This window comes from Dermacentor variabilis, chromosome 4 (assembly GCF_050947875.1).
Source record: "Dermacentor variabilis isolate Ectoservices chromosome 4, ASM5094787v1, whole genome shotgun sequence".
Classification (NCBI taxonomy): domain Eukaryota; kingdom Metazoa; phylum Arthropoda; class Arachnida; order Ixodida; family Ixodidae; genus Dermacentor; species Dermacentor variabilis.
Window position 1 is genome coordinate 104,231,293 of NC_134571.1, and position 72,089 is coordinate 104,303,381.

At 45.6% G+C, this 72,089-nt stretch overlaps 1 non-coding gene and 1 pseudogene across 1 annotated transcript; both read right to left on the reverse strand.

The window, feature by feature from the left end:
* Positions 1–7,828: 7,828 nt before the first annotated feature.
* Positions 7,829–8,020, reverse strand: LOC142580567 (U2 spliceosomal RNA). The gene has a single exon (XR_012827788.1). It is a non-coding gene; the product is annotated as a U2 spliceosomal RNA (small nuclear RNA).
* A 7,035-nt stretch (positions 8,021–15,055) lies between these two features.
* On the reverse strand, positions 15,056–15,226 carry LOC142580627 (U2 spliceosomal RNA; annotated as a pseudogene).
* Between the last annotated feature and the right edge of the window lie 56,863 nt (positions 15,227–72,089).

The window sequence follows — 72,089 nt, forward strand, 5'->3', positions numbered from 1 at the left end:
ACAGCACGAGAGACGGTTGACATTCCGTGAAAATAGAGAATTTTAAGCTCAATGCGTTGAGAAACTTTCACTTTGCTGCTTTAAATGTAGTGTTGCCAGAAAATTACTAAATCCCCATGCTTCCATGTGTTTTCGTGCATCATACGAGATTCGTAGTTTCGGTGAGATTCGGTGAATTAAACAAGGCATCTTGTTTATAGATGGCGGGAAAATTAGGGTATGGTATGGCCAATGTGTAGGCAGTGTCCCAAATGCGTGGGTTAAATGCGCATTTTCCAGTATAATACATATACAAGTGGCCCATAGAGCTATTAGTATATTTTAGGAGCAGTGTAAGGCTTCGACGGCCGCACTGACATAACTACACAACTGAGGTCGAACTTTGCGGACATAAGATGAACAACACGCCATTTTTATGTGCGTTGGTAAATGCGTGTTGATCGAATACAGCGTTAAAGAAATTGTAAGCAAGTGTTCAAAAGTATCACGCTGCTGCTATAAGCTAGGTTTCCCAATGTCCCAAGAGAACTCCGAGTTTCGTATATTTTATACTTTGAAGGAATAGGCTACATTCTGAGTGTTAACGTTTCTGGCTTATTTAGAAGCGTTAAGAATAGTTATTGAGCCCCATCTCTTTTTTTTTTACTTTTTCATGCGTGATATACTAGTTTCGCCTGGTGCCCTCACTAAAATAAGAGAGACAAGTTCGTTCTGTTTGGTGGCTGTAAGGACAAGTTAAAGAGTGAAGTGTAGGAGAAGTTCAAAATACTTGGGCTTTCGCTATATATTACGTATGCGGGCACTCTAGAGTGCTATGAGCGTGCCTAACGAGCGAGAGAGAACTGCGGCCCCAGCCCTGGCTGAACTATAAAAGCCACCAAGACCAAATTTAGCGAGAAATGGTGGTACGTAATGGAAACTCTCTGTGCGAAGTATGGCTGGTTCAAACACAGCCTCTGTAAAAAAAAAGAAAATTCTTATTCAAGTGTTATAGCGCATGATACGGCTGCTATCAGCTATGCTTCCTAGTGTCTCGACACAGCTATACTTTACAACAGGTTTATATTTTGTGGGAAGTGGACGGGGGACATGGTAACTGCAATCTGCGGCAAAATTTTGATGTTGCTGGTCCAGTTATAAGCGCTGCAAATAATTACTGATAGGAAATTACAGATAGAAAGAAATAGGAAATTTATTTCCCTCTTTTCAGGCGTCATAACATGTTCCGACTCGGGTTCAGCGATGTACTCGGTGAACTGAACAAGGCATCTTATTTATTTATTTAGTTATTCGTTTATTTATTTAGAACATACTGCAGGCCCAGTGAAGGGCCCTGGCAGGAGGAGCGCCATGAGTACAAATTCAAAAAGTACAAGGCCAGATATGAACAATAATATCAATTCACAGAACGGCCTGTTCTAAGGCATCAGTGTCAACGAGCGAAGATAATGGCAGTTGATTCCACTCGGTTATACTACGCGGGAAAAAAAGAAAATTTGAAAGTGTTTGTTCTGGCAAAGTAAGGTGTTAGCGTTTCAGTGTGCCCGTTTCGTGTTGACCTGGACTTTATCGTTTTAAGATAGAAATCAGGAGCCATTGACAATTTCTTATTTTTTAGCAGAAAGAGAAATTTTAACCTTTGCATTCTGCGCCGAGCTTCTAAGGACTTTATGTTATGTTGAAGCATTAGAGCAGACGAGGAGTCCGTGGAACAATACTTGGAAAATATAAACCGAACAGCTTTGTGCTGAACTCTTTCAAGTGCATTAATATTAATTTTTGTGTGAGGATCTCTTAATTGGCGGAAATCAAGGACGCATCATAGGCAATATGTAGGTAAACGTTAAAGACAGGGGGCTAATTATAGCATTTGCAGTAAATTAGGCATTCAAGCGATGCGAAGTTTTACGAACGTGTTTTGCGAACAGAGAATTTATCCCGCTGCCCTGGGAGAACTGTGAACTCAACCGATACCAAATCTAGCGGGTGGAGGGAGGAGGACGGGGGAGGTAGGACGCCATGGTGAGTGTTATGGCGAAGTAATGTGTGCTGATGAACTACTGGCTATTCAAAAATTCCCAGCAAGAAGTCCTCCAAAGCATTACTTGCGGGCAAGGTTTCAAAAGGAACAGTGATATAAACGCGGAAAGCTTTTGAAAGTATGCGATATAGTCAAAAGAAACTGAAACATTTATTGCAACTGTTCGAAAGAAACAGCTACGCTGGAAATAGGAGTTGTAATTCTCCCAAGGCCGCACACATCTGCTGCCCTTTTTTATTGTGTGTATTGCAAGTAAATTATGTTCACTTTATTTCATTGCGTATAACCTCGCAATACTATTACGTAAACAAGCAATACATTTATGCTGTAGACTTAAACATGAAGTACAATTATTTGATTAATTATTAAAACTGTTTGTAGCAAACACGCCCTTTCATGTGCGTTGTACTGCTGCTGCTGGGCGGGATCCGGGACCTCTGCGAGGCACTCATTGCATTTTGTCCCTGCATCATAGTTGCAAGAAATAAATGCAAACTCAAACAATTTTACGGGCCCCCATGGTTCACTACGTGTGATGGATAAATATGTGAACGTCTGCTAAAAATAAGTATAACTGACAGACGCATTTGTAGGCTCTTAACTTATTGTAATAGTAATGTAATATATATATATATATATATATATATATATATATACAGAGAGAGACAGAGAGGTCAGATCGCTTGCGGTTTGTCCCCCCCCCCCCCCCGCACTAGAGAAATAGTTGGTACGCCCACTGCGCGTACACACCGAAAACTTCGAGCTACCCATGTGCTGCAGCCCTAGCACCCTGTCATCTCCGGCAGCTAACTCTATAGCATCAGTTAAGTCATCAATTGGCCCGTCGCCACCAGGCGCATTAAAAAAAAAAACAGTTTTCGCTCAACGGGATCTCACACAGTGTGTCCATCTCCGGGGCCATTACCGCGTAGCCGCCTGGCTGCAACGCCTTCAACACACATAGCTCGTCTAGGTCGACTAGTTGCATGCAGCTGGCGCTGGGTGCTGCTGCACTCTGGTGAAGCCGAGATTCAGCAGATGGCGCTGGCTTCGCGGCAGACTGGGAGGTACACGGCAGTTGCGGGAGGTGGCGCTGGGGATCCTGCCGTCATTGCCGGTGCCAGGTTCATCGGCGATTCAGCAGGGGGCACCAGGGAAGCCCCTTCAAGTTGCACAGCGACTCGAGAGATGGCGTTCCGGGCCATGTCCACGTCGTTGGAAAGGATGTCGATGTTCGCTGGAAAGGAAAAAAAAAAAAAACTGAAAAGCTGGTGGGGGAACAGGGAGATACGAGAAGCGATCGCCGAACGACAGAAAGCATCCCGAGAGCACAACCAGGAAAAGAAGGCGCAGTTGCCGCAGGATGAAGTAGCCAGTAAATGGGAAATATTCCGCGAGAAAAACTCCATGGTTGAAACACTGGTGCAAGCAAAGATAAAAGGTGAAGGTGAACGTTGGTTGTCAGAAATACGTGAGAAAAAGAAGGCCGCACCTAAAATACTTTGGAACCACATAAAATTATTAGGCAAGAAGACAACAACCATACAACATATCCTAGACGAACATGGAAACAATCTGGAAGGGGGAAGTGGTATTAAATTACATCTGAAAAGTAACAACCGAATCTTTCCAAGGCAATGACGAGGTTGTATTAGCATGAAAGGGAACCAGGTGGAAAAGGAGCTGGTGCCGACAAATTTCAGCTGGAACAAAACCGATGAGAAAATTCCTAAGCGCACAGCCACAGGGATACAGACGAAGTTCCCGTTAGGCTGATTAATGAACCAGGATAAAAAAGTAAGGAAGCTCTGGTGAAAACACTGGAAAAAACTTTAAAAGATAGATGAATACCAGACAGTTGGCGACAAAGTAGAATGAATTTAATTTATAAAGGCAAGGGGGAGATAGATAGAATTCACTCGTATAGACCGTTGACCATTACATCGGTAATATACAGGCTAGCAATGCAGGCAATCAAATTAAAGCTGCAAGCATGGGCAGAGAATAATGGCATCTGGGAGAACTTCAGAATGGCATTAGAATAGGTAGGCGTTTGGATGATAACTTATTTGTTCTTACTCAGTGTATTGAAATATCAAGAGTAGAAAGCAAACTGTTATATGTGGCCTTCTTAGATATTACTGGAGCGTATGACAACGTACACCGCGACATGTTGTGGGATATTCTGGATGGGGAAGGCGTAGGCACGATTGTCTACAGCTTTTGAGAGAGATTTACCTAGAAAGTACCGTTTGCGTTGAATGGGAATGGATGAGGAGCCAGGGGAAAGTTGATATCAACAAGGGACTGAGGCAGGGGTGCCCTTTATCATCACTGCTGTTTATGCTGTACGTACATGGTGAGGATGGAGAGTGCGCTAGAAGGAAGTAATAACGGCTTTAATCTCTCATTCAAACAGGCGGGTACAGTAGTAGAGAAACAGCTTCCAGGTTTATTTTGTGCGGACGAAATTCTGTTGCTAGGTAGCAAACAAAGTGATTTGCAACGTCTCGCTAATATCTGTGGACAGGAAGGCAAGAATTTAGGTTCGAAATTTAGTATTAAAAATCAGGTGTTATGGTGCTCAATGAAAACAGTGAACAGACAGTGGCAATACAGGGCCAGGAAATACCTCGTGTAAGAGAATATAAATACCTTGGTGCATGGATAAACGAAGGCAATAGATATATGGAAACACAGGAAAAAACAATAACAGTGAAGGGGAAGAGAAATGCAGCCACAATGAAGCACAGAGCGCGGTGGGTACACAATAGTTACGAGGTGCTCCAGGGTATGTGGAAAGGTGTAATGGTTCCAGGACTTACTTTTGGAAATGCGGTTATTTGCTTAAAATCAGCGGTACAATCAGGACTCGATGGGAACCAAAGTTCAGTGGGACGCCTTGCATTGGGCGCTCACGGGAAGACTACAAAGAAAGCGTTGCGCGGTGATATGGGCTGGACTAGTTTGGAAGTGAGGGAACCTCACAGTAAAATTGATTATGAAGAACGACTGAGGAATATGGAAGAAAGTAAACGGGTTTGGAGAGTGTTGAGGTATTTGTACAGAAAAAAACATTGATTCACAGTGGAAGAAAAGAACTAGGAAGCTTACCAGAAAGTATGCGGCCTGTAGGGCGGGCAACACAGCAACAAAGAACGTCAAGCGGAAAGTCAAAGAGGCTGAAATAATCTCATGGGTGGCGGAAATGGAAAAGAAACCTGCCATGAGTAACTACGTAAGAGGAAGAAACGAAATCAGGAAAGAAACAATTTAGGATAACTCAAAGGGGAGCTCATTACTTTTCGAAGCGAGATCGGGATGCCTTAGTTCGCGCACCTATAAAGCGAGATATAAGAAGGAAGAAGAAGCACGTGCTTGCTGCGGTAAAGCTAGGGAAACAATGGAGCGTGTTTTATTAGAATGTGAAGACGTCTGCCCAGCGGTTGATTTAGGCACCACTGACCTTTTTGAAGCCCTTGGGTTCAGCGAGAGCAGGGGAAAAGTAAACATGTCCGCAAGAGAGATTAGTAAGAGGCGATTGGAAGATTGGTGGAAGAAAATAAGGAAACGACAAAAAACGGAGACGTACTAGAGCAAAAAGTTCGCAACAGGGGGTCAGAAAATTTCCTTGAGGGAGTTCATATTGGTTTCTTTCTTTTTTTATTTTTCAATCTAGGTAGAACATTAGGCAGTATAATAACGAGAGCAACCCACCGCCCCGTTCCAAAGGGGACGCTCATAACATCGATATATCCACGTCATGTCCAGACGTACGAACTGCTTCCGTGAAGTTCCATGCAGAACTGCTTCCGTATGAAGCCGTTCATGCACGTGACGAAGCTAGAACTGCGGCACGAGACGACCTAACTCCCTAACGTTTCCATTCGATCTGCCCCTGCCAGGGCCCTGGACATCTGTGCCCGAATCGAGCACGTCAATTGAAATCGTCCAAAAGGATTACCTGACGTGAATGTAGAAAATATACATCCAAGGATTTACAAAATCTATTGGCATTTGTAGACTGTGTCGGACCATGAATACACAAGAATCTGAGGCGTAGAATGTGAAATGCGTAGTCGAACGCCAGCAGGCGTTCTAGCGGTTCGAAGGATACGCGATGGTCACGAGATGGCAGTTAAAACAAGTTCTCCATAATGTCCCTAAATAAAATAAAGGTAGCGCCATCTCCTGTCTCCTCCTCCTGCACCGGCGTTGTCTCCCCAGAGCCTAATTAGGAGACGCTCTTCGAATGGGACCCTGTCGCTACGTGTCGCTCGCGCTTTTGAGGCCGTATTCTGATCGGAATTGTTTTACGGTATATCGTGACTGGCTGCCGAAACATCAAGAGAGGCTGTGTGAATGTCGCCGCATTTGGTTGGCTCGGTTGGCGCTATTTATTCGTGCTGCCCCTCTCGTTTCAGAGCCAACGAAGCGGGGAGAACGCAGCGTTTCCGCTGCGTCTCAGCAACGCCGCACTCAGCTACTTTCCCAGATCGCTTTTGAAGGCACGGGCCAACGCGTCTCTCTGCAACGCTAATGAGGACACAAACCGCGAACCTATTATTAGCAGTCGGCATTTCTTTTCGGCATCGCAGATCGCTTTCAACGTAGGGTCGCCGAGCCGTCACCACTTCGTAACGCGGCGATACACTCAAGAGGGGCTGTTCGCACACACTGAGGCGAAACAACGACCCCGCAATGGAATGTATGACTGAGTCGACGAAAAGCGCGTGTGTCTGAAGACGACCTGATTGAAGTAGGGACACAAAAGTTGCAAATAAACGCAGTGCGAACATGCGGAACTTAAGAGAGCGAGAAACCAACGAATCCATGCATACAAGTGGCAGCATATGAGATTAGTGATGAGCGAAGAATCGCTCGCTTACCTAACGTAGCCGGGACCATTGCGTTGGGTTGAAACAAGTCCGGCTGATTCTTTGAAGCCAGAGCTTCCTCCGCCCCGCCTCTCGCTTCGCAGATGGAATCCGGAAGAGTCGCCTGCCGTCAGCTTCACGTGTGGTGCATCCGACGGCAGATCAAGGCGGCATCGCGAACACGGAACTACAATATTAAAGCACAAAGGAGGCACGAAATGTGGCATCTGCGTAAAGCCCCTCATTGCGTCTGCGTACGCCGCTCGGAATGTTTGGCACCGCTATGCCTATGAAAGCAAAAACAAGCAAGAAAAATAGGTGCGTGAGCGTGTTTGGCCAATGTGAGGGCCGAGCGTGGACGAGAAAGCGCAGGGAGGAGGACGGCGGCAATCTTCAAGGGATGGCGCTACCTTTATTTTATTAGAACTCCAACACCGCTTGAACGCGCGGTGGCGCATGAAAAGAAGCAGTCAATATAAAAACGCGTGTTTAAATTTCAAAACATCGCCTAGTTTAAAAAAAAAAAAAAGTTCGTCTCTTGCAGGAAGAGGTCGCAAGCCGACGAACGGGCAACGGCAACACCTCTGCCTGATTTTGGATGTTACGAAAGCCATGCACCTTAAAGGGATCACTGTAAGATTTCGATCCATAGTCGTAGGAAAATCGAGGAGTTACCTTCAACTGACAGGGGATAGGTCTAGATTTTTCTGCAACGTGTACAAACACAGCCCGCCTCTCCTGAAATCGAAGGTGGCTTTTTCGCACAGCTTTGTCGTCCAGTGGCTGAGCTTTTCAAATATTACGGAGGGGCAACGAGGTGGGAAGCCACGTAGTGCGTTGACACCTAGGAAGGTATGTAATGTTTTTTAGGTCTGATTTTCGATTGAATTAGTTTTCTCACCCCCGTAGGGGTGAGTGGGCCGATCCCGGAGGCAGTGCAATACCGGGCCAACCCGTGGCGGAGGTGAAGCAAGCTTCAAGCACTCCGCCCCATTCCAAAAATAAGTTTAATATCTTGGGTCCAAATAGGACCCGTATCAGATATTAAGCTGATAAGAACAGATACTACACTTTGATCTTAGCCAAAAGGCCGAGAAGCGATAACCAAAATTCGGACCGTCGTCTGAACAAACCATTTCAGACCAAAAAAGAAACTCCAGTGTCCATTTCAGCGCGCCCGAATAAAACCCGTCTGTTACGGCACAACTGCTGAGGCGCTCGCTTTGAGGAATGCCAGGTTTGTTTTCCCGCAGTGCTTCTAGTTTAAAATGTTGCAATATTACCTAAATTATTAATAGATTGGAATAAGAGACGCGAAATACAAGAAAATGTCCCTAGAGGTACTCTCGACCTCGCCGTGACGTCATTCAGAATAACGGTCGATAGCGTCAAGTTCCATGTGGAGAGGCCAGAAAACCAGCACTTTTTCTTTCCCAAATTATTATTTTATAGACAAACACCTAGACATAACCAAGTCAACAAACCCGACCACAAACATTTTTGGTCGCAACAAGCGATGACGTCACATTCAACATGGCTTCACCCATGGCATCTCCGTTCATGCCTTCCCCCTGTACGCGTCGGCTGTCAACGCGACGAGTTCGTATCGCTAACTTTATCGGGGACATTTATCATATCTATCACAGCCACTTCCGAATGAGCGCAAACGTTATCACCAAGGTCTTCGACTGCAGGCAAGGAAAAACTCCTTACGAGGCAAGCGAGCGCCGTGAATCCGTGCGACATCTCGACACGCCCGCGCAACCACCCACTGCTTCTGTTCAAAGGCTGCAGCTACTTCCAACACTTCGAAGGCACCGCCACACGCTAGCCGTACAGCTGTACAAGCGGTATAGCTCGAGGTAATAACGCCGTCTTATTATGCCAAACTCCAAGGATTTCTTTTTCTCGTGACAGTTATTTCAGCGTGAACGTTTGCGTTATACTGCGATGAAGCGACGTTGTCTCCAGGCGAGATGCGAAGCCGTGCAAGTTTTCACTTGCGTTGTTCATCGATCACGGCTCGTGTGCGTGCGTGCGTGCGTACGTGCGTGCGTCCATGTGTGTGTGTGTGTGTGTGTGCGTGCGTGTGTGTGTGTGTGGCTCATTCGAAGAACCCTAGGAACTGCACCTAACTCGGAAAAGCGTATTCTTTTTTCAACCATATCTTTGCAAGGGAAATGGAAACGTCGCTACGAATCTATGCATGTAATTTTAAACGAGCGCCGCAGCCGTGCAACGTCTCACGCTCGTTGCTCGGGCTTCTCGTTTAAGAATAAACGAGGAGTTCTCATAGCGCCGCAGCCGCTGAACCGGTACAAACGAAATTTGTCGAGACCGAAAGTGAAAATCAGATTGTAGTGAAGAATACAATCACATAACTTTGAATTAGACCAATGTCAACAGAAACGGGCACGGTGTACTGAAATGGGGTAGTGCGTCGTCGGTATCAACGTTACGTAAGCAAAGCAATTGGACAACCGGGGACGCTTCTGGCGATGGCGCCACAAGACGCGCGCTGCGATCGACCGGTGTGCTTAGCGCGCGAAACTTAATTATTTTGTGCAAAGCTTTAGGGATTTGTAAACTAAAACTCTCTCAAAACATTATTGAAGTTACTATGATTCGCAACAAAATAAATGCACCAAGGATGCACCAATAAAAGGGATGCACCAATAACGCCGTCTAAGCTTGACGTTTACAACCACGGATGGTTGAGTGTTCCTGATCGTCTGCTCAGTTTTTCGGTGGCAGAAGACACACTCGTATGTTCGTTCCGTTCAGTAAGCACGCATATGTTTTTGTTATCAAATTATTTAGAGAAACACGAGGATGAGAAGACCGGAAGGACCCAGCTGCACTGTGCCAGGTGGGTTGCACGGGATTCCTTTTATGTTGCCTCAACCAGAAAAACGGTCGCTAGGTTTCACTAAAGAAAAAAAAAATGCTCTGTGTTGAATGCAACCACCATCGTTTGGACATTTCGCTACGCAAAAGAGCGCCGAAGGGCAAGAATACAGCCAGTGTTCTCAATGTGCGCGACGTGAAGAAGCCTGTGGCTGTCCTGATCCTTGTGCAGGAACCTCAATGCACAAAATAAAGGCTTTTACAAACCCAGCGCTGACCGTGCGCATAAAGAATGTGCGAACGGGGCATGACAAACAGCAGCAAGCAATCGGCTAGCTCCGCACGGACATGCATGACCTCCGCGACCATCGTGACTGTCAATCCCGGAGGCCCTGTGTTGCTCCTTTGTAGCTCCGCTTTCCTGCAATGACTTCAGGCTGCAGCGACAGATGACGCTGCAGTAGACCGGAGTGCTCCAAGCACCCCAGGCCGTCATCGCAAAAAGAGCCACGTTTTCACCCCCGAACGACACACTGCCCCATTCAGCTAGAGCGTACTAGGCATTGGTCGAGTCGGACGAACGGCTGGCTCCCTCTCGCTGAGGCGCCGAGTGTGGAAAAATTTTTGAGAGGGTGCTGCGAGCGAACTGGTTTGCGGTGGAGAAACGCCTCGCGGCATGTTCGACGTAATTTTGCTGCCGGCGCTGAGACCGATTGGACGCGTACGTTCTTATAAGGGTGCTTTATTGCAACGGCAAATTTATATTGACACCTTTTTGCTACGTATGCATATTTGACGCATGGGTTATACAACATGACGGCTTTAGTTTTGCTGTCGTTGTCAAGTGCGTTGTCTGCTAGCGAGCGCGCGTTCGCTGCTCGTCCGCTGGCAGACGCCCAGTTTTTCTCGCAGAAAGTCTGTGCAGTAAACTTATTTATGGTTTTACTTGCTTTGGTGCGCCCGCTAATCTTGTCGGCTGGTACCAATTTAGTTTTAGCCAGGTGAACTGCTATATTTAGCAGTATTTTCTAGAGGTAACGCGTAACTTTTGCCACAGAAGCCGCCCATCTGCAATATAAAGCTACGATAGAAAATTTTATCAAAAACAATGATCAAAGGAAACAATATTATGGTGAAATAAACCAAGTTTATTGACTGCGTGGCGTGAAGAGGTGCAGATGACCAATGACTTCTAGGTAAATTTAGCGTACAGAGACATATATATCAAAGACTTGCACATAAGAAAAAATATTATCAAATATTCTAAATGCACTGATTGAAAAAGTGAAAACTCCCGACCGGAATAAGCCTGTTTCTTTAAAAACCGGCACCAGCCCGAGGTGAAACAATCCACATTCCGAGAAAAGGAATCATGGCAATTATTGGACGTTAACATGAACAACAGTGTTAGGGAAAATATATTGCATAGGTACTCAGACTGAATCGGGGAGACCGGGAAGTCTTTACCAATGTAATCTCCGTGGTTTGTCTTGCGATCTCCTTCAGCGTGCCAGCAGGCGAAATGAAATAAAAACATATGCCTAATCGAATGATATTTGCTATTCAGATCGTATTCGACTTCGGAATTCATTATTAAAGATAATCGAAAATCCATTTCCGTTCTAATGAAACGCATAGCAGCACTTTTGAAGTCTCGAAGGTGAGGGGCCAATGCGAGTGAGGACTCTTATTTGGAATGATTGTGCTGCTGGAGAGTCGTGACTGGTGCGCAGAGGCGCACCAGTTCCCGAGAGAACTGACACATGGGTGCTAATCGGTTCCGCTGAACAAGTTCGCAGCTGTCATTCAATAGAAACGCCCCATTTCGGGGCAGCCTGTAAATCTGCTAACTTCATTCAGGCAAGGAAAACATTTTTTTTTTGACAATATCACCACATCTGCAAGCCATCAAAACTGTATGCCCAATGTGGTACCACACTTCGTCAAGGAACGCAGAAGGTCTACAAATATCTCTACGTGTATGTGAGGCATGCCGTTGCTTTAATTGATGCGTTATTGTCCTTATGATAGTGCACCGGATAACAGAAAGTAGCCGTTTATAATACAGAAGCTGCTTACTTGAGCGGACGTACAGCTGGGAACGGTATTAAATGTAGATATGAAATATAAGATAAGCGCAACATGTCTTTCTTAGAAATCTGACTGCAGAATAATTCCTTTCGTTTACACCACTGAAAACAACCGAAAGACGCAGCTGCCTCTTTTTTGTACTTTTTTTTAATTAATAGAATTCTGGCGTTTTACGCCTGGCGATATGATTGTAAAGCACCCTGTTCAGTTCTCATCACCTGGGGTTCCTTGACGTGCACCTAAACAGAAGTACATGAGTTTCGTTCCCAGTGAATTCCGTGACGTGGCTTGAACCCGTGAGCTAAAGTTTAGCAACGCAACGCCATGTCCACTGTGTAGCCACCAATTAGGCTACCGAGCCGCCTTTTTTTTCGTTGTTGCTGTTAAGCAGGGACTGGAGAAAAAAAAATCACATAGCTTACGGGCCAAAGATTAGCATACATAATGAGCACCTACAACTGTTTTCGGCGCAAGAGGTTCAACCGCAATAAAAGAATCTGTACCAATTACTCCGCGTTCTGTTACACGAGGAAGACGGAAGCATAAGTGGAACGTTGCACTGCAGTTTTTCTTTCTTTTTGTATAAGAATACTTTCCGTAAATCTGAGTACAGGGCGTCGGATGGGGCAGATATGTTTTATTTGTTTGAAGCGGCAAGCAAGAAGTTTACATATGTTTTTCCGCCTGCGTTTCGCAAGACCTACTGATGGAAAACTACATGCGCAAAAATACACAAGAAAGATGCATGTTGCTTGAAGACGAAGAAACATATTTGTTCTAAATAGGAAACCGTACAATAACATAGTAGAATGAAAGTCGACGCTGCGGCCGCAATGCACGCGTAATCACCGAGCAGCATCAAAGAAATTAAAATGAAATAAAGAAGAGAAAGAAATCTATTGCTAAGGCATAAGTACATGTCATATACAATTATAAACACCGTTTGATCGGGCTGAACGCATGTATCAGAGCGTGAACTAGCACGAATGTCCCTTCCGGGAAGTATCACCAGCAGTTTACAACGGGGCGACCGTGATGCGGCCCAACCCACTTCGATCGCAGCGCCACCACAGTATTTTTCGTCGTCACGCGCCTCACTGCAAGGCATGCGCCGCCCCAACCACTCGTCCCACTCAACCGCAGATAGTACACCCTATATCCATGACCTTGTCAACAAGACGAAAAGAAGAAAAGGACGCCCAGTCAGTTGGATTCCCGCTCGAGGTCACCGACACCAAAATGTGTGCGCTCCCCCGTGCCCCCCCTCCCCCCCCTCCCGCTTCCCGTCAACGGCACTCTCGCGGGTCAAGCACCCCCGCATCAGTCATCCCAGCCGACCAGCACTGCTGCAGCCACCTCACCCTTTCGCTACCCCTTTCCCCACCCCTTGCATTCCCGCCTGAGAAGTGTCTCCCCACCCTGCGTACTCTCCCCTCCTTTTTTACGAAAGACGCTTTAAAAGCTGCACACCGCACCCCTGGAGAATACCCCCTGAAGAAGGAACCGAACAGGCTCCAAAATGTCGGGCTAATAAAATTCACTTATTTGCCTGAAGCCAGTCTGAAAGTCCTAATCAATTTCCCAACCAGACAGGTAATTCTGTCGAAATGTTTAGCTCCTACCCTAATTCCAGCACACCGTAGCACAGCTTTTCCCTAGTGCACCGTCCCCAACAGCCGCGGCGGCTGAAACGCGGCCGCGCTCAAGCGACAGAACGTGGGCGGCTTGGGCTGGTTCTGCCGCCGTAAATTGTGGAGTGTCGCGCTTTCTGAGCAAGATAGCAAGATCGTTGCACCTTAGAAAAACCGTTACAGCCGAGTACTCAATGTTCGTGTGCATTTCTGTAACATTAAGGGAGGATGCCAATGAAACAGCAAAAAGTTTGATACACTTATGTTTACTTACTTTTTTTCAACAACTCTTTCGAAAAGGGAACGACTATAGAACATTCGGTTTAAATCCTTTGACTTGTGTAACTGCGCATTAATGCTAAAAAAATAGAAGGAAATGTTCACTTATGCCAACTTTTTCTCCCTTTCAGTGCAGCAGATTAAAAAAGAAAAAGAAAATAGCCCGTGACAGCGCCTAACAGCGCGCTGTTACGCCTCTTCAGGTGTATTTAGGGAAGAGGCGGGCGTTACTTACGCCAGGAATCAAAATTTTCATGTAACTAATTAAGAAGGTTCACTAACTTTCTAATTTTAAACTTCACGGCATACATGCTACAATTCTGAAATTGAAGCCGAGCAAGTCTAGCAACACTTTCAAAATAACCGACCCTAAAGCGCGCGGCGAAATGTGTGTGCGTTCCAGCTAACAGCTACGCAAAACCCTGCGTCGTGGAGTTCAGGGTGATCGTAACTGTAACGCTAATGATATCTTTAGCGTACTTCAAAGGCGCATTTCTCTATCGGAAATGGCCCTTGTTTGAAGATTTCTGCTTCACAAGCATGACTTCACTACTGCGCGGCTTCAATTCCGCAATTGGAACATGTTTGCTTAACTGACTAAATAAAAAGTTAGTTGGTGGACCTTTCTCATTATCAACTTAGATGCTGCGATTTGCTGCGCAAGAGACATCTGCCTTTTCGAGTAGTCCACGAAAAAAGGCCGAATCGGGCTATATGTACTTCGGGTGATTGAAAATCATGTTTTTTTAGAAATATAGTACACAAGAAAAAAGAAACGCGCACGCACGCACAGATCTATACGTAATAACAGAAGTGATATAGAAATGGGAAACATTGCACAAATCACGATACAAACTGTCTAGGGCACCACCGGCGTTTAAATGTTATCTCGCGGCTGACACCTGCGTAAACCTGGATTCATCTAGAGCGATGGGGCCTTTTTGAATGCACTAATGATACCAGCGTCACTAAAGAATCATCGATTATTCGTAGTTGCAATTATTGCAATCGCTCAGTCGTCACATCTGAACTGATGTTTCGCTTCTTTCAATCTTGTGGTGGCGTCTTTATTACACAGGTTGCACGCTATCGTCTTCCGAGTAACAGGTTTCGATATACTATGAAGCATTAGGAAATATTAGGATAAGGCACCTTATCCCTGTTTACAAACTTTATACCACAGTGTGCTATTCCATCTGTCAGCCCCTTTCTTGATTTTGGATATATAGAGTGTGATGGTATTTAAGTCGCATTTTTGACTGAACAAGGTATTTTCCCACCCCCGCAGGGGTGAGTGGACCGATCCCGGAGGCAGTGCAATATCTACACCAACCGCGACGGAGGTGAAGCAAGTTTCAAGCACTATTCGCCACATTCCAAAAATAAGCTCAATATATTGGATCCAAATAGGACCCGTATCAGATATTAAGCTGACAAGAACAGAGGTTTTCTGAAAGAATTTTCGGTAGAATTTTTTCGAAAAAGACTTATTTACATGAAGACACCTAGAATTACAATTTTGGTGTTAGTTCTTGAGTAGACATGAAGGTGCGTGTTCGTTTAGGGTTTGTTGAGTATTGTTGAAAGTTTTCGGGGTGGCATAGAAATATGCGTAAGTGTAGTGTGTGTCTGCCTAGTGAGATTTCAGAATGGTAAGTGGGATGCTCTGTATAACTTTATTCTGACATTTTCTTCAATTGATGATTTCACATCCATCGCCAGGGAGTACTGCTGGACGGCGTAAGAAAGATTTAGCAGCAGGTACCGAAAATTATGGGTCGCTGTTGGTCTGGCGTACGAAAGAACGCAACAGAGAAGCCCGAAAGAACGCAAGTGGAAGATAGGGCTTCGGGTAAAACTCGTTCCCGTTGTAGCGTACATAGCAAGGCGCCGAGGTGGCCCCGAATCGTCGTTTAACAAATCCCACTTTTTTGTTGTTTTTTTTGCGGGAAACTTTATTAACTTAACTGTACTTACTTGTATTGACGAGGTGGTCCCATGCGCTTTTACTTATGAGTGTATCGAACTTGTAGATGAAGTATTTGCGTTATCTCGTTCCCCTGCAGCCCTACTGATAATAATAACAATAGGTTGTATAAGCATCATGTGGAGTTGTACACGACAGTGTACAGGAGGCCCACAGAAAAAGCTGTAGGAAGGACCACTTGACAAGGATGAAGGCCGCCGCATTGGCACCTTTGCTGCAACAAGAAATCAAAGGCTCTGCTAATAAATATCTTGTAACCCCCTTTTCTCCGTCGAGTTCGAAAAAGGACCCTGCTTCGTCCACAAGTTCGTTCGCCCACACTTTGTCCACCAACCCAAGTTTTCCGGTAATGACTCTAGCGTGTCATTACCAGATTTCTGTCTCACACGTCATTTGAGGTTTATTTTCAGTTGCCTCTACCTTTTCACTGCAACATTGTATCCAACGCCTCAAACGCTTTCAACAAATCCTTCCTTCCCGTTGCAACTGAACAATGGAACTCGCTTCCAGAATCCGTTGTTGTAGAGCGAAACCCTTCGAAATTTCGAGAGTTACTAACCACCCACATTTTGAACTAATTATTCAAAAACCTGTGTTTTATTTAGCAATGTCTTTTCAGTTGTGGGTTTTTGTTGCTTTGTACATGATCATTCCTTCGATGTTTGTATTATTCTTTTGTCTCCCCCCCCTTATGTAATATCCCACATAGAGCCCTTAAGGGAATAATAAATGATGATGATGATGACCTAAAATTTTATTTTGGCTCAAAGCTTACTGCATCATTATTGCCACGGACGCGAAGACCTTTTGGTTCACACTTTCGCTTTGCTTCTGCAAATCCTGAGAGTAAGAGGACAAGCACATTAGAAGCACCAGCGGCAGCTACCTCAACCGTATTTACTCACTTCAACGTTTTTTTTTTAAATTTACCCTTTGAGCACCATGCATTGACACAATATAGTTAAATATATACCCAGGACGATACTTATTGTGTTTTTAAAGAGAAGGAGGTAGCCAACTAACAATTCTTTCTGATGGTATGGATAGCCTATGCCTAGACAATGAATATGTTGCTGTATGTTCACCTCGCTTCTAGTTGCTTTGCGTTCTTTTTTGACCCTGTAAAAGACCTGCAGACTTCAGTGATCCTTTCAACAGAGCATTTTATCAACCATGTGTGAAATGCATGTGAATGTTAAATGTCTCAGTATTGCTTCTCTTTCCAGTACGCAGTGCTAAGGCCTCATGAAAACAATACTCTACTAATAAACAATATTTATTAGATATGGAAGGATCGCCACTTGCATGCAGAGGCCATAAATATATATAGTTCTCTCAGTAACCGAAATGAAGCCAAGCCAGATTCTCTGGAAATCAGAATCAATAGCAGTCATGCGCAGCAGTACTTATACACGGAAGGAACATTCTTACCGTTTGAGTACGCAAAAGGCGCTTGGTTGCGCTATTTGTAAAGCTCGATAGTCTATGCTGTGCGTTTTCCTTATTAATTTTTATTAGTCATATGCTGTATTAGCTGCTCAATAACGCAGTCCACGCTGCTCCTACTTGCTCTCGTGTCCTTTCACGCTTTTGAGATATTGCTGTGTCTTATTTATTTATTTACTTATCTATTCATTTATTCATCGTATTGAAAGCTGGGAATGCGAGAAGACGGTACCCTAAGGCTCGTACAGGCCATAGTGATTAGCCGAATCACGTACGGCTTACGCCACTAAATCCTGAACAGGGAAGAGGAAAGGAAACACTTTCGACGAACCCAGGAATGCCACTCTGATGCGACAGAGGGAATGCCTCGGCTTCACAAAAACTGGTAGGGCAATAGTGGCTCGGCTCAATATCCCAGCATAGCCCATTTATCTCACCGAACAGGCCTATACCTATCCCTCCATCGAAAATTACAGTAGCTCCAGTTCCCAGGAACATTAATCCTGAGTATAGTAAGGAAAGGTGCAAAGCCCGCGCACATCACATTCAATCGACGCACGCCAGTAATCATAGTTAGAATATGTACTACACGGACGCAGCTGCGTATGCAGAGGCGGCCGGGTAGTGCTACCAAAGCAGATACGCCCTGGCAGTCGTGAATGCGATCTGCCAGCAGCAAATAACCTGCGTGGGCCACGGCGGGCTCCAACACCTCGGCCGAAACATTAGCAGTGGCTATCGCACTCGCTCACGCGGAGCGTTCGCAAAGGGACTCGTTCGTGGTCACGGACTCGGGGGAGACATGTCGCATGTTTCTCAAGGCGCACGTGACTGCGGCTTGCCTCGCGATAATTCCAAGATTCTTCAACCTCCGCCACAGCCTACTCTGGTGTCCGGGCAACGTGCAAGTAGAGGGTAACGAACGGGCTAACGCGTTAGCTCGAGGGTCTACTAAGCGAGCTACGCCGTGCTCTTCTAACCCCACCAAACACTCGCACTATCCTTCAAAGTATCCCACCATTTTAAATTCCAAAGACAGCCTTGCTCATCAGCGCGGAGTCTGCGGAAGATACGCGCAGCCTCACCCACAACTTAGCGGGGAAAAGGCCGCCGAGTGGCGCAATCTGTACAGGCCGGGGCATTCTCCCATATAATATGGCTAAACGCCGTGTATCTCGAGCGCTATAGGGCCAACTGCCCTTGTTGCGGTGGAATATCCACCCCAATACATGCAACCTGGGAGTACACTAAGCACCCTAATAGGCCAAATAACAGTGATACAATGGAGCAGTGGGAGGCACAGCTCCGACCTGGTGAGACAAAAGACCTTAATTGGCCACGCCAGGGAGGCGGCAGGAGCCAGTGGTACCCCGGACTGAGGGGCCCCTTACATTTCTTTAAACTATAATAATGATGCTCTCTCTCCCTATATATATATATATATATATATATATATATATATATATATATACGTTATATGTATATATAACGTTTGAGTGCGCAAAAACGCTTGATTTCGTTGTTTGTCAAACTTCATAGTCTCTGCTGCGCATTTTCTTTATTAATTTTTATTCGTCATATGCTGCACTGTCTGCTAAATAACGCATGCACGCTGTTCCTACTTGCTTTCGTGTACTTTAGTGCTTTTGAAATATCGCTGAGTCTCATTTGTTTATTTATTTGTTAATATGCTTGTTTATTTGCGCATCTTGTTACTCTATAATCCACAATTTTGACGCCAGGAAACCAATGAAACCAATGGCATAAGCAATGCTTCGACAATTAATTAAACTATTGCGTTATGGAGTCACATTGCTTTATGCTCATACTTCTAGTCATAAGTTGAGTTCATAAATTGTTATATATCGTGTAATTTTTAAATATGTTATGTTTATTTTCTCAACTGACCTTTCGTCAGGAAAAGATTTCTTCATTGTATCTTTCTGTATTAAAAATTTCACAAGGCGTTACGTGGATTTTTGATTGATGTGTATTTGTCCGACCTAATGCGCACAAGACACATACATTTACCTGGCGTGTTTAACTGAATCCGCTTGTCACATGGCTCATCCGAGAGACGCTAGCCTCTTGGTGGTGTCAGGAGACACAGGCTCGTCACTTCAGTGGAAAATTCTTCGAGGTCACATGGAAGTATCAAGTGCAACTGTGACTAAAGGTTATATATATATATATATATATATATATATATATATATATATATATATATATATATATATATATATATATATATATATATATATGTATATATATATAACGAGAAGAAAGGATGTTAACCGAGGGGCCCGATTTTTGTTAATCATATCATAAGAAGCCAACAAAGACACCAAGGACAACATAGGGGAAATTATTTGTACTTACTAATTGAATTAAAGGAATGATAAATTACTTGCAATTAAAGTGGATGAAAAAACAACTTGCCATAGGTGGGGAACGATCCCACGTCTTCGCATTACGCATCGCACGCGTAATGCGACGACATGGGGAACATAAAGCCTCTTGGGCACTGCTTGGTTGCATTGTCAAATGTAGGTGCTTAGAAAAAAAGTATTTTTCTTTAAAAAATCATGAACTCACTTCAAAGTGAACTTATTAACTTTTACTCATGTACTAGTAATGTACGAGTACGAGCTCTGTGCTCTGGTAGGGAATATATAGTATGAGAGCCTGGAATGACATATTGTCTCTGCACATATGTAGCAAACACCTTAAAAGGTCACTTCTCCACAATAATGTCACATGTGCGGAGAAGCGAGCGTCTGTAATTTTTATCGCTGTACAGGCGATAAATATAATTCATTCAGGCAAGGGCGTAGCGAAGTGCGATGACAAAGCATCGATGAATGTCGCAATGAATGAAAAAGCAGCAAACAACTATCAAAGATCATGGGCCCTATAACGCAAACCTATTCCAATCTTTTTATTCCTGTTTTATGACGTCAAATTTACGTAATCACCGACGCAAGCATCGGGCGGTAACGCGCAACATCGTTTGAAAAGCCCATTGAAACGCGTTCCTCGTTTATAGGTGGTCACTAATCTAATTAATCTAATTGGCTGACAAGAGGCGAGGAGCACGCTCAAGTGGAAAGGGATTCAATGGGGCCGAGCCAGAGCAGTGAAAGTAGATAACTGGCTGAAGAGGGTGGTGCCAGCGTCTGTGATTGATCCGCTTCCCCTTACGCGGATGGTCGAAAATCACGGTGGCGTGCATTGGAACGTTAAAGATGCCGGCACAACGGCCTCGATAACGTTATAGTGCCACGGAAAAATCTTTATTATACGCAAATAAATCCATGCTCCACGACCGCTTCCTGTAGTTGGTGCCAGAACAATCGTTGGGCAGCCATGTTCTATTCCTTTCGGAACGGGACAGCCTCCGGCTATTCAGAAAAAAACATTCAGTTTTGCTCGGCATATTGGTGCGTCTTCAACGCGTACACGTCACTTTGACGCTGTAAGTTTTAGCAGTTTTTTGACGTCGTGTGACAGACAAAGTGGGCGCAGCCAGAAAAGGTTTAATCAATGGCCGAGTATTATGGCGAAAAAGTCGTCGTACTAGAAATAAATATTTTTATTTCGTTCGGTCTAATCATGCATAATCAGTGTGCATACATCATATAAGATGGGGCGTTTTCGCTGTTATCGGGGCGTCGCGCGAGAAATGGCGAAGTGGGGGTGGCTCGAGAATTTTTTTGACCAATAATGGAGGGCTGATTGCAGAATTGGAATGTAAAAGTTTGGAATAGTTTTATGTTATAGCGCCTCGTGTCAGTCATGTTTCAGAATGAAAAAGAACAAATAAATAACGGTTCTCTAAGACCTGAGTCACATTATGGATCGTTGTCGCTCGTTCGCATTCTTGGCTAAAGTGGTAATTTTTTTTCTTCAAGCAATAGCATCTGTATTAGTGTTTCATGGAGAATCTGCGGCTACCTGTTTGCTTATTTTGACGTGAAAAAAGAAAAATGTGGCAGCTAAAGTGTGTGCACACAGGAAATGTTTTGCTGTTTTAAAACAGACCCGCTTTTGTTAGGTAAAACACTTCGTTGTTAAATTAAAACCTATAACACCATGTCGCACCTCCATAAAGATTCCCACCTCTAATGTTCCGAGTTAGAACACGCAGGGAGCGAGGAGAATGTACTTCCTGTGCCGCTGGCAGGTTAAGGATTCTGGGTGCCCGGAGTGAGGTGGCATCGTTCGGGCTCCATATTCAAGACTCATTCTCGAATCCACAATTGCTTTTCATACGGTAAACGTATTAGACAATGCTCCATGGTAGATACGTGTTGACCTGGCAATTCCTTCTCCCCCCGGCAAGTCCAATGGGTGTGCAGCACGGAAGGTAAAATGGCGCTGCGGGAGAGGAAAGTGCTATGGAATAGGGAAGGGTGTCTTGACAGGGTAGATAGAAAGCGGCGAGGGGACACCGCGGCGCCGCTTGGCCGGCGCCTATTGATGGAGCCAGCTGTGGAGTGGTGCAGCAGTAATCGTGTCGAAGTTGCTGCAAACATGGAAGTCTGGAATCAGCTGACGGCGAAGTGGAGTGTGTGCCTCTCGAAAAGCGTGAAAGGCGCGTGCTGCGCAAAGGAGTCGTTCGACGATGACAGGTGAGCAGCTGGTAAAGGTGGGGCGAGGTCTATGACACTCTCTGGTATAATCAACGAAAACGTCACAGAGCTGTCAGAACACTTTGTGGATATAGAAAAAATCCAGAAATCATAATTGTGCTCTTACATCGACGATGGGAGTGCCGGGCGCGGCGACCACGTTTTGATGGCGGGGGTGGGGGGTGGGGAATGCAAAAAGTAAGCTTGTGTGCTCAGACTCAGGTGCAGGTTCAAGAACCCAGAAGGTCAAAATTATTCCGGAGTCCCCAAATATGGCGTGCCTCAATGAAACCGTGGTTGCTGCACGCAAAATTCAAGAAAAAGAAAAAAAGATGTCCATCACGATTCTTGTAGTGCAGACAGAGAACACTTAAAGGGCTACTCCAAACGTATAGAGGACAAATGAAGATCCAAAAACTTGCACGACGCTTAAGCTTTGCCTTTAAGATTGGAAAGAGAACATTGAAAGATCCCTGACTACTACTCATGCTTCCCGGCAGATTATGTAACTAATGTTTACAGGGGAACGCTGGCGGCGAACCCTATGCACGAAGGCGAGCTTTCTGGTAGAAACGCGGCTTCTTGTGTGGGCCGATCCCGCAGGTAGTGCACAACCGCGCCAAAAAAATTACGTTTTCAGGTTTCTGTTATTGTTTTGCAATTTTAATATTTAAGCCTGATAAGATTTAACATAAAGGGCATGCGCTATGAGTGTTTTGTTTCATGACATTTCTTTCTGAGCTATCATCATCAAAATTCCGAGGAATAAATTTGTCAAGAATGTAAGGCAAGGTATGAGCAACTTTAGTGATAGAATGATGTGGTAATATAACCCGCATATACTGCATGTAATATAGCAGTGCGTGGCATATCCGTCGACTTGTCTTGCGATGCCGGCTCCGTAGCCACCGCATATGTTCGGACGCAATCGCTGTCGACGTGACCACGTCGACGAGGCGGAAGAGGCAGCGAAAGGAGCTGAAGAAGTGGTCAAGCCAGCAGGAATGACCAACCCGTCGGGGCTTGCCAGTGGTGACACAAGCACGTCAAGCAACGGAGACGCACCCCGATGAGAAGGAATTGCCTGCCAGCGGTGACACAACCAAGTCAAGCAACGGAGAGACGCACTCCGAGGAGAAGAAATTGCCTGCGTCTCGGGCGAAGGCTTCGGAGAATGGGAAGAGCGTTCCGGCACCCAGGGTCGTCGAACCAGCGAACAGCTCGCCGAACGCGGACCCGAGCGGCGGCCGCGCAGTCAGCGTCTCCGCGCCAGCCAAGCGCCCTTATGGCCACACCGGCAACGAAGGGGATAAGGTGGCAGCCACCAGCGTCGAGGAGCCGCCTGCGAAAACAACTCAAGCCAGGCGGGCCAGTCTCCGGCAGCGACCTAACGTTTCGTCTGAGAGGCGAACCGGCGATACAGCACCTATGTATACGGTGCAAGGTTCGGAGCCTGCACAGGCTGGCTCCGGCATCAACGATGGCGTCTAGCCACGCGCTAGACGCGGAGGGTAAGCACCATGCTCTCGGCCTTTTCACTTCCTTGTGAAAATGGCTCCTGCATCTCCGTTGAAGGTAGCTACACTTAATGTCAGGGGCTTGGCAGGAAAGAAAAAATGGCTGTGGCTTAGCTAAGGTTAAGCCCAGGATGCGAAGCATACTAGCCTTTATTTTAGTTGTTGAACCACTGTTTAGCCTGGCGAACTGCTGTTGCTTGGCTATATTTGGTTCGGCTAGACGAAGAAACAACTCATGCGTTACTCTGCTTCGCCTTCAAGAGTGGAACGCGACAGCGTTCCCGTCCACCCGCCAAGGGGTGTAAGACAATGGGCTACGGCGCAGCGACTACGCGCGCCGCATTGGACGCGGTGAGCGTCGAGCAACGCAGCGTTCGGCGCGGCAACGAAATGTGCGCCTGAGCAAGCGACGCACGCCTGAGCCTTAGAAACAGCTCGTTTCTAAGGCAACACCGCATTCACTAGAGGCGCTTTTGTACCGCTTTGAAGCATCGTACTCGTGGCTCAGTGGTAGCGTCTCCGTCTCACACTCCGGAGGCCCTGGTTCGATTCCCACCCAGCCCATCTTGCAAGAGTTGAGCCAAAGCCACCTAGAAACAAGCGCAGCTGCTTATATACCGCCGCGACGGCGCGAGTTGGAGCCCCGTTTCTCCTCTGTCGTGACGTCACGGTGTCACGTGGTCAGCCTTGAAGGCGACACCGCCGCGCCTGAGGAGCTGGGTTGAGCTCTAGTAATATGCTTCGCATAAAAGCAAAGTCAGGTATATCGGCTTTTAACGGAGCATGACATTGAAATTGGCCGTGCAGGAAACAAAAGTTCACGGTGAGGAAGAGACCGGGAGCATGGTGCGACGTTTCACGGTTTCACGTCTAGATTCTATGCTATTGCAAGCCATGCCATCGGCACATCTGCTGGTTGTGTCCTTTTTATTAAGAAGTTGCCGGCTCTGGTCGTGCATGCTGATTTCTCGTGCTTGTCAGGGACGCGAGCGTCGCTCCTGTCCGAGCATACGTGCCTTCGCATCGCTCCACAGGAAAGACCCGAATGCCAACTTATTCGACAAGGACCAGTCCTCAGACACGGCTCGGCTCCTCTAGAACATCATCCGAACATTTTGGCCAATTTCTGCTGTGATCGGACCAACGTACTGTGAGTTCCTGTGCTTTTGTTACGGACCTGGCAGGGTGCTCAGCTAGCCCTAACGGCTAGGGGAGTAGGCCTACCGTCAAGTACGCCAACGGCCCGCACTCCTTCAGCAGCAATGGCCCCGAAATTCGTCACCGACACTGATGGATGGACCACTCGAGTATCAAAATTGGAGGACGCTTAAGTTTCGCCTTCAAGAGTGGAACGCGACAGCGTTCCCGTCGACCCGCCAAGGGGTATTGGGCTACGGCGCAGCGACTACGCGCCCCGCATCGGACGCGGTGAGCGTCGAGCAACGCAGCGTTCGGCGCGACAACGAAATGTGCGCCTCAGCAAGCGACGCACGCCGGAGCCTTAGAAACAGCTCGTTTCTAAGGTAACACCGCGTTCACTAGAGGCGCTTTTGTACCGCTTTGAAGCATCGAACTCGTGGCTCAGTGGTAACGTCTCCGTCTCACACTCCGGAGACCCTGGTTCGATTCCCACCCAGCCCATCTTGGAAGTTGCTTTTTATTTATGAAGTGCCAGCCGGGATTTATCGCTCACGGCCAACGCCGCGGACGCCGACGCCGACACCAACGCCGACGCCGACGACACCGGCTTTTCTGCGACACGAGCTCCTTAACGCTATCGCGTTAAAACGTTCCCAAGGTACGCAGCACGTTGCAACGCTCATTCTGCGTCCGCCAACTGGCCTTTTCCTACCTCAGTGGAGCCCACGAACGCTTCACGACGCGCTAAGCGTCTCAGCAGCTCTGACTGCGGCAGAGGCTCGCGCCGCTACAGTAGACATCAAAAAAGAAAAGAACTTGGCTATAATAACCAGTGATGACCCCTCGGCGACAGAAAAACTCCAGCGCATTAATGAAACCACTATTAATGGCAAAACTTACCCTGTCCACATCTATATCGCTTCACCCCATAACTCGTGCAGAGGTGTGATTCACAACGTGGAACTGAACACCCCAACCGAAGAATTGATGCGTGAACTCCGAGCCCCAAATTATGAGATTATTGCGGCTCGTATGATGGGTAGAACAGCCACTGCAATCATAACTTTCAAGGGCTCACATGTACCTCGCCAGGTCATCTTCGGCGGAGGTGTATACCGCTGCGTCCCTCACCGACCCAAGGCGCAATTTTGCTCAACATGCTTTGCTATAGGACACCGATCAGACGTTTGTCGCGACAATGGAAAACAAAGGTGCAGAACATGTGGAAAGTCTGTCGGAGATCCTGTAGGGGATCATGACTGCAAACCAGGCTGCCCTAATTGTGGCAAGGACCACAAGGCAGATGACCCAACTTGTGAAGTGCGACGAGCCGCTGATAGAGCGGTCAGAGAAGCGGCCTACCTGAAGCGTTTGAAACAACGAAAGGACGACAAGCAAATGAAAACAGTCACCATCGCAAGCCGAAGCCCAAGCCCAAAACGCAACTCCGACAACACATCGAGAGACAGAAGTAGCTCCAGAAGCCGTCAGCGGTCCAGGGGCCGCAGCCGCTCCAGAGGCAGGAGCCGATCCAGGGGCCGCAGCCGATCTAGGGGACGCGGCCATTCCAGGGGCCGGGACCACTTCGGGGACCAAAGCCAGTCCAGCAGCAGTGGCCAGTCCGGGAGCGGCGGCCAGTCCGGGGACTGCAACCGGCTCGGTGGTGGCAGCCAGTCTCCGGATCACAATCATTCCCGAGGTCAACAAGACGAGCAACCCGCAAACCAGCGAAACGTGAGTCAGTCACCCGGCACCTCCCCTTTTCCCCCCGTGACCTATGCATCTCAAGTTCAAACACGAGCTCACAAAGTAGCCAAAGATTATAAGAACGCTCTACTTCAAACTCGCAGACCTAATGAAATGTCAACACTATCGTCACAATCACTAGAGCCTACCGAAGGCATGGACATGCAAGCAGAGGCACACGCACCTGAAGTTACGCCATTGGGTGATATAGAGCAACCCTTATCACAGGAAGCAGAACCAGCGTCATTGCAACCGGCAATGAAAAAGGCAAGATACCACACAACAGCCCTACAACACCTCGAAGCAGATTTTAAGCAACTAAGGGACGAAGTGAAAGACATGCAAACCAGTCTAGAGGCCAAGATAGCTCAACAGGTTGCTGCTCAAGTTGAGGAGGCGCTAAAAACATACACTCAACAAATAATGAGCCAAATGCGCTCCCTGTTCAACGAGCTCCTCAGGAGCCAGGCAGAGGCGATTGTCTCTACGCAAGTGCAGGCTGCGATGGCCGCATTACCGCGCCAGGAAGAGCGCGAACTACCTAGAGCACGTCGATCTACCAGCGTAACGCGACCCACTCCTTACCCTACAGCGGGCGCTCCGCAAAATCATCAGTAGAACAATGGCGACTAATCTGGTGGTGTGGCAGTGGAACTGTAGAGGGATTGCTCGAAAACGGGGCCTTCTCACGCAGTACATTGCCGCTCAAGATCGTCGACCCGACATTCTCCTACTCCAGGAAACTAACCACACACCTCATCTTGCAGGCTATACGGCGTATAGCCATAATTCTGCATTGGCCATTCTTATTCGTAAAGATATAGCGGCAAATGTTGTCCACAGCACTGAACAGAGCCTCACTGTACGTGTCTTTGCTACTAAGATTGTCAAGAGCAAGGCACAGGCCCACTTATTCATCACAAATGTTTATAGCCCGCCAAAACAGAAAGTAGACTTCTTCAAGGAGGTTGCGAATCTGCGGCCAACGAAGTATTTTGATCATCTAATAGCAGGCGACTTCAACGCGCCACACACTTCATGGGGATACACAAAAAACTCCTCCAAAGGATCCGCACTACTTTACCATATGCAACAGGCCCAGCTAACTCTCCTTAACGAGACCGACTCCCCGACGCGGCACGGAAACTCCGTAGAAAGAGATACCACGCCTGATCTCGCCTTCATTAAAGGACGACTGTCAGCGCAATGGGTTAACACGCACGATACTTTAACGAGTGACCACACTGTCATAAAGATGTTTCTACAAATCAAAGGATTCCCAAAACGCCAGCGCAAGCATCGCCTGACGGATTGGAATGAGTTCCGAAAGACACATGTAGGAGACTTCCAAAACATGCACTTGATAGATTGGGTAGAGATGGTCAGGCAACGAATCCAATCACACACGAAGGAAATAATAGAGAAGTGGGAGCAACCAAGCACGGACAGGCATCTTCTTCATCTCTGGGAGGCACGACATGCCCTCATTAAGAGATGGAAAAGAAATAAGCTCAATCGAAAACTACGCTCACGCATCAACACGCTCAACGAGCAGATCGTCCACTACACTGAACATCTCACTCGTGAGCAGTGGTACGATACGTGCAACAAGCTCAATGACACATTGAATATGAGCTCCACGTGGAATCTCATCCGATCACTCATTGACCCAACCCAGACAAAGACGGAAACGTCCCATAAGCTCCGAAAGCTGCTCGAAACATTTGAGCATACCGATGACCTATTCAACGAGCTTATAACAACACACATTGCGGATCCAGTGCAACCACAGTATGCCGACTACAAAAGCGCAGAGCCAGAAAATGAGGGTCTCACCGGCCCAATCACATTAGCGGAACTACAGCGTGCCTTAGCAGAAGCAAAGCCGAATAAAGCGCCAGGACCAGACCAAATTACGACAACACAGCTCCGCAACCTTACAGAAGCCGATCATGCATTCTTACTTCAGCAAATTAACAATGTGTGGGACACGGGCAGCTTGCCTGAAGAGTGGAAGACAGCCAGCATCATTTTCATTCCGAAGCCTGGCAAGCCCCAAGCCATAGCGAATCTGCGTCCAATATCGCTAACATCATGCGTCGGCAAGCTAATGGAGCGCATCGTGCTTAACAGACTTCTAATTCACCTTGAGCAATCACAACACCTACCCCATAATTTGATTGGATACAGACATCACTTATCTACTCAAGACGTTCTGCTGCAGCTACACGAAGAAATCACGAAGGAAACAAGCAGCGCTCAACTTAAGGCTATTCTTGCCATAGACCTCAAGAAAGCTTTTGACTATGTTAACCACGATGCTATGCTGCAAGAGCTCGAAGCTACTGGCTGCGGAACCAAGCTTTATAACTATATTAGGGACTTCTTACGGAGTCGCACGTACACGCTACGAGTGGGCGACATCACCTCACAACAGTATCCCCATCCGCAGAGAGGTATCCCGCAGGGTTCCGTGATCTCGCCCACTCTCTTTAATCTTGCCATGTGCGTAGTCCATAGAGCGCTACGAGACATCCCCGACATCAAGTATGCGATCTACGCAGATGATATCACCATCTGGATCAACACGGGTTCGCCAGGGCATATCCAAGAAACTCTCCAACAGGCTATGAACAGAGTGCATGAGGCTGCTCAAACTATTGGCCTTAGATGTGCGCCGGAAAAATCTGAGTTGCTACTGGTCCATCACAAAAGATGGAGACCGCCCACCATACAAATTGTAAACGAAAGCGTGCCGATTTCCCAACCAAAATGTATTAAGGTACTCGGTCTCCATATCCAGAAAGATGGAGGTCCCGCTGCGACGGTGCATCACCTGCTCAGACAAGGAGAACAGGTGCTGCACATGATGCGTAGGGTCTCCAACCGAGCAAATGGAGTGAAAGAGGCGGATATGCTTCAACTAAGAAACGCACTAATTATGTCGCGCCTGCGCTATCACCTGCCCTATACCAATCTCCGCAAGCAAGATATCAATCGCCTTGATGCGCTCATCAGGAAGGCGACAAAGCTGGCCATCGGCATCCCATTTAGTGCCAGCACTAAGCTCCTACTTGACATCGGTTGCCATAACACGGTGGAGGAACTAGTCAGCATTCATCGTCGTTCCCAAGAACTGCGTTTGCAGCGCACGTGTCAAGGTACGCACATCCTCCACAGCATCGGCCATCATCCTGAAGCTGCGCCCCTTCTGAACACGCGCCCACTACCCCCGAAACAACGCGAACTTCTAACTATAGCTCCACTGCCGCGCCACATGAATCCAGAACGAGGCAAGGAGAGGCGACGACAGCGAGTTGCCTACTTCAAGAGGTACACGGCAAGACACCCTGACGGCATATACTTGTACGCTGATGCTAGCGTTGGTGCACGGGGCTCTGCTATAGCAGTCGTGAATAACAACCTCCAAACTCTACATACTGAGTTACTCCCAGAGACAGATCCGACCTTAGCGGAACTGACAGCCATCGCAACTGCGATCAAACACATGCCCCTTAGTAACTCAGCCTACCCAAGAATCATATTTACCGACTCCATGGCGGCTTGCAGGAAATTGTTGCACAACGATCTCCCTGCCCACACTTCGACATTTATTCAAGAGCACCTTCAGGGTCCTCTGGAAATCATCTGGATACCTGGTCATGACGGAATGCCGGGAAATGAAAGAGCTAATCAGCTCGCCTGCGAGACTTTGAACCAGGCACCCTGCATTCCGCGACCAGCCCAGACGAAAAGGTGGGCTCCCCTGCTTCTGCGGCCATATCAAGAGGCAAGACGCAAGTTCCCCAAGCTCAGCAAAGTGCTCACCCGTGAACAAGGTGCACTGATTCGTCAGGCCCAGACTGAAACACTCCCTACACCAGCAAGAATGCACCTCCTCCGCGGCCTCTTACCTGAAGATCCCCCACCTTGCCGATACTGTGGCGAACACCCGAACACATCCCATATCCTCTGGTCCTGTGGACCACCCCCACCTCCCCTTCCTGCCCCCACAAATCTTTCCCCTAAACCCCATGCCGGGTGGCTGACAGAAGCAGCCAGCGCCGACGACCAACGGTACCTTGCGGCGTTTATCAGTGCTGCATTGAAGAATGCCGCAAGCGAGGCTATGGACTGAGGGCCTTCCCACGTTACCACCGAACATGAAAATAAAGTTTTTTCTCTCTCTCTCTCTCGTGCTTGTCAGGTCGGTGTGTTGCTGTCGATTTCACACTCAGTGATACAGAATGGCGTGTTTTATGTTTGTACGCACCAAATGTTGTGGATGAAAGGGTCGATTTCTTTAGAAGCGTTGAGCAGCGTCTCAGTTTCGATAAACAGCTGATTATCATGGGCGACTTCAACTGTGTCCTGAGTGCTTGCGATAAGACTAGTGATCGGGGGTTCAGGGACGCAAGTACTGAGGTACTGTCGCAAATCATAGACAAATGGAACCTTGAGGATGTGGCGGAGTGTATGCAAGGCGCGGGTTGTGTGAAGTACACACATTTCCAGTGTGCAAGTCATGCCCGTCTAGACCGCATTTATGTAACGCTGGACGTGATTCCAAAATGCAACAGTTATCAAGTAGTGCCGGTGTCTTTCTCAGACCACTGTTTAGTAGACTGCGGGATTGGGGCAAAAAAACGTGGCAGTCTTTTTAGCTGGGAACTGTGGAAGATAAATAACAAGCTGATTAAAGACGATGCTTTCAACCGTGCGGTAATTGAAGAAATCGGCAAAATAGAGCCGAATAAAGAACTGAAAACATGGGAACAGTGGGAGCTTTGTAAGGAACAACTTAAAATAAAAGCAATAGAGCGGTCTTGTTCTGTGGCGTAAGAGGAGAAACTAAATGAACGTAATCTAAGGTATATGCTTGCAAAACTGCTCGAGAAAGAATGCGAAGCGCCTGGTAAATGGATCGATGACATTAGGAAAACGAAACAAAAAGTTGAAGTGATAGAAGAGGAGCGTTATCGTGGTGCGCTGGTCCGGGCGAGAGCGGAACATGTAGCTGCTGGGGAGACGCCGTCTAAACGAGCGCTCGGAATTGAAAAAGTCCACGCTCGTCGAAATCCCATAGACAACATAGAATGGGGAAGCGTCTTATCGGATGATAACGAACATATTAAGCGTGCATTTTTTCAGTACTATCAGGCGTTGTTCGCTTTACATGTTGCCGACACGAACACGTTTAAGGATAAGTTCCTTGGGGCACTGCCGCGACTCAACGATGAGCAGAAGGATAGGTTAGAGCTGCCAATAACCGAATCAGAAGTAGAAACGGCGATAGACAATTTAAATCCTGGTAAATCGCCAGGACCGGACGGGTTAAGTGCGGCGTTTTACAAAGCCTTTAAGCGTGGAATCGCGCCAATATTGACGTTAGTGTTTAATGAAGCTTACGAAATTAACGAATTGCCTCCGTCTTATGCAAGATCACACACTGTCTTAATCTCCAAAACTGACGAAGCAGAGAAGTTACGACAAGTAACAGCGTACCGGCCAATCGCACTCACAAATGTGGATTACAAAATTTATATGAAATTTTTAGCGCGAAGATTACAGTCAGTAATCCAGGAAATCGTTGGACCGCATCAAACGTGCGGGATTAAGGGACGATCTATTATGACTAATATTCACACCGCAAGATGCGTGCTGGAGTGCTGCGATATTACAAATAGCCGCGTGGCCATCTTGCAACTAGACCTTGAAAAAGCTTTCGACTGTGTCGCACATGAAATTTTGCTTTGCATACTGGACCATGTCAACGTTGGTTCTGTTATTCGCGAGGGTGTCGCCCTGGCGTATCGGAACTGCACGACGAGATTGATCGTTAACCAGAGTCTGGGGGCACCCATTAGCGTGCAGCGGTCGGTACGCCAGGGTTGTCCACTCAGCCCTCTTTTGTTTTGCATCTACATAGAGGCGATGTGCTTAAACATCGTGAAAAAACAGACAATTCCTGGCTTTCGGTTGCAAGCAGCGGAAGTCAAGCTGTTGGCATATGCGGATGATGTGGCGGTTTTTTCAACAAGTAGGGATCGTGTAACTGAGGCTATTAAATGTGTAGAGAACTTCTGCCAAGTCACAGGCAGCAGAGTGAACTTAGCAAAATCACTAGGGCTCTGGCACGGAGAATGGCAATCGACGCCCGACCGTTTTGAAAACGTGTCCTGGGTTACGACCCCAACGAAGTACTTGGGAGTACCTCTAGGATGCTACCGTGATAGCGCGACATATTGGACAGCGCAGACGCATGATACACGTGGAAAGGCGAAAAGGTGGAAAGCAACGAACTTATCGATTTTTGCTAGAGCTACCGTGTGCAATCTGTTCTTTATTAGTAGGCTGTGGTATGTAATGCAGGTGTTGCATTGTGCAAGGCTAAATGTACAGAAGCTGCATCGAATTTTCGCCATTTTCGTGTGGGATGCGCAATGGGAAAGGTGCAGCCGAACAAATTTGTTCAGAGGAGTCAAGAATGGTGGATTGGGCCTGGGACACCTTTTTTTTGCGGCAGATTGTTAACAGGTTTATTTTCCTTCGCGACGTCAGCGATCCTTTTTTGCGCACCGCATGCCAAGTAAGGCTTGGGCGCGCGTTGCCAGACTTTGTTGTTTCAACCGAAACACTCACGGGAGGCATTTTTGGATATTTTAGAGAAGTTGTCGCAAGTGTACGATTCCTTGCAACGAGGTTTTCAAACGAATATTTATCTACTGTCAAAAAGAAAACATTGTACAAGGATTTGTGTGACGTTGTTCTGCCGGAGCCAATCTACAGAGCCTTGTTCAGTGGAGGCCCTGGTAGGGAGGTGTTAAAGAGAGTAAAAAAAATGCAAGTTGTGCCAGGGGTTAAAACCTTCTTTTTTTAAGGTACACACTGGAACGTTGCCAGTAAAAATGCTTTTACAGGAAAAGGGCTTATTTCTTCCATGGGGATCTCACTGCCTTATCTGCAAACAACCAGAAACAATAGATCACGTCTTTCTTCATTGTTGGGGAGGGGTATTTTTTTGGGACGTACTACAAAGAACGTTAAAGAAACAATTTCCTCTCGACCCTTATGGAATACGGTATCTACCCATTACTAACGAGGATGGTTTTCCGTTTGATTTAATAATGTTAATTGGCCTCCACAGTATTTGGCGCTCTCGAATGGCAGGATACTACTGCGATCCCGACGCACGACCTACGCGAATTTATTTCCGTGAAACTGTCCATCGGTTTGTTGAGATTTTGAAGGCCGGTGGCGATACTCCCGAGTGGCTGTCAAGGGTGGAGCCATTGATGGCTCTAAATGAATTTTAATGTGGCGAAGCCAGCCCCCTACCAGGCTGTTTATGTCAATACGACGTGTTCATTGTATCTTTTATGTTTTGTTTTGTGTATTGCTATTGCTGTTCTTTCTTTGTCAAAGTCAGGCAATAAAGAAAAAGAAAGTGCGTGGCATATACACACGTAAATATATGCGGCAATTTTCGCTCAGGAACAACTCCGACGACGCCGAATTTTCTTTGCCATCGGTCTCTGTACGAGGCATCGCTTATAGGTACTTCAAATTTCCTCAGCAGCTTTAGTGGAAGAGCATCCTCACAGCACCGCGCTAAGTGCCCTAGTGGCGTATTACATTGCTAGCATACCACTTCGCATGGGGAACAAAAATTACGATCGGATGACTTACAAAAAATAAAGAATAAATAAGAACGTAAACAACCAAAATGTTGGCATGTTATTTGTAGGTTAGGTATATGCATCGAGCTATACGTATAGGTTGGATCTGCATTTTTATTCTACACAAGTTGCCTCATTTTGCTTATATTTGCCAAATGCGTTGCATTAGCCGTCTGCGTCAACTTGTCTGCGATGTTAATTAGCGCCTTGTTCCAGTTTACGTTAGGGAGGCTTTTGCTGTGATCACATAATTAGAGCTTTTAATGTAGCGCTATAATAAATTCTTGTAACTCTTAAAAGAAAGCGCGTTGTCCTACTGACACAGATGCTCATAGCTGGGGGAATGCCAGAGTGACAGGTTTAAAGCATAAACACGGAAATGCAAGACACCGTAAAATACAATCAGATCGTTAATCACGGCATCACTGCGGGCTCTGCTCGGTAACTGTCTATGGCTGAATCAGTTTAAGAGTGTTCGTAGAAAGCATTATACAGATTCGTTGTCAAGCGAAAATCCAAGAACGAAAGAAACTCTTGATCATATTTACAAATTTGACTGACTGATCACTTTTCCATAAGCCTATTATAGCTGTCGGCGACAACAGGACCCGCAAGTCACAATCTCTATATGCACGATGCGCCATAAAGCGCATCCAAGGCAAGCAGCTCTCCGTATGTACTCTCTCTGAAGTTTTTACAGCAGCTGACACTGCTGGGGAAAGTCCCGTTGGTTCTCTCGAGCACACCGAAAAGCTTCTGTGAACTCGGGCACATGTAGCATCAGCAGATTGCACTGATTGTGCGCGCAATGGCTGCCGACACACAGGCCGAAACAAGTCGCCACGAAAAGGAGCTGCAAGTCACTGAACTGCTCCTGTTCCCGCGGAACCCAGGCTGAAGGGGACCCGCTTCGCCTATACGCGTCAACAAGGGCCCGGTATCCGACAGCCTGCTGCAAGTAGTAATATGCGTATTTTTCTCTGCCGGTCGAACTTTCCTGCATGCACGTGATCAGGGACTGCGACGCGTTATCCTGGTCCCAGTATGAAGTGAGAAAGAGGGCGCCCAGGGCGCCGACCACTCCACCTCCAAAGCCCCCGTAGTTGACTGTAGCGGGCAGATCCGGGTCAAGCGACATTTCCTACAGCATTTAGAAAATGTAATAATCTATTGTATTAATACTAATAAGCTGTTCTTTCTCTTGGGAGATGTAAACATCGACACGTTGGCCGACGACTCTTCTGCGCGCGACTTGATGAATCTCTTATCCTCTTATGGGTGCGAAAATGCTATTTCTATGCCAACCCGAATTACTTCACAAAGTTCTACTTCCATAGATATATGTGTTTCAAACCTGAATGCATCAGATTTCAAAGCAGGGGCATTATCATGTGACATCAGTGACCATCTGCCTATATTCTTTGCCACACAACACATCCTAACCACGAACTATAAACGCAGCAGGCTTGAACATAGGGTGGTGAACGACTCATCGTTAAGCTACTTTCATTCTTTAATTGAGCGGGCTGACAGGTCAAATGTGTACTCACAGCAGGATGCAAATTCTGCGTATGAGGTTTTTCTTCGGGTCTTTCTTAGCTGCTACAATGATGCATTTCCACTGAGAGAGTATAAGAAATGCAATGGGAAGATTAAAAAGCCCTGGAATGACACCGCCCTGCTAAAACGCATCAAGAAGAAAAATAATATGTTCCACAAATTCATAAAATGCAAAAACTGTGACTTGCTCAAAGAATTTAAAAAATATCGCAATCAATTAAACGCCGATATAAAGAAAGCCAAACTTGCATATTATGAAGCAATGTTTGCTAGGATAAGAACGGATCCGGCAAAGATCTGGAGACAGGTAAATTACCTTACTGGAAGGAACCAATCACCGGTTAAGGCTGACCAAATAGTAATCAATGACTCTATGGGAGGTAAGACGCTAGCAGATGAAATTAACGAGTACTTCATTAATGCAGCCGTACCCCAGCCGTCTATTCAACAAAGTGGGCTCTACTGGCCTTCTCGTCTAGTAAATTCATTTGTTTTGGATGCCGTTACCGAAAGAGAAATCAATGGTCTTATAATATGCTTAAAAATAATGTCGCAAGTGGGTACGATGAAATTAAAGTTGAACCTGTAAAGCGAGTATCATTAATTATCAGCCCTGTCCTAGCCTATCTCATTAGTCTCGCATTTTCTACTGGAGTCTTCCCAGATAAATTAAAGCTGGCCAAAGTAATTCCAATACACAAAGGAGGTAGAATTGACGATATTAGTAATTACCGGCCAATCTCAGTGCTACCGGTGTTTTCAAAGATTTACGAATTGTCAATCAATAACAGACTGTCAAAATATATAACCAAGCATCATATAATATCACTCTCACAGTATGGTTTTCAGAAAAACAAGACAACTCAGGACGCTCTTCTTGCCGTCAAGCAGCAAATAATCAGAAATATTGAAGATCAGCTCTTCACCCTAGGCATATTTCTCGATCTGCGCAAAGCTTTTGATTCCGTTGACCACGAAATCTTAGCTATAAAATTAGATTGCTATGGAATTCGAGGTATCACATTGGACCTTATCAAGAGCTACTTATCGTTTCGGCGTCAGTTTGTTAAAATAGACTGCAGTTCTTCAAAACAGCTTGACATTAAACTAGGTGTCCCGCAAGGTTCGATATTAGGCCCGTTACTTTTCCTCTTATATGTTAATGACATTACGGAACTACAAAGAACACCCACAATAACCATGTTTGCAGATGACACTAGTTTATTCTTTACAGGTAGAACACTGCATGACATTGAGCATTCGGCCAATCTGTATTTAAATGATTTATCCGCATGGTTGCAACAAAACAAACTTCAGTTAAATGCAGTAAAAACAAAGTGCATGATATTTAAGCCAATCAATAAGCATACAAAAATGATTAACTTATACTACAGAGGACATAACTTAGAACAAGTAAGTGTACAAAAGTTCCTTGGGGTATGGTTTAGTGAAGAGTTGTCTTGGACCCCCCATGCCAATTATCTGCTCTCCGAACTCGCGAAGTCTGTTGGATGTATTAGAAAAATAGCTCCTCTTCAACCCCTTTGGCTAACGCAATCACTATATTACTCCCTGTTCTATTCTAAACTTTTGTATGGCATTCTGGTCTGGGGGACAACGACAAAAGGGAACTACGATAGGCTACAGCTGCTGCAAAAACGTGTCCTCCGGATTTTTGTGAACCACACCGGCCCTATTAGTTTGTTGCCGACACAACCACTTTTTCCTAGATTTGATGTTTTACCTGCAAATAAAGTATATTTATGGACACTGGCACAGCGAATATATAAACAGAAACTCCACAGTATTTACACACCTGTCTTGGCGCAATATGACATCCGTAACCCCAACCGCAGAAATAAAAACGTCAGAACAAATTATGGAAAACAGGATCTGGAATATCAGGTAATAGACGTGTTAAATAACTGTGCTTCTATTCTGGATTTCTGCCTACCCAGAAAAACGTTCAAACGTGAACTGCGGCTCATTTTGTTTTCCGTCGACTCTGTTTTTGGTTGAAATTGTTAAGTTACAATGACTAATGTAAATTTCCGTTTAAATTGTTTACTTCCTTTTAAGTATTTTTGTGATATGAGCGAATCTTCAATGTGATTTTTAAAAAATAAACTGTCCGTAGTGTTTAAGTACACCCATATTGTATAGAATGTATGATGTAGGTTGTGTGCGTGTACTATTTGTAACGCCGCCTCTCTTTTGTTACCAGCTCTCTGCTGTACTGCTGTAGACTGCTCCTTTTGTTACGGGGGCAGAGACCTCGTCAGGCAATCATGCCTTTAGTCTCTGCCACCCGCAGGATGATGTGATTTTTCTGCAAATAAAAACTGACTGACTGACTGACTGACTGACTGACTGAAAAGCGGAAATGACAGGGAGTAGGGCATCACCTCGAAGTCTCGTTCCTTCGAGTCTAGCTTGAAAATTTGCAGGTGGTAGATAGCGTACGCTAAGTCTATAATTTCATTCGGGTCGGTAACCAACACTGAATTTTGCCAATTGCTTACGAAGGAGCTCGTCATGTCAGGAATTTTGTCACTTGCTCCATCGAGGGCCGTGTTTCCGTGCTTGTACTCGAAATTACGGAAAGCGGTCTCCAGGGAGTTCCAGTTTGAGACCACCGTAACGTTTTCGTCGTAGTGGTCCCAGCTCGAGAGGCGTTGGAAAAAGGCTAACCGGACGGACAGTGCTATTCCTTTCGCAATGGCAGCAGAGTACCCTTGGAGAGTGTCGTTGACGTATCTCTCGAAGGGCGCTTGTCTAGAGAAGAACAGGGTTCTGCTGACGCAGAAGGCTCTGTGGAAGACTTGCGCCTTTTCGAAACTTCTGTAGTAATAGTTGATAATCAAGTTTTTGTTTGCGTACAAGGTGGCGACCTGAACTGTGCACCACGAGACGAACATGTGGAACGCGTCCTCGCCGTGCTCCTCCCATAGAGTCAGCAACGCCTTAACGTAATCGATATTTGTGGTTGAGATGTGCACTTCGTCGCGCAGGCTAATGTTGACACTGCGCAAGGCGTTCAGCCAGCGAGATTCTGTGAGACCAGCGGCGCTTGCGTTCACCAACCAGGTGGCTAGCTGAGGCGGCCATGCACCGAAGTTGTAATAGGATGAGAGGTTTCTCATCGATGGCTCAGCAACTTCCGGCGTCTGCTCGTGCGTCACGATGCTACTGATATTTGCGTCCTTGCGTTGGAAGTGGCTCCTTAGAACTTCAAAGTAGATTCGCTGCTCTGATGGTGTCTCTCTGCTCGTGAATTCCGACCGTAGGAATGGAAAAGACCGACCAGGACCGACGACGATATCTTCTGCTGTCTTGCCAAAACCTCCGACGACGTCAACGGAGAGGACGGCGTCCCAGCCAAGCTTGACAGAACTGTAGAGCAACGTGCGTAGAACTAGTAAAGGCAAGGCGCTGAAGACCACCACCCAAGAAGAAGAACACAAACCACAGGACCGGCGCCGGTCCTGTCGTTTGTGTTCTTCTTCTTGAGTCCTGGTCTTCTGCGCCTTGCCTTTACTACTTCAAGCATGAACCAACTAGCCCAAGCAAGAGTTTTACTTGTGCGTAGAACGTCCGCGTCTCGGGACATCTGCGGCCAGACGATGCCAGCTTCGTCCAGCGCAGCCTTGACGACGGCCAGCTCATCCCTCCTGCCCTGGAGGACGTCCTCGCAGCTTCGGTAGAGGACGGCGGCTCGCTGTTCGTCGCTCTGTCCTGATACCGGAACTTTGATTCTCTTGAGCGTCATGTCCAGCCTGCTGAGGCAGAGCTGGAACTGCTCCTCCCAGACGCCCAAGTTGTGGACACGTTGCCAGCCATCGCAGACTAACAGCGTGAAGTTGAGGCATGGGTCTACCTCGCGGTTGATGGAAGAATTTAGCCCATCGGAGTAGGCGCAGCAGGCATGCGTCAGGCACAGGTTCGTGACAGTCTTTGACCGTGGCCAAGCGATTCTGACGATCCCGAACAGCAGCAGAACCAAGAGTAAGGTGCCAGACACTACAGCCATGGAGAGTTCTAGTCGTGGCGGGCTCTTTGTTGAGGCGTGAAAAAAACAGAAAAGCAATTTTTATCAGATGCCTAACAAAATCTGGGAAATGCAGACCTCCAATTTATCGAGAACAAGCTTCTCTGCTATCTTGTAGCGCCGCATTAGTCGGCTGAGTATTTTAAGAATTCTCAGCAAGACTGTGCAGCTGTGATAAGGACGAAAACTGGATGCTGTCGATTAAATCTTTTTTTTTGCCAATAATCAGCAGTTACACACCCATTTCTTCGTATTAGTGTGCGCCTTTCCCTATAGATCTATAAAGAAAGTACCTGCGTTGAGAGCTGACTTTGCACCATAAGCAACTGTGCGGAGTGTGTTTCAATGTACCACAAACCCACAAGGCGCGTCAAAACTCTTGGGAATACCGCAAGATCCTTGATAGTCACAAAGAGGGATAATGCTGTTTCTCTAAGGTAACATAACCGTGAGGAAGGCGACGTTATTTAGTCCCACTTGCGATTAGCATTGGGAATCAGCTGATTGCAGTAAACACTGTGCAGATCCCACGCACTGTTGGAACTGGTGTTACCTAAGCTTTGGTAAACCGGCAAGAAAAAACAGCGCACCTCGATAGGAGATGCGCAGTGGACCTCGGCGACGAACGGACACTGCAACCGTCAACCACAGCGGTGGAGTACGCTACTCAGCGACGCTACCGTCCACATCACCTTAAGCTTGGAACGGCGCGCAGACCTCTCGTGCAAGAGCGCGCGCATCTAATAAAATGTTGCGTGCACGCGCTCTCGTGCATACGTCCTAAGAGACTTGCCAAACGCCCCACATGGCTACTTGGCGTTAGCGTGAGAGATGCGTACGCCTGCGGTTGGGGCCTGATGGTCAGAGCGCGGGACCGTTGTGGTGGTAGGTTCGGTACCCCCATTACATATTGTTTGGTTTTCAGCGTGTGAGCTATTTGCAAGACAACACCAGCAGCGGTACCATGCCCATTCAGCAATGTCCTGGAGCATTCGCCAAGAAAGCATTGCCTTCAACGTGTTTGCTTACAGCTACAGCAGGACTAATCAAAATCAGCGCAGGAAAAGCAAACGGACATTAGAATACACGCAAGTCGACGAGGGGTGGGTTCTACGTTTATTTGGGCTGAAAAAAAATTTCCCCGCTACTAGTGCCAGAAGAGCGCCAGCTGCATTATTTCACATGTTAATTACTTTCTCCGGTTCTGCGATTTTCGAAAGCAGTTATGTTAACATTAACAACTAGTTTATAAGAACATCTCCGATTGTTGCACTGTATTGGACAGAGCATATTTTTCTACAGCGCTGCTGCCGCAGCAATCACACTTACGAGCAAAAAAAAAAAAAAAAGGTACCTTGGAGACTATTATCGCAATGAAAAAAGAGAGCCGTCGTGGTGGGTCACTTGCTCGACTGTCATTGTCTCGCATAGCAAAACGCTTCGCACTGTTAGCTCCGCTCCCCATTTCCCATTATCCTCTGTAATTTGGAATTGTGTGTTTTAGAAGGGATAAAAAGAATTAGCCTGACATCGCATCCTGTTTCACGCATTACATATATTCTGCTCATGCAAGTGAAAAGACTCTGTGTATTAGGATACGACGGGCTCGAAGGAGTTATTAGCGTGTACTCAACAGCGATTGTTACAAGGGCCTCTGTGCTCTCTGTTGCATGCCTTGATCTACAACTAAGCACTTTTGTCCAGCACGAAAACCGCCAAATATTTCACAAACCTGCAGGAGGAGGCAAGAATACGTAGAGTAGTATCAAATAAGTAGGGTTGATCGAATAGTAAAATATTGGAATCAAATAAAATACAATTATTCGAGAAAAATCACAACCGAATATCGAATTGAATATCTAATATTTTCTGAATTCGAATGTAACATTAAATACAGAGTTTACGTCGAGTCCGTTTGGCAAAAAATGAAATCAGGTCTGTATACGGTGACACTCGCATCTAATAGTGTTCGTAATTGGACATCTGGACTACTGTGATGTCTGTAAATGATAAACTGCTTTCAATTATTTGGGAACCCTTGGAAAGCACAGTGAGAATTAAAAATTAATTTATGGTGTTTTACGTGCCAAAACCACTTTCTGATTATGAGGCCCGCCGTAGTGAAGGGCTCCGGAAATTTCGACCACCTGGGGTTCTTTAACGTGCACCTAAATCTAAGTACACGGGTTTTTTCGCATTTCGCCCCCATCGAAGTGCGGCCGCCGTGGCCGGGATTCGATCCCGCGGAAAGCACAGTGAAAGAAGAGAACATCTTGTTACCAGACGTACAGTATTGCTTGCTAAAGGATAGAAGCATAGTGCTATAGCACCGCACATTGTTTTGTAGGGAATCAAAAATGGCAAGACTGGCCATATAATAAATCGGAGTCAATCTTATTAAATGAGTGGAAAGTATTCAGCAGACGTTATCTAACCCCTTTGCTCAAGTAATGGTGCCCATGTGCAACCGTAGCTATCTTGCCGCAGTAGCATTAAGAACTGGTATCAGATGTATGTATGTATGTATGTATGTATGTATGTATGTATGTATGTATGTATGTATGTATGTATGTATGTATGTATGTATGTATGTATGTATGTATGTATGTATGTATGTATGTATGTATGTATGTATGTATGTATGTATGTATGTATGTATGTATGTATGTATGTATGTATGTATGTATGTAGGTGTACGTACGTACGTACGTACACACACACATACTATTGCCGTGAGACCTGTTCTTATGCTACTGCGGCAGGATAGCCACGGTACATATGCGTACGTAAGTACGCACGTACGTACGTACGTACGTACGCGGCAATGAATCTCTCGCCAACTACCAACTAGGGTCACTGAGCAAATGCCACTTAGCGTGCGGTAAGCGAGGGAACAATTCTCGGCGTTCGCAGACACCGGTGTAGCGGTTCTCGTTTCCGAGGCAACGCGCGGTCTTCTCGGCAGGGCCAATACCAATAGATGACGCAGCGTGTGTAGAAGGAAGCGCAAGTGCGAAGCCCGCTTTCCTCGTGGCACATTTTTTAGCGTTCGCATGCGCTGATGCGCAATGGAATTCGGACGCCACGCGCACGCTTCACGGTGGCGGCGCTAGATGGCGCCGAGTGTTCTTAGGGAAATACCAAAGAATAATTCCGATGCAGTACACGCCTCATACATTACTCGTTTCGACGGTAGAAATATGCTGCATGACTATATTGAGTCGATGGTAAACGCATTACCGTCGACAGTCATCGTATAATATGGGTTTTGTCAAATTTGTGTTTCTAGTTTTTGTTCTAGTTTTGTGTTAACGTCTATTATCTGTTGTACGTGTACTAGAATTACCTTTAATTTATTACAACAACCACATGAGATGCCCGTATGACGCTTCAGGGTGTATGGTTAAGATGTGTACGAAAGGAAAGCGCTTACATTGACTGCCGCAGTGCTCCGCGAGCGCTTTTCGGCTGATCCACTGCCCAGACCCTGCGGCGATCGGCTTTGTGAGTCTCGCAATCGAAGCGGCGTGTTCGCGGTGCTCGAGCTTCCGCCAGGTGCAACCGACAAGGCCGGGCTAGTAGTCCCCGAGCGCATCTCATTTAGCATCGTCGAGTGCTTCTTCTGCTGAGAAGCGAAGGCGCCTTCCTCGGCACTCCCTCTGCCACCAGCGACCGCCTCTTGTGCTGCTGTCCGAACAACCGCATCACCTGGAGCACCGATTCGTTGTACGCTACCAAGGTGGGGCGGCTTATCTGTAGGCAAGGCCACGTGGTCGACCGGCTCACGTAGGTACCGGCTGTCGGTGCCTGTGTAAGCAGAGAGATGTTGTGAAAGCTCTTTTTTTAGAGATATCGTTGGAGCTTGAAGGCGCTAAACGCAACCGCACCAGAGTGTGGAAACAAAGGACACGCATACTAAGATCCAAACACAGTGCGTGCATTGCTGGCTATTCGTTTATGCAGTATAACCTTCCTTACATAATTTTTGCTGTAGAATAAGTGTACCGCTAGTTCTTTCACAGGCTTCTGTTCCAGGATGGAATGAAAACTATGATATGGCGCGACATCGTGGCGCCAAGCCTGCCCCGTTCAGGTGAGGCAGGTAGCTATATTCGGCCCGTTTAGCCCTTTCAATGGAACTGAATGCCGCTGTAGACCTTTGCTACCCTTCGTTACATCTTGGCATTCGCCGCGAGCTGCGAGGAACGCATTGGTGGCACTTCGCTGTGGAAGATTTGGCCCGATTTTTTTTGTAATGAGACGCGTAGACGGCTGTGAACTGAATATAAATTGCTCTGAAATGTCACATTTGTTTGAACGAAATGCGCCGAAAGTTTTCTTTTACTTGAAAGAAGCAAAAACTGCCATTCGACGGGGAACTGGCATTGAGCCAAACAATGTAAGTTTCGGCACTTTCTCGGAACTTTTTTGCATGTGTCGCTGGCGTTCCGCCTGATCTGCTAAAATTGTACTGCTCCCTACTTACTACCGCATTCTCTGCGAATCTCTCACTGGTCATAAAGAAGTCAGCATCCTTGTACAACGAAGTTGAAATAGCAAGGTAATACGCATTTTGTGTCACCAATATAAGGCATACATATTCGACACAAAAAGCAAACAGTTAATGAGTTGAATTAAACAAGCCAAGTCACTATTTATTTTATTTATTTCAAAGTACCTTACAGGCCCCAAGGGGAGCATTGAGTAAGGGGGGCGTCATTGAACAAATGACAAGAGAAAACATATATGAGCGCTAAAAAATGTGAGAGTCAAAAATGTTTGTAATGATCACATGCTTCCAAAACAGTGTTAAAAAAACGCTAAATCAATACAAAGAGTTATCGGGAAAGGAATGAAAAGTACATTTCACCCTAACATAAAAGGCGATGTAACACTTGCGTAAAATAACGTACATAGCGCGAGTACATAAAGCAAACAAAATTGAAATCACAATAACAAGAAAAAGAAAGTCACGTATTATATGACATGACATATGTACAGATGAAGATATTTGTTATGATGAAGACTGTTGGTTCAGTAGTTGTCTAAATTTATCATTGCTCATTTGAGCGACAGTGCTATTAGGAAGCGAATTCCATAACCGAATCGCTCGTGGTAAAGCCGAGAAGTTAAATGTGTTAGTGTTGCCATAAATGCGAGTGAGACTTAAATCATTATAAAGTCGTCGTGATGTGCAAGACGCGCGTTCCAGTGGCAAGTTTGGTGGCTCGATTTGGTGAACATATCTATGGAGCAAGGACAGGAGTGCTATGTCACGTCGGCTACTCAGGGATTGAAGGGAAAGGTCGAGTTTTATTTGAGTAATGCTTGACTGGTAGCTGTAATTTCGGGAAATAAATCGACTAGCTCGGTTTTGGATGGCTTCTATCATGTGGATTAGGTATTCATGGTAGGGAGACCATATAGGGGACGCGAACTCGAGCTGAGGGCGTACAAATGATACGAATGCTAATTTACGGATGTTAGACGGGCTATTACGCAAGTTGCGGCGAATATACCCAAGAGATTTGGAAGCGTTTGCGCATATGGTTGCAATGTGAAAGGCCCAGGAAAGGCTGGGTGTAAGATTTACGCCTAGATATTTATATGCTGATGCCTGAGATATTATATTTGAGTTCATATAATAGGAAAACCTATGAGTTGATGTTTTTCGCGTGAATGTCATTAGTTGGCATTTAGATGAGTTAAGTTTCATTTGCCAGTCTTCACACCATTTGGTAACGAGATGAAGGTTCTCTTGAAGAATGTGATGGTCATCAAGGCTGCGAATTGGTCGATATAATATACAATCATCGGCGAAAACACGCATGCAGGATGAGATGTTATTGGGCAGATCATTGATGTAAATAAGAGTGACACCACAATAACAGGATCGCGAGGTTAAGACGAGAATATTTTTGGTAGTATTAACACTACAAACATGTAATTTAAGCACATACATGCCGTTGCGTGGTTATGCGCAAAATTGTAATTATTTTAAAGTCAAAAATCAATAAGATGTTTTGCATCAGCTAATAATTGTCACTGTTTTCCATCGGTCCAGTAACTCCACATTGAAAAGCAAAAGGAAATTATAGTAACCACTTCCAACGCAGTGTCTGCATCTAGGCACTGCTGTCACACATGATGCTAATAACCTATTGTAGCTTTTGTTCTGTAGCAGTGACTCCAAGCACAAAGGCGCATGATTTACTTGCGAGGCGAAATAAATTCAATGTAGGGACACCTCAGGCCGCCGCGAAACCACTAAGCGAGAGTTATGCAATTATTGCAATTGTCATGATACAGTTATCGTAATATAAAGTGAATGACGCGATAATGAGTGCTCGATAATTTTTTAGTGCTCGGTAATATTTGCGCCACCTAGTTATTCCTGCATGGTATCAGCTATTACACAGTGATCTACTCATCAAGACAAGTGACATAACGCGGTATTGACATATCGCAGCAACCACCTGATTTCTTTAAAATGCGAGAGAAGGCTTTCTTTGGTTTACTGGCAAAACAAAGCGATAATGCTCAATATTGCTACGGAACAGTATTTGCGATGACGAAGAGGCGAGCAGTGTGAAGACGACGACGACGACGATTAGAGGCTAGCGTGGGCTGTTGCCTCTTGGCCAAGTGCGGCACATTTCCTTGTAAATATACTTGTATATAGCTTTTCGTCTGCGTCTTCCTACGTAACAATATGGCAGCCAATAATTAAAAATACATCAAATATTATAGCTTTCTTGAACAACAGAAATACACTTTTTGATAGGAAATAGGAATATCCGTATGCTCAACGTTCAACATGCTGGAATGGTTCCGTGAACCCCGCACAGATCTGTGCAAAACAAGAAAAAAGTATATTTCCCAAATATAGATAAGCGTTACAACTTCTGCACTCTGAGGCCGCTACTTGATGACAATTTTCCCTTTCGCTGTAACTACACTGCCATGAGATTCAGCAGCACGAAGCATAGCCATTGTCCAGATTAACAACAACATAGCACAGCCAGTTTGGTCAGAAGTACAAAATTACGATCGTCAGGTGTTACGATCAATAAAGCTGAAAAATCGCGCGAGCCGACTTTTGGGAAATATAACGTGCAGATTTTCGTCATTTGTGACGACCAGCATGCTGGGAATAAATGGGAAGATACCTTGGTTAATTTGCTGAGTCAAGTGCTTGGGTGCAGGGAACGTTTTGTCGGCCGGGTGAGAATCACCGTCGCTCCTCCCAAGCGGCCCCGAACGGCTCGCGGTTCTGCCTGGGAAGCGCTGGAACGTGGGGCTTGCTTCTCTTGGGACTCTCCGAACGGCTGCCGCGCTTGGAAGGCGAGACAGAGCTGTGGTGACCGCGCTGATGTCTATGCTGCGGCGACGGTGACAAAGGCGGGGGCCCATCGGCTGGGTTCGCATTCTCCAGCTGTTCCGGCGCCTCGTCCGGTCGGCGGGCTGCACTGGACGACGGCGGTAAGGTGACCACGTGCTTTCGCGGATCCATGCGGGCTTGTGTGGTGCCTGTGGGGATCGAAGTAGGCTCGTTTTGGATCACGGGGATTCCGAAATGGACCTTCAATTGCGGCCGACGCATTCTTCTCTGAGCTTGCCGATCGGGAGCGTGCCGCGCGTGTAGAAGAAGAAGATGATGATGATAACATCAGAAATTCTGGCACATATCTCACTGAGCGGTAACGGCCAGGAATTGAACTGAAAGAGAATTCAGGGATGTTCGATTTAAATTTGAACAATCGAACATTGAATTAGAGAGAAGAGTCGACTAATGGGCTCGTTGTCCTAAGTCGAATGCAGCAGCATTTGTGTAGTTCACACGAAGGTTGTAGACATACTGTATAGATAGATTTTTGCGTAGACGTACTCTTAGTTCGCTCGGAAATAGAATATAAGGCCCTTATTTGGAACCACACTCGGCTATACCTAGTTAAGAAGCTTAAGGCCATCAAAAATAAAGCAGCCGGCTTTACCACGGAAAATATTCGTGCTTCCATAGTGCGAAATCTATAAGAGTCTCATTAAAACTAGCCGCACTTGAAAAACTGAATCTTACAGCGCTACTCTCATACTTTCACACAGGCCTTAATTAGGTGACTCGTCGCTTCTACATTAGCAGATCAAACGAGCCCATCTCAGTTTTCCGCGCTTAGATCGCGCATATAACATACAGCCCATGTTTGCACGTCCTAACTTGCTTCGTAGCTCACCACTGTTTCTGGCAATTTTTCATTTGAACAAACCGCAAAGCGTTGTTCTAACAGTACGCAAACACTACTAATTTTAACACATTGAAACACCGGTTCAACGTAGAGTTGCAATAACTTTTTTTCTCGTTGGTCCACTTTTTATAAGAGCTGTATTATTTGATGCCTTGTTCTTATCAAGTGCACGAGTACAATGTCATGCCACACCGTCTCCTTCTAGTGCTTGTACTAACCTAAGCATAGTATATTAAGTTACATTGTGTTGTACTGTATTTTCATGTTCATGTTGTAGTTTGTTGCACTTTGTAAACGTAACCTCACTGTACTGTAATCACCACTTCCTCCCCCTCCCTCGGCCCATATGTAACGCCCGCAAAGGTTCTGAGGGTACAATCAATCAATCAATCAATCAATCAATCAATCAATCAATCAATCAATCAATCAATCAATCAATCAATCAATCAATCAATCAATCAATCAATCAATCAATCAATCAATCAATCAATCAATCAATCAATCAATCAAATCAATCAATCAAATGTATTTATTAACGTGCCCAGGAACAACCTCGATGGCCTTGGTGCTGGCGCACTCGGCAAAAGAATGCACAGTAAGAACAATACAAGCTCACACACACATATACACGCACGCACACAAAAAAAGAATAATAATTTCCCGAATACAGATTTTAACAGAGCATAAAATGTGTAGACAAAGATAATATAAAGCAAAAGTGGAGAAACAGAAAAAGGATTACAGAATGATGGAACACACAACAGATATGAAAGTTTTTGTTCAGTTATTGAAATTCATCTGCAAGTCCTTTCACCAAAATATTAAACGTAGACATGAAGATATCCAGGCACTCTTAATGGGCGTTTTATGTCGCCTGCACTCTAGGTAGAGAGTGCAGGCGCCTTTCCGCGGCACGTAAAAGCGCACATTAGAAAGCAAATGCGAGCGGCAGATTTTTCCACGTATTAATTTGTGAAAAAAAAAAGAACATCCGATTTATTGCGTCTACAGGTGAGGGTGGGTAACGTGAGTGTCTGTGTTAGCTCTATGGAGATCGAAGGCTTTTGTCAGAATCGATGTTTAAATATAGACGTGAAATTTTTTTGCACATCTTCGTGTAGTTCACAACTTGACCTACACGTGCCGCCCCAAACCATCAAAAATCTCTCATGACGTTTAAAATATCTCATGACGCGACATACTGTGCCGAGCGTTCGAAGTTGCATGCTGCCTCATCTATTGAGCATAGGGCGAGAACCTCGGAGAGCTATCGAAGTACACTCCAAGGACCTTCGTTCCCTGAGCTCTTGGCATGAGAACGTCTTTAACGCTATAGGAAAATAAAGTCCTGTTAATCTTCCGCGTGAAGCCTACAATTTTCGTTTTTGATGCATTTATGACCAACTTGTGTTCAGCGCACCATGACGCAAAATTTGCAATGTCTTTCTGAAGAGCGGCGCAATCATGAAAATTTTTTACCGCTTATAAATGTTTCGCGTCATTAGTATATAACCAAATTGAATAATCATAATAATAATAATAATAATAATAATAATAATAATAATAATAATAATAATAATAATAATAATAATAATAATAATAATAATAATAATAATAATAATAATAATAATAATAATAATAATGATATTCTGCTGAGAAGCTGGAATGAAGACGGCTATATGGCGTCGGTGGTGCGACGACGAATGCCTTACGAGCGACATATGACGACAGCGCAATGACGGCGACCGCATGACGACGGCACGACAGGAGAAACGGAGCTTTGCGTCACCGTGACCGAACTGTCCTCTGTCATTGGTGGAAGTGCACGCGCAACGTGCTTTGCTTCGACCAGTGAAAGAACCTGACGGCGCACTGGCGAAAATCGGCGTCTGCGAACGGCACCAACGGCGCCAAAATAATGGGCAACGTGGCGTCGCGTACGCTTCTCCCTCACCCGTTTCGCTCGCCTCGCACTGCTCTCTCTCTCTCTCTCTCTGCGGACGGCGCCAACGGTGCAAAAGTGAGCAACGAGCTAATAAAAACATGTCTAAAAAAACAGAAACCGATGATAATGGTTGCCAAATACAGCGTCAGGTACTTGGAAAGAGGCTGGAATTACGTGGAGTGCCATATTATATAAAAAAGCTAAAGGACAATGGGAGAACAAACGTCAGACACCCGCGAAGAGTGTGGCGTTATGTGCAGGGGAGCGACCATGTGATACCACTACGTCACCCTCAAGACTGCGGGTTGTACTTCCTCATGGATCAGTTTACTATTGTACTTGCTTCGCGACCGGCCCAATTCACTCGGATAAGAAGGCAAAAAGACAACTTCGTCTTAGTAAACAACTTATACCGTTGAACACGTGTATCTGTTGCAGCCAGGATATTTCGGTGCAACTTGTTTCTTGTTTTCTCCAGAAAATAGATTCTATAGAGAACAGAACCGGTCGGCAGCTAATCTGTAGGGATGTGTACAGTTATGCGTATCAGTACATTATATTGCAGTCTAAGTAGCCTTAGTAGCATAGTATGGCATTTTACGCATAGGTAAATATCGTTGTGCGTGTAGTAAATCCAAACTTCTAGCGTTCGCGGTCCTAGATAATTCGACCAAACTTTCACCAAATATTTGGATGGTGGCAAAAAAGCGAGCGCATAAGAAGGTGGTGGTATATCTGAATTTAACTCGTAATCTTTCACGTCTTCGTTGGCATTCCGTTTAATGCTACTGAAATCATGCGACAGCTGGCAGACAAACAGGCCTCTGTTCATTCCTCAAGAAAAAAAAAGAGAAAAAAATCCTTTGTGTCGTGTTGGGGCAAGCTGCAAATTGCAGTTTCCCGTTTGTTGGGCGTGTTTGTTTTCTTGTTATTCGGGAGAAATAGCACTACTAGAAATATGCAACATTCGCGCGATCGCAGTACAGTGTTCTGCCGGAATGTACTTGAATTCGGCTGGGCTCTTGGTGTTGCTATAGTCGGTAGACAATGAAAAGAGAATTAGTTGCCAATGTCATCCGTTCTGTATTCTTCAGTTTGTTGAAGAGTACATGCATGAATAATGCAGGAATGGTGTGCATTATTGTGTGCGTACGTGACTAATAGTGGTCCCCTGTCTGTTAGGATAAAAAACGCATGCTCACATGAAAACAATGCAGCTCAAGCTCGCGGAAATGAATAGTGCACCAAACTTTAGTTGTTATCATTCTGAATTTGGATTTGTCGACATCAAAATAATAACGAGGCATGTTTTTACGTACATGCATTATATTATTGACTCTATTGCAATGATTGAAACAGGCAGAGCGTCGTATAGTACCATGTAGTGCGAGGTGCCGAATATGGAGGTTCTATGGAGCCGCTCTTCCAGTTTACGCAGTGACTCTGCTGCGTGTGCCACGAAAGCCTGCCACTTTTTACGTCCACAAAAAAGAAACAAAATTTTGAATCGGCATTCAAAGGGCAACGGAATGGTTTCTATGCTACGTTCCTTCAAGCAAGCGTAATTTCCTTGGTAATTTATTTTATTGAATCAGGTTACTTCACGTCGGGGCATACCCTAACCCCGCACTGTTGCACAGAATCTATCCAGAGATACAATCGACCAATATATGTGAGCTCAGACGTAGCTAACCTGGAACACATGCTCTGGCGGTTCCCCGCGTTATGCGACGGCGACGGCGTTACGTCGTCCAAAGGGGAGGCTGCCCTAAGCAGCCCCGATCTTGAAGCAATGGTAAGGGCTGCTGTATCGGACCCACGACGCAGCAGAGAGGCTCGGCCTTCCTGTTGTGACGTGGGAGCAGCCCGCTAGGGGCTGACGCGCGTTCCGAAGGAACCCAATAAAGTTTTACCATACCATGGCTCTAAAGCAATTTAACAGTGATGCCACAACAAGTAAAGGAAGAAGCCACACCGCAAGAAAAAGTGACACCTGTACTTACTTGGTACCAAAGTGAAAGCCATGATTTTGGACAGAAGACTTCTCGGGTGTTGTTTTTTTATATCGGCAAAAGAAAGTGCTGACTAAGCTTGATGGCGCGCGCGGACCGAACAGTAGCCCAAGTATTTCAGGCGCAATTCTGCTGCCGGGGAACGATGGCGACAGAACGATGAACTCATTGTCGTAATCAAGTTTCAGAGTATTACTTGTGCCTGCGCAATTGTGGTATTGTTCATGGGTGGGTTAAGTGTTTACAGTGGATCTGCTGAATTAAAGAGATGGTCATCCGTTCTTGTTCTTATTTGTTTACAAAAAGAATTGTCAGCTGATTCAACACGGTTCATCAGAAAAGTTTCATATCATGCAAGAACGGTTTAAAAAAACATTGAAAAGGTTATAAAGGACACGCATTTCGGTGCGTGAGTCTTCGCACCTTAATACGACTAGTTAATATGCAGAAATTCAAGACAACTTACAAATGCCGAGGTTCAGCGCCTGTCTTCTCTACTTCTTCAGCTATGTGTTTTGGAGTCGCTTGCGCTGAGCTTTACAAAATGAGTTGAATGAACACATAGAACTCACCATTTTGTTAATGCAACTACTCCTAATGAATTTAGATACCATCTAAGTGTTAGACAAGTCTATTGTATTCTTACTCCTGTTCCGCGCTTAGTCGAGGGCCGGAAGGTCATGAACGTCCACGTTATTACAGAAATCAGTCGAACGTTAGCGGTGCATGATGACAAAGAAATAGAATTGAGCAAAAACCAATTCTTACATTATAAGGGCCCAGCGTACAGTTGTTCTGCGCCATTAAAATGATATCGTTCGTATTTGACATCTGCCTTTTTCAATACTGCCGTACTAATTAGAGCCCTTCAGCAATAAAAATCAAGCATCATGTAGTTTTGATGAGCGAACGTCCATGCCCTCCGTGGGAAGAATGTGCTGTCTGAGGTGCTTCACGTGAAGCACGGAAGAAATGCGAACACTGATTCGTACCATGCTTAGACAAAACGCTACCACATGTAAAAGTCATAGCTCCAGAACTGGTGATTGTCTCAGATTTTTTCTGAAAAGAAGTCGACTTGAGTGCGCGTACGTCATCTATCAGCAGAACGCCGAATTTTTCGACTCCACTGAAATGTCCTCCAGCATCGACCGGCCGCGCGGTGGTGTCGGAGGCGACGCATCTGGTAAAACAGTTCTCGTCCTTAAGAGAGATGGCGCAAGCAGGTGCGCCTAATGCACAACCTTAAGTTTTCTGTAATCTGATGGTGAAAATGCCGGCTTTGCTCCAATGGAAGGGCTCTTCAAGGACTCTGGTGGTTCTTCTAATACAGCGTCGTGCATCACCGTGCAACTTTACCGTACCTGGGTTACGTTGGGTAAAAACAGTTACCCCAAGTGGCTTGGTCGAGAGCGAATTTGTGCAACGACTTGAATAAGCCTGCCTGGGTTCAAGATGCAAACACAAAGAGGTGGGGCAGGAAGTTTGCACACCACCCCACACTCAAGAGACGTGGCACACTTTTGATTGCGCCGGCAAAACTTTGCGTCAAAAAAAAAAAAAGACGTTTCTAGCTTCAAGAGGAGCGCCATTACCACAAGAGTCAACTTTGCAGCTCCATTTGGGATCATTTTGTGCGCACGTATGTAAGGAGTATTACACACACAATACATTATTTAGCGTTATCTTTTACACAGATCTTGTGATGAGCCTGGACTGCGTGTGAATTCAGGCTCGCAAACCGGACAAGCTGCATTGCAAAAAAAAAATAAAATTTGTGTCGCCAAGGCGATAAGTGCAGCTCGCACACACGGGCAATGCAGCGATATTAGCGGCGCTTCTCGTCGCAACGGGGAAACGTGGCATAGGATGGCTGGCCTGAAACGCTTCTTGGGCTACGCCTTCGCGGCGAACATGCCTAGAATTTCGGAGGCCCCACATGCCGGCGACTCTTCCTTTCTTTTGTGACCAGTAGGGTCCGCAGCGACTGCGGGCAGTAATAAATGCTCCAATTCAGCCGAAACGAAGGAACACGGCCGTAAACAATCAGCACAGCAGGTAGTGAATTGTCTAGCGAAAAATAAATATAGGGTGTAACAGCTATCGTTATAAATATGTTGTTTTCTTAGTTTGCTTATTTTTTTCCCAATTAGCCATAAAATTGTTACGCAAAAATTATTTAAGCGGTGGAAAGGACAGATGACCGAACACCGCATGCATATCATAACAATATGTTGTACTAGTTTTCTAAAAAGCTTGGCTAACGTGTGTTGTGACACCTTGCATATTTTACGGTTTAAACGTAATCGGTCATTCACTTACGCCGTAGTCGGAGACGGATGGGGATCCGAACTTCAACAACACGTGGTCCTTTAGATTACTCAGGAAACTTGCTTTGCGAGCAGCTTTGCAGTCGGCCTGATCAGAGTGCCGAAAACTGAGCCTGTGCAATCGTCCTTGGTTGTGTAGAGCCCTTTCCACTGAGCGATTGTTCCAGTTTGAGGACGCGCAAGATATGCCGCCAAATTAAAAGACGCACATCGGCACAGTGGTATGCTGACAATTATGTTGATGATTTTATAGATCCACTGAAGTTGCTGGAGTAGGCAACCAGCTGTGGCATTGTTGACAGCGATTGCCTGTTTGGACTTACCCCCCCTCCCTATTTTTTTGGCAGCGTGTGAATACATGCGAACAAGGAGTTCCCGATTTAATTTCTCGCCAGCCAGCGCAGTTATGAAATGCACATTTCGCGGAAAAATGCCTCTTGCATCTAAGAAGAGCTTACAACCCAAGGCAACGTCCATTTGTCGTTTATTCGCATATAGCTTCATCGTATTTTGCGCAGCGTTTCTCCTTGCCGATAAGTGCAAGAATAATACTTCATCATTTTCCTCCTGGCAACCTAGTGCATTACTCCACGCTTTACTCCCCCTTGCCCCCTCCCCCCATGTAGCTATCATCGCGACAACAATGACCGAAGCACAAGCATGCTGTAGCAGTGTTTTCAACTGCTTGTTTTCTGTAATGGCGAAACCATTAAATACTCTGTGAGGAATAACACGACAGACCCCACAGAAGAGATTGGCATGTGCCGTAAGGCAGTAAACAACGCTGCGACTCTCGAACGCTGCCATCGAAATACAAATTGGATCATTTACATGTGCGCAACATACCAGTAAACAGATGTCGCATACATGCAGATTTTGTGGCCTACATAGGATCAATGGGCACATATGTCCAATTCTGTTTTCTACTGGCTACAGCTAGGCATTGGGGCATAGTCCGAGAAAGCTAACAAGCTAAATGTCATTTCGCTTTTTGCAGCACATTTGATATGGCTAGGGTACTACAGGATTTTTGTGTCCGCACACAAAAAGCTATCATATCATCAACTTTCGTAAGCATTCATATCCCCGTAAGCAAGCAAAAAAAAATCCAATGGCTCATAGCCTTGTAAGGCAGACGTCACAAGCAGTCAGGAAAGTGAAGCGAACAGTGCTTACATTCACCCTAACCGCGCATACAACATACAGAAGAACAGCAGGTCGAAAACTGCCATCATCAATGGCTCACACCCCGTAAACCATGACTCATACCCTTGCAGGCAAGCTAAAAGTGCTATGGCCCATAGAGCCTCGTAAGGTTCATGGCTACTCACTTTGCGTGGGTTAGCTGCGTTGACACCAACCTTGTGGCCGTTGTCGGTGATTTCAACATGGGTGTGTCGGGACCGAAGAGGGAGTGGTTTACGCGTTTCATGTTGCACACATATCGCTTGCGATGCCACACCGATCCGGTCCAACCGACCACTCAGCGGCCTATATTACCAAAGAATGTGTTTGCAATTGCGAGTAAGCCGATGAGTGTATATCATAGCCACCTCAAAGACATTGTGACCGTCATTACTAAGTGACAATGAGTGATTCACTAAAGTGTTTACCACAAGTTTTCATACAACATGTTTACATGTTGTGATTGGAATGTTGTTGGAATGGTCGTGATTCTTTTATTAGGAAGTTTATTTTTCAGCCATATCGAATGAAGCTTTTAATAGCCAAAGTGGCAGTTGCCTATGTCTGTGCGCACGCACGTACGCACACACGCACACGCACGCACACGCACGCCCACACACACTTTGGGCACCAATGTGCCCCAATTGCCGCTTTGGCTGTTAAATCTCACACACACACACACACACACACACACACACACACACACACACACACACACACACACACACACACACACACACACACACACACACACACACACACACACACACACACACACACACACACACACACACACACACACACACACGCACGCACGCACGCGCGCGCGCACGCACGCACGCACGCACGCACGCACGCACGCACGCACGCACACACACACACACACACACACACACACACACACACACACACACACACACACACACACACACACACGCACACACACGCACGCGCGCACGCACGCACGCACGCACGCACACGTACAAAAGCTTACAAGTACGTATATGCAACAGGTGGGGAAATCTGTGGTCTGCGATTCTTCAAGCAACTCGGGCGACTGTCGGATCAAATCAAGTCGGCGTACTTCGGCAAACTTCGGGCAAGAGCGGAGAAGAAAGATAACAGGATTTAGTTGGCCCCAAGACAAGACGAATCAACTTCTTCGAGACGCAATCACCCGGCGAGTCACTCTGAGTTACCTTAGCCATTCCTCGTGATGGCAGGGAGATGGGAATAGAGTGATGATGTTTTTTCTTCGACTCGGCTTAGTAGTTAATCAGTTCAAATGCCTTTGCGTAGTGATATGTCAGCTGCAGCGAGGGGCTGGTGGTGAGAGCTTGCGGCGGTGAGAGTGGTAAGGCTCGTGTGGGGCTAGGCTGAAACCGTTGATAATAAATACATGTCAAAAACCTATGCATTGCATTGTGAACCGCAGCGGACACATCCTCTCTGCAAGTCGTGCGCTACAAGGGTTTATAGACCGTGCAAAAAGAAACATGAGTGATTTATAAGAGTGTGCTTGTTGTTGTCCACTTTATAGGGGTAAGGCTGTAGAGGTTGTTTACTCCGCGAAAAAGTGCCTCACTAGAAATAAAATGCCTAGAGGAGCTAAAATTTTGTGGGACAGTGGGCATAATGATCCTTTCACAGTTTCCCTGGTGCGTGATATGAACGACATTCTATCCGAAAAGTTAAAAGACATTTTAAGCCTTTGTTGTCCTGAATGCTAATGATGTCTTTAATCCTGTCCTTGACAGGCCTGTGAATGAACATTTTTTTCAATACAAACGTGTCACGTGATTTTCAGACGAAAAAGTATTAAGATACGTTCATCAGTGCAACATGTGCCCCTCCACAGCTGTGGATTATCCGAAAGACCATGACACAGTAATGATTTGGTAGAGCATCGCACGCGTAATGCAAAGATGTGGGATCGTTCCCTACCGGTGGCAAGTTGTTTTTTCATCCTCTTTCAATTACATTATATTTATAATTTCTTTATTTCAATTAGTAAGTACAAGTAATTTCCCCTGTGGTGCCCTTGGTGTCTTTGTTGGCTGCTTATGATATGACTATCATATATATTTATATCTTTTCCCAATGGTTCATCTTTACTACGTTGCCTATATATGCCGGGTGTCTCAGCGAACACTCCCAAATTTTTTTTAAAGGTTGCATATGGCAGATAGCACAATTCTAGTTCATGAGTTGGTCTACTTGGAGAGGCCAACGTTACTTGCACAAGAAAATAGAATGCATAATAGGCTAATTAATAAAGATCCCTAACTATCTGTATAACTAATTACCTTCAGGTACATGTGAAATTTACAACTTCTAGCCGTGGATTTCGCAAGGCGGATCCACTTAGAACGAATTCTTAGGATGACACGAGTTTCAATATAATAATTCCCGAACATTGCGGAGAAACGCATTGGCGTTCCAGTTACTTTATTAATAAAACGTTGTTTTAAGATTTCCAGCACAACAGCTATAAGTGGCTATACATATAAGGCATTAGTCACCTAAAGACTTCGCACTGTGTACCATTGAGCTTCAAGCAACGTAAACATGGAAAGTGAGGGCATGTGGTCGATCGCGTTTGCGTCCCCCGAAGTGCGCGGGCCGTTTGACGAGTGGCCTGAACGTTGACCCAACTCCTCTGTCGTTCTCAGGTTGTTCTTGGACACCATTCATGGAAGGGATCATCCAAGAACCACAGGCAAGTTTGGTTGCCAGAATGATGGCTGGACTGACATCGCAGGGGAGGTGAGGAGGGGACTTGAGCAATAAAAGCCCCCTTTCCCTTCGGCGGGAAAAGTGCGTAAAACCAGCAGTGCGAATGTGTGAAAGACGATTCGAGATTTGTCGAGAGCAGCGCACGTTTTGCTGACGTAGCTCTCTCTCGAGAGCAGTTTATGTTTATTTTCGCATTTCTCTTTCGTCTTGGTCTAACCCCGGCAAAGATGTGAAATGAAACCAAGTTATTCTTCCCGCCTCGAGCGTCAGCATCCCTTCGGCACGCTTCAACATCTCTGGCCGGAGAGCCTTGGAGGTTACGGACACCAACCTGGCGGAGAGAGGTACCGGGCATTCAGAAAGGAACCTTACAACCCCTCTTGGAAGCCAATAGCCTACAATCAGCCTCGTATGTCAATTGTGTATTTCTGAAAATTTGTTTCCCGAATGGGACCTTACTGCAGCATTGTCACTTTCATACTAAGTGTGGTTTAGCAGCAATGAGTATTTGTGAAACATGTGTCCATCGTAACAGCGTGCATACCATTCTGCTACTTCGAGAAGCCTTCAAATAGTTATAGTGACGTTTCACTTCGCGAGCGCAGGTTATCCGCAAGCACATGGGTGCTATTCCCATGCGCTTGCGCGTAACCAGCGTTCCCATCGCGTAACCGTAATGACTTGGGGTACGGGTAACCCACGTTCCCCAAGTCTTGAATACAGGACACACTATTCTACTGTTTTCCTACGCTTTGTAACGTGGTTTGACACCTCACAATCATAATGAGAATGTACAGTAGCTGACACAAATGAATGCATACATAATGTTTGTGACAGTGGCCAGAAAAGTGGCCAGAAATTCGCGAATAAGTACATTACGACGAACAAGAGGAAATAATAAAGCGCCATGGATTTCCACAAATGTAGGGAGTTACCACGTGAATTACAGTGTGCTGGGTCGCGCCTGACACATTTTGATATAGAAGAGGAGGCACAGGGCTGGCCAGCCCGTATGCAGGGGACGCTGAGATATCCAGTTTGGGCTCGAGTGTTTGGTGAATGGCAGCTGAAAGTTTCTCATGGGTGAGGCTCAGCGTAGGACGGAGAAAGTGGATGTGGGGACGTACAGACACAAAGGGAAACTAAGTTACGTTATCACAGGCAGAGTGCGTTGCCTGGCTTCCGTGTTTCATGAATGTTTGACACTGAGCAGCTACGTGCTGTCTCCACAAGTTCCGGGCCACCGCAGTAGAAGAATGGGAGTTAGGCAAGAGGCATGAGGCTAGACAAAGGGAAGAAGAAAAAAAAGCGAGAAAAAGAAATGTAACGCACAGTTGTAGGGATAAAAAAGGAAAAGGCACGAACAAAAGCCTGTTTGTGCCCCGGTCAGAATGCCCTGTGTGTTGTTAGTACTTGTGTCACTACTAGGATCCCGCCTCGCCCTTTGTTTGGTCTCAGGCCTGCTGCTCTCTTTCATGACAACGAATGCCGGTGCCTCGGGTCTGAGTCGCACAGTATCGCAATAGTTCCGCGCACGGTAGCCAAGCCGCAGAGGGAGTGAACAGAAGGGGTACTGCTCGGCTCGCATCATCACTGCTAGCATTAAATCGGCTTTACTGCTGCAGAACGCACATCAAGTTTGAACGAATTTCGAACCAAATGACAAATAAGTTTGACAGTGTCATCGTATGAATTTACTATATCTCGCTAGAAGCATTGCAGCTTATCTATGCACTTAATTCCGCTGAAATGAGTTAGTGTTGTCATCTTTAGAATTACGCATACTTTGTGGACGCTGTGACACTGATTTATTTATTATTGTAAAATAATATATTGTGATATCTTTGTTAATATTTTTAGTCGACACGGCTTTTAGGTTGCATAATTGTACGGAGCCGGTGACGGGGTAGGCAGAGGTGTGTGAAATTTCATATTTCGATTTTATGTTTATATTCCGGCAAATGAAAATAATGCTCTCACCAAACAGTGCACCTATCTCTGGCTTATGCCATCGTTTAAATTTCATTGGTACAGCCCTGTTAAGCAGAAGATCGCCACTGTGTCAGTGTTGCGCTGTTCAGTCTTGAAATTACTTCATTTTTCTCACACTAAAACAGCATACCTCAGTGCGCGTAAGGAAACTAACTGAAATGCTAAACACGGTTCTTTGTATGCTTGATGTCGCATTTTCGAGAACTTAGTATACTTTCAAATGCAGACACTGATTCGAATCTGTCTGCGCTTCATACGAGAAAAAACGAAGTGACAAAGAAAAGATCAAGGACATCGTGTGACCCCAACAGCATGATTTCTACTCCAGCCGTTCGTTGCGAGCTTATGACGGGCTGATTGTTGAGTTCTACATAGGTACTGAATGATCGTAAGCGAACAGAGATTGCTACGCCATCAGTGACTACGTGTTATACAATTGTACGTGCATATGGCTGTTTCATTTGGCCGAAGAGTGGCGAGACTGGCAATGCCCATTTAGCTACCTACCAACGCCACGTAACGTGCCTGGAATAAGGAAAAGCACACTTCGCATTAAAAAAAAAAAAGCTTCCGAATAACATTTTGAACCGGTGGCCTTTTGACTTCAGTAATGGGTGAATAAAAAAAATTGCGCTAATTGTCGAGGTACATCGCCCGAAAAAGTACAGTAGGTATACGTCATGCTTGGAGTGGAATACGCGCGACTCGGATAAATAAAGGAACTGCACATAATCGATGCAAAGAGAGAGAGAGAGAGAGGAGAATTCAGGAAAGGCAGGGATGTTAACCAGTCAATAGTCTGGTTGGCTACGCTACACTGGGGGATGGGAGAAGGGAATCGATGCAAAAGTGGTTAAGTTGATGAGGCCGTTAGGCTGATATTCGTGGGGGGGGGGGGGGGATTGTCTCTCGGAAAAAAAAAATCGCTGTGCTTGATGACGCAGTGACGAGAGTCTGATGATGAAGCCTCCGAAGGAGAGACAATTTTGGCTATTTGAACGGTGGTATTTGAAGGGTTGTGGGAGGGGATGGTGTATTGAAGCCTATTTTTATAAGCTCACTCATGCGAGAGGTCTTCGCGAGCGAGAGGGCTAGAAAACATGTCAAAGATTTCCGCCCCTTTGACTTAAAGGAGGCACGTAAGCCAGGATAAAACAGGTAGCTTCTTCTTTTCGATATTAGTGACTAGCCAATAAATTCATCAGGGCACCGGATTACTTCGAGCAAGAAAATAAATTGATGTATCATGACACAGTGCTCAATGTGAATGCCGCAAGCTGAGCCCTGGTGATGATAATCACAAAGTTTTGTTGCGAGGTAGCGGTGTGACAAACGGAGCGCTGCGCAAACATTGCAGGTGCACGAAAACGCGTAATATCGTATGAAGACAACTTTAAGGTTTCCGGAAGTCTAAAAGTCAGTCTCAGTTTTGTGGAAGACTATTCGAAAACTCTCGAAGAGACCGACTAGACCAAGCATACGGTAGCGACGAGGTTATCGAAGACATTGAAATTCCGCGCAGTGGCAGGGCACACGGTGTCCATAATTGTGTTGGCTATCGCCTTCCCATTATAAATACCGGCAGCAGAACACGTGCCTTAGTTGTTTGAAAGTTCTGAATGAATGTTGATCTCGATAAAAAAAAAAAGAAGTCGCAGGCTAGAAACGAGCCCCCCGATCCTTGTGGACAAGGCCACATGTAATTGAAGAGGGACGCTCTCACCAACGACACGAATGAGTCTAAAAATTTTATTGGAACAATGAAAAGCGTATAATCGATATATTTTACTTCTTCAGGGTGATTTGTTGACATAATCTTTCTGAATGCAAGTTCAGTCTTTTGGTCGCTAGGCAGCTTCAGCAGAATTTTGGCGCGTAAACTTCAAGTGTCCTCGAGCTCACGTTTTGGACGCTCGTGTAATACAGCTCAGTTAGTTAGTTAGTTTGTTTGGGTTTAGTGGCACAAAGGCAACTAAGGCCATGCTGCGCCAGTCACAAGACAAAATAAAACGGAACGTTAGGGCAGGGAAACCTGCATTACATTATAGTTGGTGTAAATAACCAGTTTGTTCTAAAAAGTCGAAGAGGTTAGGAAATGGCACTAGGGGGTCATCTGCTAGTAATAGGGTAGGGTGTAATGGAATGTGCAATTTATACAGGCGGTGTAAAAACCTCCGTCTCAGTGTATTGATGTGTGGACATGTTATTAAGATGTGCATGAATGTAAGAGCTTCATTACATTTTTCGCAAGTTGGCGGGTTTTCTTTTCGGAGAAGGAAATTGTGCGTCAGATGTGTGTGTCCAATTCGAAGTCGACACAAGATCACCTCGTAGAATCGTTGCTGGTGACTGCATGATTTCCACTCGCCAATTACAGGTTTAATTAGATGAAGCTTGTTGCTTAAACAAGTGTCCCAATCGCGTTGCCATTTTGACGTCAAGGCCTTCCGAATCGCATTTACACTGTCTTTATATGGAAGTGCTGTATTTTGAATGTTTTTGCACGCTGCCATTGATGCGCATCTATCCGCCGCTTCGTTACCCAATATTCCAACATGGCTTGGTACCCAGCAAAACTTTATTGATCTGCCATATTTGTTTGATGTTAATGCTTTCAAAATATCGCCTAACAAGGGTTCATTTTGGGATTTCATGTGTAGAGCCTTCAGTACGCTTAATGAATCTGTGTATACGACAGTGTTTTCAAGTTTGTCAGCAATGTTCTTTTGAACTACCGTCCATATCGCGTACACTTCGGCTGTGTAGACAGAGGCATGCTGATGTAATCGAATACACGTTTCCCAATTTTCCGTTATGGCCCCTACACCCACGTGTTTTTCCGTTTTAGAGCCATCAGTATAAAATTCTATGTAGTTTATATACTTGTCTTGAAGAGAGTGGAATTCTTGTATAATGTGATGATGTGGTGTGTCTCTTTTCTTTAGATGTGTTAGTGTCCAATCACATAACGCTGTGAAATCACACCACGGGGGTAAACGTTCTGGCTTTCTGGCAACCTGGAGGACTTCCCGAGGGATGTCATAATCCCGACAGTATTCCTCGTATCGCAAGATAAGCGGCCTGATCAAGTTTGGTTTATTTGTGTAATGTAAGCGTCAGCTGCACTTTGTGACGATGTTGTAGCATATGTGTTGTGGTGAGGATCAGATTCTCAGTATGTAGGAAAAAGTTATTAGCGCTCTGCGATGCTGTAAAGGAGGTTCGTTACATTCAACATGTAAGCTCTGTATAGGTGATGTTCTGTAAGCACCGCATGCTAGTCGTAGTCCTAGGTTATGGACTGGATCAAGTCGTCGGACGTAAGATAGTCTGGCTGAACCATATGTAATGCTACCATATTCTAATATGCTACGCACCAAAGTGCGGTAGATGTGTAGCAGGCATTTACGGTCAGAGCCCCACCGTTTCCGGGAGAGGATTTTTAGAATGTTAAGTGCATTGTTCGCTTTGATTTTAATACTATTGATGTGTGCGAGAAAGTTCAACTTTTTATCAAACAGAACACCCAGAAACTTGTGGTCTTGTTTCACGGGTAGTGTGGCATCTTGTAGTTTAAGGATGGGATCTGGTTGTAGGGCTCTTTTTTGTGTAAAGACAACGCTAATCGTTTTTTCACTTGAGAAGCGAAAGCCGTTTTTAGATGCCCACTGCGTTAGTTTGTTTAGTGTAATTTGAATTTGTCGTTCGCAGGTTGCCATGTTCGATGCACGACATGCAATTTGAAGATCATCCACATATAGTGAATGCATTATAGAAGATGGAATTACATTATTGAGCGAATTCATTTTCACCACAAACAATGTTGTGCTCAATACGCATCCCTGAGGTACTCCGTTTTCCTGAATAAATACGCTGGACAGCACCGTCCCTAAACGCACCTGGAATGTTCGATCGGACATGAAATCAGCTAGACATTTAAGCATTCTGCCGCGGATCCCTAAATGCGCTAGATCCCTTAAAATACCGAACCTCCATGTTGTGTCGTACGCTTTTTCAAGATCAAAGAAAACTGTGAGACAATATTGCTTTTGTAGAAAGGCCGCACGTATCTCGTGTTCTAACCGAACTAGATGATCTGTTGTGGAGCAGCCTTTCTTGTACCCACACTGATGATTATCGAGCAGGTTCTCAGTTTCGAGGACGTATGCCAATCTGATATTTATAATGGATTCATAGGACTTGGCGAGACAGCTTGTGAGTGCTATAGGTCGGTAGCTGGTAGCTGCTGTAGGATGCTTTCCAGCTTTCAAGAACGGGATTATAATGGCTTTTTTCCACGCATTCGGCATTTTTCCTGTTTCCCAGATTATGTTAAAGAAGCGGAGCAATGTCTTAACTGCTTTTGAGGAAAGGTGTGCGAGCATTGTGTAATGTATTCTGTCCGGACCTGGCGCTGTTTTTTTGCCAGTAGTGAGTACTCTGTTAATTTCGGAAAGTGTTAGGGGGGCATTATATGGTTTCTCGGAACTACCTGCTGTCGGAAGCTTTTGTTTTTCTGCTGATTGTTTATACTTTTGAAATTCAGTGGAGTAGTTTAGTGAGCTTGATATGTTAGGAAATGCTGCGCTAATATATCTGCTTGTTCTTTTAAATTCTTTTGTGTACCAGGAGGTGAGAGTATGGGGATCGTATAGGGAGCGTACTCGCTTCTAAACTTTCGAAGCTGATCCCACATTCTTTTGGATGTTATTGAGCTATTGATGGAGGATACATATGTTTGCCAAGACTGTCTTTCGGCTTGCCTACGCGTGTACCTGGCTTTCGCCTTAGCTTTTTTGAAATACAGGAGGTTATCATGTGTTGGATATCGCCGAAAGATACCCCATGCTTTGTTTTGTGCTTTTTTAGTTTGAGTGCATTCATTCGTCCACCAGGGTTTTAGTTTTTTCCTTAAGAAGCCGGAGGATTGCGGGATCGTCTGTTCTACTGCAGCAAGTATGGAGGCAATAATATTTTCATTCATTTCGTATATTGTTTGATGATCTGATATGTGATCAAGACTGGCCTTCTCGCTGAAGAGAGGCCAGTCTGCTAGATGGAGTTTCCAACGGGGTGGTCTTAATGGTACTGTAGGGAAAGGAGATGTGTTTTTAATAATGCCGGGCATATGATCACTACCATAAGGATTGTTAATAACACTCCATTTAAAATCGATCAACAGAGATGGAGTGCACAGCGCCAGATCAAGACAGCTCATAGCTCCTGTGCTTGGGGAGCAGTAGGTTGGCGCACCAGTGTTTAAAAGGCATATTTCGTTAGTCAGGATAAAATCTTCAAGTGTTTGTCCCCTGGTGTCAGTTGTTTTGCTACCCCATAATAGGTTATGAGCGTTAAAATCACCTGCTATTAAAAAAGGTTTGGGTAGCTGGTTTAAAACTAACTCCAGGTCTCCTACACTAAAATGGGAATGGGGTGGAATGTACATTGAACAAATGGTAATGGTTTTATGTGCTAAAACCATGACAGCAATGGCTTCCAAGTGAGTATTAATGGTAACTTCTCTAGCTGCAATGCCGTTCCGTAGAACTATAGCTACGCCACCCGAAAGCCGGTTCGCCTGAGTACGATCGCGCCGTACAACAGTGAATCCTTTTAAAATGTTTTTGTGCTTTTCGCCTAAGTTTGTTTCTTGTAAGCACAAGGCCACAGGAGAGAAGTTACTTAACAAGTCTTTGATGTCACCTAAGTTGTGTAAAAGGCCTCTACAATTCCAATGGATAATAAAAGCCATATTGAAATTGAATGGTCAGAAATGGCACTACGGAAAAGTAAGAGGTGGGATTATAGGTGACATGGATTAAGAAGGCTGATACAAATGAGCGATAACCTTTAGGTTATCGCTTTCTTATTTTGAACGGTTACTGGGATTTTGTCCCTCTTACCGCGCTCGAGAGAGCGCTTGTCCTTCGGTGTCAATGACACCGGAGTTTTTGTGTCGACCTCCATCGCTCTCTCTGAGGCGCTGGAGGGCCGAGAGTTTGGCGCCGAGACACGTGCCTCGGGCCTTGGAGTTCGCTTGATCTTAGGGCCCTGCGGGGCGGGTGTTTGCAGGGCCTTGGAAGAGGATGGAGCAGCGTCGGCTGCTTCCATCACGGGGGCGGGAGGAGTCACTGCAGCACCGCTGCGCGTGGGCTCGGAGGACTCCGGAGGCCTCTGTGACGCTGCCCCCGACTGCGTCACATCGGCGTAACTTCTTCGCGGAAGGTATGATAGCCGCTTTCTGGCTTCAAAGAACGAAATTTTTTCTTTTACAGTTAGAGCAATGACTTCTTTTTCTTTTTTCCAGCAAGGGCAGGACCGTGAATAAGCTGGGTGATCTCCCTTGCAGTTAACACAATGTGGGAAAGAGGTGCAATTCTCAGATTGGTGTTCGTTGGAGCTGCATTTAGCGCAAGTTGTTTGTCCTCGGCATGCATGTGAAGCATGTCCGAACCTTTGGCACTTAAAACATCGTCTAGGGTTCGGGATATATGCTCTGACATTGACTTTAACATAACCTGCATCGAGTGAAGTAGGCATTTCGCTTGTTCCAAAGGTGAGTATAACATGTTTGGTGGGGATTTCTTGGTTGTTTCTGCGGATTACTATTCTTTGTACTTTTGTCACATTTTGTTCTTGGAAACCCTCAAGGAGTTCCTCATCCCTCAATCCAATAAAGTCTTCTTCAGAAATCACTCCCCGGTTTGTGTTCAGTGTTCTATGTGGTGAAATCGTCACTGTGGCGTCGCCAATACTGGTAAGGTCAGTGAGCTTCTCTGCTTGGTCTTTATCATTCAGTTCTAGGAGGAGGTCCCCGCTAGACATTTTGGAGGCTTTGTACGTCGGTCCGATTTTTTCTTTCAGGCATTTGGCTACAAGGAATGGTGAGAGTTTTCTTACTAGCATGTTGCTTTCGCTGTGTACTACATAGAACTTGGGGAAGGATGGAGCGTTGCTCCGAAAGGAGAAATGGAATGGTACTTCGGTGCGGCATCTTTTCAGACGCCGATCATAGACGACAGAGGTTTGTGCTGCCATAGAAAATGAGTATGTTCGGCAACAGCGCCGACCGCCCACCACGGAGCCCAACGAGGGGACGCGGCAGATCTTGTGTACAAGCCTGCACGACGCCAGCCGTACGCCGTCGCTATAACCAAATATGGTGTACCCAAGGTAGGATAGCCACAAAGGTTAACCGTTGCCGCCGTGGAGAAAGGAAGTAAATGGAAGAAAGAAGACAGGAAAGGTCAAAAAGTGAGAGATAAAGACGAAGATTTGAGGTGAGAGAGACAGGAAAGGGCGACTGCCGATTTCCCCCGGGTGGGTCAGTCCGGGGGTGCCGTCTACGTGAAGCAGAGGCCAAAGAGGTGTGTTGCCTCCGCCGGGGGGCCTTAAAGGTCCAAACACCCGGCATCGGCTCAACCCCCAGGATCCCCCTTTCCCCGGACACGGCTAAGCCGCGCACGGCTACACGCGGGAGGGTCCAACCCTCGTGTGCTCGGGTACGTGGTGTCGCAACACACCAAACGCCTGCTTGCGCAGACGCCCCTGCGGGTTAATAAAGCTCAGGAGAGACATCGCACATTCTCTTTATTGTGGATCCATGCACACTCTTTAGAGTAGAAGTTACCTTAACGAGTTTCTTACACCGATCTTTAATTGCATTCGGTTATTGCGCTGTAGTTACATGTGTTGTGCCTAATTACCTACACTTTTTGACGTAAATGAAACTTTTCTTTTTGCCGTTTACTATTTGTCCTTGGATTAGTTTATATTTGTGTACAAAGGTAGCGACTAATCTTTTTTTCTTATAAACACCAGACTGTCACTGTTGTTTCGGGTGGCCGGAGCTTACTCAAGGCACGACGAAACAGCGCTTTCATCGGTTTCCCTTTTTCACCATTTATCGTCAATGATTGAAGTAAAGCTGATGTTATAATTGATTTTACAGATTGCCTTAAAATACACATTAGCCAACTAGCTGAAGGGGAAATGCGATTGCATTTCTTATCCCCATATTGAGTTAGTTTAACTTCAGCTCCTACTTGGCATCACATACGACGTTTAAAGATGTTCTTTTGAGAAATGGATAAGATGAATGGGTGAAAACAAAGGAAGCCGTTGCGAAAATACCGGGTGAGGTGATTGACAAAGTATGCCACATAGAGTAAAGCCAGTAACATAAGGTCATTTCAAAACGTATCAAGACGTCCTTTCAGTCGACTTGCCTCAGCAACTTCTAAGCGTATTTGTTCTTCAGCGGATTTTCATTTTTGTGTTTGCTTTTTTTATAGCACAGTAACTCCTTTGCCTTGTTCTGCAGCACTCGGTCCCTTTTAACGCAGACAGTATTCGATCACTCCTACTGTAAATCTAGAACTTAGAACAAAAAGATTCGTACAAGGAAAAGAGAGAACCTGCGAGCTGCTCTATTACTGTGTTCGACCGCTCTTGTATATGCAATGAAACATGAGGCTAATAAGAGATGGGGGAGGGGGGTGGAGGGTGTTGTACCAAAACTATGGTGGAAAGGCAAGGGCTACGACGTAGTGACCACACATATTGCCTCCTTCCTTGCCATTAGCTCCTGCATCCACGGGCTCGCACCTGCGCTTAGCGCCGTTTCATTTCTCAAGCTACTTCTTGCGCGCGCGAGAATATGATAGTAGAGAAACGTTTCCTGCCATCTCCCTTGCTTCCAGTGGAGAGTTTCCTCGAGGCCCCGTGGCGAAAGCTTGGTTATTTGTCCCCATTCTCGCATCACACGCTTTTCTCGTATGACATGATTTCGTTCTCATGCGAGAGTACAGAACTTGCGAGAGGCGTTCCTCTCAAGTAGCACTCTTCTACTCACTGAGAAGAAGAAAAGGCAGTGAAAAGAATAAAACTTGAGCCGACACATGGTGCACAGATATCTTTGCGATATCGTCACGCCGTCTCTTTAGTCTTTTCGCTTTACTCAATTTACAGGTAAGCTAGACTCCACGCGTTGAGTTGTGATCTATGCAAACTGGATGAACAGGTTATTCTTTGTGAAGGAATGGAAGCGTAAACTAAAACACTATGTCCTCTCTTTTTTGTGTCTTGTGTGGGCCTTAGATTTTGCTTTCACGGCGCAGCCTTTGTTTCTGTACCGGAATGATGAATTCGATAGAGCATTATAGAAGGCGCATAGAACAGCGACTAAAAAGAGACAAAAAGGAAGACGTTATTAAACGAGGTGGCCGAGGTACCAAAACTGCATCTGATATGAAGCCCGAGGGAAAACGGGTTCCTGGCAAAGGAGTAGGCGGGGTCTGAACGCGCGCGCAAGTATGTGCATGATAGCAAATATGTTTTCTTAAAGGCGTAAAATACATATTTCATGGCTTCACAGGAGAATCGAGGTTGGCTGCGTTTAAGCAAATAGTTGGTACGTGAAAAAAATCTTATATAATATTTGCTTTGTCTAACCCACACTGAACTACGAAAGCAGAACTTTGTTTCCTTGTTCTTTCTTTCAACTCAGACTTGTCCGATCCGCAGATTTATCTCGTGAGGATTGCACGAAGTCATACACAGGCGATGCTTCGGACATGCTGACAATTACCTGCCTAACACGAGGCAAATTCTGTGTCTTTTGTTGAAATTTTGACGTATTACAGGCATCCCAGACGTCATGCATTCGAATACATCATCACATGCATGTATATAACTTTGATTGCACTAGCACACAGGCGTGTTGTCGTGCAGACGCTACAAGCAAGCCCTGTCACTGTATAAAATGAAGAAAATGGGTAAGGCTGTCCACGCTAACAGGGTAGATTGTAGTGAAGGCTTTCTTATACAGACGTGATTGCCTTCAAGGTATGAAAGGTCTCGAAGTTACTGTTGAACTGCACGCCACACGTGCGAACGCAACAACGCATGAACAACAAACAGCTGTCACAGTGCTCAAAAACCTTTGTACGACTACTGGCCCCGTCATGAAATTAATAGGGAACTTCTTGCTACGTAGACACTGCACAGAGAGAATCTATGGCTTGAACCGCTCCCTGCCTACAGGCACGGCACTAAGCGAACAGCGAGACAGAGAAGAGCATTTTCGCTGTTCACCTCGTACGTTGAGACACATCACTGAGTCTAGGCTAAAACCACAGGGAACTGTGGACTCTCTAACTTTATGTGTTCTTATCCTCGTATGTGTACGTTTTCACCCACTGCTTGTCCTTTCGGAGCCTCTTGGGCCCGGATAGATTACCATCTCATTTCGCCGATTCCTTTAGCCAAGACTGGGCAATCCAGTGAGCGTCGGCGGCCTTTGTGACAAGGTGCTTGAACAGACGTAAAGGCTTATTAGCGATTCAGATCGACTGACCAAATGAAACGAGACCTCTGCGACATCGTCGGCACCCTTCAGTAAAAGCGGATGCTCTGGTCAAACCTCGGTCCACTTATCAGCCTTGCACGTTTCCCATTGGGTTCGTCAAGTTCCTTAGCGCCTAGGACGGAGGGGGTGGCCGGGTGAGTAGAGCGAGCCTTTTTTTGTCCGGCGCGTAAGTGTTTCCTTTCGACTAAGCCTCCTCTTTGGGGATGTCGCGCATTTGATATAGAAAGGCATTTCGGTGACATTCGTAGAATGTTTCAGTGGCTGTCTGTTCTAAAGGACTAACAAATAAAATTTTACGGTGTATTCCTTTTTTGATGAGATAAGGTAGCGCTCCTTAGTAAAGCGTAGTGACATGCGAGCGCCGACAAGCGATTTTGAAAACAACGAACGTTCGTATATAGTGTAAGTACAATGGTGGTTCACCCCTGATAGACAGCATGTGGGAGCTTCCGACGGCACCTTCTTTGTGAATATACGAGTTTCTATGCGCAGAACAACTGCGCTCCGTGCCACTGGTTGACAAACTAGGCAATCTTCCCATTGTGGAAAGTAATATTTCTTGTGACATGGCTCCTGTCGAGGTCCGCTCGAGTTGCTTTAGAAGCGCTCGCGTATTTTATAAAAGTATGAGTACTCTAAAGAAAATAATAGTTGCCAGGCGCCTGCATTGTGTTTATGTGGATTCTTTTAATGTATTTTCTTCGTTTCTTCTAGTGTTTTATACCTGTTTCCTCCTCACCCGTGCAGCGTAGCCAACAAAACAGTTATTCTTGTTGACCTCTCTTCATATAATTTAATATTTTATATAGCACTCTTTTTTTTTCAATGACTGACAACGAACTAGCGGCCAACCATAAAGAAAACCATGCCCTGTCCTTTATTTTGCTGCGAAACGTTTCTCGATTTCTTACTATGATATTCTTGTAATTGCCTACCTTGGCGGTCACTACCACTATGCTACTTGAGATCCCTATACGTTTCGTTGAATAAATTACTACATCTACAGTTCGGCATTGGTTACAATCGGAAAAGACAGGTAGATGTCTACTGATTTTCTTTCATCTTTGAAATATTGACTACATCTGCATGGCGCACTAAGAAACATTAAAAAGTGGTAATTCATGCCGCGAAAAAAAATACCTTTCTACCGCAGCCATTAATAGTGTGTCTGGATAGCAAGGCTTTCGCCATAACTCCTGCCGTGTATTTATTATTACACCCTGCCGAAATTCAGGGTGTAATTTCGTACTTGCGCTTTATAAGAGCCTTGGAATATTTCTCCGACAAAGATACTTGGTATGCGTGCTATGAAGAACAGACCAAAGAGTTGATAAAATAGTTCTAGTGTTCCTTTTTCTATTCAACCCGAAATAATATACTCGGCTTTGTTACAACTTCTTGTTAGGTGTTTCTCCTTTCGCACTCTGTCTCACTCAGTAATCACTGCATTTCTGGTGTTCTTTTTTTTAATGTGACGGAATCGGTCAACCATGGACACTTGAAGCAAGCTAACTTGTTTGGTATAAACCAGCATGCTACGACGGGATGGATTAAGAAGCACCCCGGTTTAAATGCCCCCACTCTCCCTTCTTGTAAACACGCCACAAGCTTGGTTATAGGACAGCACTTCGTTTACTATAGCGTTATAACTCAGACATATTAAAACACGTTTGTTTTCTATAGGCGAAAAAGGGAGCGGATAGCCTTTTACTTTATTCGTGCTCGTAATTAATCATAACCCATTGGGAAGTTCTTTT